The sequence below is a fragment of the Eleutherodactylus coqui genome, chromosome 8, assembly GCF_035609145.1.
Source record: "Eleutherodactylus coqui strain aEleCoq1 chromosome 8, aEleCoq1.hap1, whole genome shotgun sequence".
NCBI classification, from domain to species: domain Eukaryota; kingdom Metazoa; phylum Chordata; class Amphibia; order Anura; family Eleutherodactylidae; genus Eleutherodactylus; species Eleutherodactylus coqui.
This window is the reverse complement of record NC_089844.1, coordinates 196,500,552-196,572,640: the sequence shown is the minus strand read 5'-3', so window position 1 is coordinate 196,572,640 and position 72,089 is coordinate 196,500,552. Positions and strand designations below refer to the sequence as shown.

At 47.3% G+C, this 72,089-nt stretch overlaps 2 protein-coding genes across 2 annotated transcripts; one reads left to right on the top strand and one right to left on the bottom strand.

The window, feature by feature from the left end:
• The first annotated feature begins 12,306 nt into the window (after positions 1-12,306).
• On the top strand, positions 12,307-24,870 carry LOC136578076 (nicotinate-nucleotide pyrophosphorylase [carboxylating]-like). The gene is made up of 5 exons (XM_066577985.1): positions 12,307-12,330; positions 14,910-15,195; positions 15,538-15,812; positions 23,901-24,032; positions 24,383-24,870. Exons 1-5 carry the CDS (start codon positions 12,307-12,309, stop codon positions 24,623-24,625), a joined length of 960 nt encoding a protein of 319 aa, XP_066434082.1. The 3' UTR covers positions 24,626-24,870.
• Positions 24,871-28,185: 3,315 nt separating this feature from the next.
• On the bottom strand, positions 28,186-33,419 carry MYL11 (myosin light chain 11). Its single transcript, XM_066577216.1, is given in 8 exon segments — positions 28,186-28,520; positions 28,606-28,654; positions 28,786-28,864; positions 29,339-29,443; positions 29,651-29,726; positions 31,180-31,275; positions 33,281-33,310; positions 33,312-33,419. Coding segments are annotated over 8 exon segments (633 nt in total). The 5' UTR covers positions 33,405-33,419; the 3' UTR covers positions 28,186-28,415.
• Between the last annotated feature and the right edge of the window lie 38,670 nt (positions 33,420-72,089).

Sequence of the window (72,089 nt, the reverse complement as noted above, 5' to 3'; positions counted from 1 at the left end):
GGGCCCTCCTGCCAAGTATTGGCAGGATATTCTCTTCTGCATGTCTGCAACTGCAGAAATACTTTGGACTTTTCAGTCCCTTCCGCCACGTCCGCAACGGGCAGGATATTCACAATCTATATTACGAATATATTACTACTATACTTACGGGGATAGAGGAAGGACCACGGCTTGCCTTGCTGGGCAGCTTTTAGTAATCTTATTACAAATTACAGCTAACATTATGAGTCTGGCAAAAAAAACTATAATTTCTACAGCACACAGCAGACAGCATGGCAATATACACAAGGGTTCTTCCGTCTAGCACGGTTACTAAGAACACCGTAAATAACAGGCAGAAGTGTCCTATAAACATGCAGCAACTAACCGTCTGTCGACACGTGACTGAGGTCCGGGGAATCCAGATCTAGAGTGGTAAGTCAAGGGCTTACCTTACATCGGTGTTTTGTAGATCTGGGGTCCCGTGGCCTCTAGTCCAGCTGGTTGGCAGGCAGGGTCGTCAGGTATCGGCTGCAGGTAAGGAGTTAACTCCTGGCCCTCGTTGGTGCGCCAAGTAATGTAGGGGGTCAAAGCAGACCGTTGAGCTGATGCTGTCTGCTTCCGAATTAGTCTTAGATATGAGTACTCATAGACGACGCAAATGGACAGCCACATGCACCATGGGATTGTCATAAGCAAAGTGAAAGTTTATTCAGAGTTACAGAAGTTATAGAAGAAGTTTGCTGACGTAATGATTTAAGTACTGCGCATGCCCGGGGTCGCTGGACACATGGACATTCTTAAATGAACAATACATCTTTCAAAGACGTCTCCTACATAAACAATATATCAACGCTCAGGGACAGTTGTATCAAAGCAGAATGTCTTTGGAACAAGATTCTCGGAACATGAACAGAATCACATGTGAAAGGACAGATAAGACAAGTTTCAGGGTCACATAGCGGGAACAGGACAGATAAGGAGTAAGTTTGGAAAAAGAAATTAAATGTATTTTCTTTTTTTATTCTAAGACAAGGGAAAATCTAGAATTAACCCCTCACACTGTCGCAGAAGGATATTACAGGATATAAATCTTAGGTTAATTGTTAATCTGGGTATACAGGCAGGTAGGAAATATTAGGGGTTGATCCAGGGAACAGTCTGATTGCCATTAGGGAGTCGGGAAGGAATTTTTCTCCCAAATGGGCTAGTTGGCTCCTGCCTCTTCTGGTTTTTTGCCTTCCTCTGGATCAACAACTTAGGATAAACAGGCTGGACTAGATGGACATTGTCTTCATTCGGCCTTACATACTATGTTACTATGATACTCTAGAGTTCAAAAGAGCGTAAAACTTGTATCAATGAGCAGCGGAAAACATCGCCTGGTCAGAAGAATTAAGATTTCTGTTGCACTGCGATTACAGGAGTGTTAAATTTTGGCGCAAGCTGCATAAATCAAGGACGCCTTCTTGTCAGTAGTTCATTGCAAGTCACTACCTCCACTTAATTTGTGGTAACTGCAAGAAGCTTCCCGTCCTCAGGGGGCGATATTCCAGCAGAATGATTTCCTTGAATCGTGGAACTTACGCCATGATAAATTGCTGCTGTCCTAAAGGGCAAAGGAGGCCCAAGGTGCTACCAGAGAGATGTTTCTAATAAAGGGAACATTCAGTGTATATTTTTATCTTTAAAGCAGAATTTCTTTGACTATTGTTAGTTTTCACTCCTAAAGATCCAATGGAGAATTACATTTCTTTGGGTTTGCAGTCAACTAGGGGGAAGGGGGGGGGGGCTACTCTGATTGTAGCCATATATCTTTTTTGTAGGCATCTTCCACTTTTCCCTACAAGTTCCTTTTTGAGTGAGTTATATAATCTCATCATTAGAACATTAAAGGTTTTATTCCGGACATTTTTAAGTAACGTGATAAAATAAACCAGATTTGGTCAAAGATCTTCTTAGCGATGATGACATTTTCCAATGTCGTCATAGACACTACAGCCATTGATAGCTTTATTGGTGAATCGTCATAATCATAAAAAGTCATCAGTAGCATAGCTATAAGGTTTCAAAAGCCCCTCTCACCACTGTGCTGTCACTGGGGCCCACCCTAGTGATGCAACTCATCTCCAGCCTTAGCAGCCCGAATCCACCCCCCTTCCTTCCCGACTTACTGCACTGCCTGAGCGCAAGAAATCAAGGAAGAAGTCGGGTTCCTCAGGCTGAGGACTGGGCGTCCTCCTTGTTGGTCAGAGGGGAGTTGTGGATTACTTTGTGAGGGAATATAACCTTGTGGAGGGGGCACAGAGTGGAGACAATTAATCTGTGAGGACACTATAACAAGTGTACACAGTACGTTTTATACAAAAAATGGCTGTAATGTGTAGCAAAACAGGTTATGTGTTTCACCACCAGAATCGGCGGCTTCCTTAGACCTTATTTAGGGCCCTTTTACACGGGCGATTATCGTGAGTAGTTGTTCAAAACCCCGCACTCTCGCTGAGTTTGAACGATAGTCGTCCCGTGTAAATGCGTGCAGAGACTCGACAACTGCCTGTTACAATGAATGGAGGCAGGTGAGGGTGAGAACACTTCCCGGCCACCCCGCTTTCATGTTGGCCGCGCTGTGAACGATCCAGCGATACTCAATCCTGTGTAAAGGCCCACTTACACCAGCCAAAGATCGCTCAAACAACAGTTTGAGTTACAGCTTTGAGTGATCATTTTTCATAAACTACTCAGCTACTTAATATCAATTAAGTGTGCAAATGAAGCCTTAGCTGAATGCAGTAAATAGCCGGAAGGCTCTTATCTGTGTTTAGATCTTTTGTTCTCGAGGGGAAAACAATTATTTCCCTATTCTATTTGCATTTGTCTATTTGTGTTTTCTGTCAGGTGACAGTAATTGTTTAAGGCCTATTTAGACACAACAATTATCGCTCAAAATTTGCTCAAAAGATAATTGTTGCGTCTAAATGCGCTGCCATCGTGCACTAGTCGTTCATCGCTGATTTTTAGCAAGCTAAAACTCAGCAATGACTCATCAGCGCCGCGCACTGAGTTCTCAGCGGGTGGTGCTGTCAGCATTCTTTCAGCTAGCATCCCGCTGGCAGTTCTCAGCGGAATACCAGCTGAAAGCTCAGAGAACAAAGCAGCTGTTTGTATATACAAAGCAGCTGCTGTTCTCGGAGCTGTCAGCCGTGTCCCACTCCACCTGCATTTAACTCGTAAGCAAATTAGCTACTTGAAAGTTTATGCAAAGAGGATCGCTCAAAACTGTCGCTCAAACGATTTTTGAGCGATCATCTTTCAGTGTAAATGGGCCTTTAGACAATACCTCGTGCTACATTGTCTTTTCTTCCTGCAGGTTAAATACATTGTGCTGAGGGGGTATATTGGTGGGTTATATTGATAAGCATTGTTACATTTAAAAAGCACCTCTAGTCTGCTTGTGGGTTGCAGTCTCCATTGCTTTGCACAGGTGAATAATTAGGGTTGCTCAGCCTTATAAATTGTACCTGTTGAGGAGCTACCTGTGTTCATTCCATTCCAAATGGAGGAGGAGGAAGGAGAACTTCAGGTAAGAGCTTATCTAACAAGGATTTATGGGTGGGTTTACACGGGACAAGTGTTGGACAAACGATGCCCAACACTCGTTCCTATGTGTCCTTGCTGCTGTGCACGGGAGCTAGAAGCGCTGGCTCGCTCACAGAGCGGCCAGCAGTGGGGCAGAGTGGCTGCAGGAGATTTCTCTCCTTGCTCTCCCTCGCCCCTCTCCATTGACATAACACACTGGCCGTTCAGCACTGAACGGCTGTTATTTACACTGAGCAATCGGCTCATCCTTCAGCGCCATATGCTGCATAAATGATGGACAATGAGCTGATCACTCAGTGTAAATAGTGGCTGCTCAGTACGGAACGGGTGCTATGTTATGTCAATGGAGTGGGGCAGGGGAGTGAGGAAAGAAATCTCATGTAGCCTCCCCACTGAGAGCCAGTGATACAAGCAGGTGCACGGGAGCTAGTATGTGCGGGGATGAGTGTCGGGCATCGTTTGCCCAACACTCGTCCGGTATTAGTGTATCTTGACGCCACCAGTAATTCCAGGTGGAGTCAAGATTGACAGGGGGTGACGCCCCCTGTACCCGATTGGCTGCAGAGATGGATGGGCTGCAGGTCCTGGAAGCCCACTAACGATGAATGGCAAAAGCATACAGCGTCTACCCGTGCCCCTGTTCGTTCCTGGAACTGTACAGCGTGCTTAGCAGCAGGGAAAGAACTGTAGCAAAAAGCTCCTTCTGCGGCTGCACAACGCATTCAGCTGTCAGGGCCGGCGTCAGCAGGGACACCACAGCGGCAGGACGGAGGCCACAGGGCCGTGGGACAGAGACGGACCGCCGGCAGATGCTGTCTTCCGCAGTAAGAGGAGGAGAGCTGGTAGGTGAGACAGCGCGGGGGAACAGTGACGGCCACTACATCGCGGCAGAGGCAAACAGCTTCTTCTTATCCGGCACCGACAGCGGCTTCTGTGCCGGCCTTTCTCCAGTGACAGCACACGTGGCACCACAGAGCGGCTGCAGACAGCGAGGGAGCGGCAGTGCGGCACGGGCAGCTATTAATGAAGTGAAGCCACTGTCACAGCTGCCGGATACAACGAAGAAGGCAATCTTACTCACTGCAAGGACCTGAGAGCCCGAGCAGGGGGAGGCAGGCCTGCAGCCAACGAGATGGGGGGGGGGGGGGGCGTGCCCAGCCTGTCAAGCAGGCTGTATCTTGACACCACCCACAGTTCTGGTGGCGTCAACATACACTAATACCCACTTGTCCTGTCTAAATGAGCCTTAAGTGAGCCTGCTTGCCTGACATAATTGTAGTTTGTGTTTTGGAGTCAGGGACTTTGAAAAAGTCATTTGAATTTAATTACTGTTTATCTATTTGAATTTTTGCATATACTACTTTCATCTAATCTCCCTGTACGATCCCCATCTAGAATGTGCTCCATGACTGACAATGCCATCCAGTGTACATCTTGTGCCATGTATGTAGTCCTTAAACAGCCGATTGCATACTGCTGTATGAGATGTGAGCGTGTCGCACGTTTGGAAGCCCAGATCCTGGATCTAAATGAGCAGCTTGCAACACTGGGATGTATTGACACTAGAGATGAGCGAGCGTACTCGTCCGAGCTTGATGCTTGTTCGAGTATCAGTGTGTTCGAGACATTCGTTACTCGAGACGAGCACCACGCGGCACTAGACTCAATTACATTTCCTTCCCTGAGAAATTTGCGCCATTTTCTGGCCAATAGAAACACAGAGAAGGCATTACAATTTCCTCCTGTAACGTTCTAGCCCTGTCCCATTCCCCTGCAGTGAGTGGCTGGCGAGATCAAGTGACCGCCGAGTATTTAAAGTGGGCCCGCCCGCGGCTCGCCACAGACACACGCTAAGAGAGATCAGGGAAAGTGCTGCTGCTGCTATAGGGAGAGTGTTAGCGTCTTCAAGAACCAGAACGGTCCTTCTTAGGGCCACAGCTCACCTAGTGCATTACTGTTGTGGCTGCTGTGAGCAGTTTTGCACTTTTTTTTTTTTTTTTTTGTATATCGGGCGTGCAGGCTATAGCGTTCTCAGTCTGCAGTCTGTACTTCAGTATAGGGGCAGTATTGGTCAGGCAGGGACAGTGGTAGTGTAGAATCCTGTCTACAAGAACCCCAACGGTCCTTCTTAGGGCTATCTGTGACCTTGTGCATTTAACTCCGTGGTTGCTGGGAGTTGTAGTACCTCAGTATTGCACAGCAGAGCCTGCGTGCAGCCTTCATGTAAATATTTTTCTGTCTGCAGTTAGCATAACGTCAGAGCTGTCTGCCTCTAAGTGTACGCCAAGAAACCACAAATTTTTTACACCGCTCTGTGTTAGACACCAGCTGCCTCAGAAGTGTATGGTGTGTCAGACACCCATAGATTGAAAGTGCAATACACACTGCATAGCCTCAGCCTGCATTGCATAGAAAAAAAAAGGAAATTTTAAAAAGAAATCCTTTTTACGGCTGACGGTGACCCAGTGCATTTGCCTGCGTGGCCTGTGGGACTTCACATCCATCCAAACTGCATAGTGCACAGCAAGGCCTGCGTGCAGCCTTCAGTTAAATATTTTTCTGTCCGCAGTTAGCGTAACGTCCGCGCTGTCTGCCTCTAAGTATAGGCCAAGAAACCACAAATTTTTTACACCGCTCTGTGTTAGACACCAGCTGCTTCAGAAGTGTACGGTGTGTCAGACACCCATAGATTGAAAGTGCAATACACACTGCATAGCCTCAGCCTGCATTGCATAGGAAAAAAAGGAAATTTTAATAAGAAATCCTTTTTACGGCTGACGGTGACCCAGTGCATTTGCCTGCGTGGCCTGTGGGACTTCACGTCCATCCAAATTGCATAGTGCACAGCTAGGCCTGCGTGCAGCCTTCATTTAAATATTTTTCTGTCCGCACTTAGCGTAACGTCAGCGCTGTCTGCCTCCAAGTGTACGGCAAGAAGCCACAAATTTTTTACACCTCTCTGTGGGAGTCAGCCTCCTCAATTCTTTACAGAGGAGTGGGCCTGGATGGCAGATATCTGCCAGGTCCTTGGAAACTTTGAGGCGTCCACCCTGATGGTGAGCGGGGATGCAGCAATCATTAGCGTCACCATTCCCCTGCTATGCCTGTTGAGAAGTTCCCTGCAAAGCAGAAAGGCTGACGCTTTGCGCTCGGAAACAGAGGCGGGGGAAGACAGTATGACGCTGGTTAGTCACAGCACCCTCATGTCTATATCTCAGCGCATTGAGCAGGAGGAGGAGCCTGAGGAGGAAGAGACAGCTGGGCCCACTGCAGAGGGTACCCATGCTGCTTGCCTCTCATCCATTCAGCGTGTATCGCCTGAGGAGGAGGATACTCAAAGTGATCTTCCTAGTGAGGACAGCCATATGTTGCATACAGGTGCCCTGGCACACATGGCTGACTTTATGTTAGCATGCCTTTCTCATGAACCTCGTGTTAGACACATTCTGGCCACTACGGATTACTGGGTGTACACACTGCTTGACCCACGGTATAAGGAAAACCTTTCCACTCTTATTCCCGAAGAGGAAAGGGGTTTGAGAGTGATGCAATACCACAGGGCCCTGGTGGACAAACTGATGGTAAACTTCCCATCTGACAGCGCCAGTGGCAGAAGGCGCAGTTCTGAGGGCCAAGTAGAAGGGGAGGCACGGAGATCAGGCAGCATGTTCAGCACAGGAAGGGGAACACTCTCCAAGGCCTTTGCCAGCTTTATGGCTCCCCAGCAAGACTGTGTCACACCTCCCCAGTCCAGGCTGAGTTGGAGGAAGCACTGTAAGAAGATGGTGAGGGAGTACGTAGCCGATCGTACCACCGTCCTCCGTGACACCTCTGCTCCGTACAACTACTGGGTGTCAAAGCTGGACACGTGGCCCGAATTCGCGCTGTATGCCCTGGAGGTGTTGGCTTGCCCTGCGGCTAGCGTCTTGTCAGAGAGGGTGTTTCGTACAGCTGGGGAAATCATCACGGACAAGCGTACCCGCCTGTCAACTGACAGTGCCGACAGGCTTACACTCATAAAGATGAACAAAGTCTGGATTTCCCCAGACTTCTATTCTCCACCAGCGGACAGCAGCGCTACCTAAAGCCCTTTGTCAATCTGTGTATAATATTCGTCGTCCTCCTCCTGAAACCTCACGTAATCACCGCGAACAGGCAATTTTTCTGTGGGCCAAAAGGCTCATATAACTTTTCTAAATAATATTTATCTGTTTCAATTCTCATTAAATCATTGAAACTTCCACCTGAACCAACTGTTATTTTGACTGGGCTGCCTCCAGGCCTAGTTAAAAATTAAGCTACAGTACGCTAAGCGATTGATGGGTTTCACCTGCCCTCTGGGTTGGGCATGGGCAATTTTTTGTGGGGTACATTTGTACTGTCGGTACACCAATTTTTCGGGCCCTCGCCTACAATGTAATCAAAGTGATTTTTATGGGCTTCGCCTGCACTCATGGTACACCACTGTGTCTGGGGTTGGCCTACACTTTTGCTACAGAAATGTAACTTTGTTCTGCCTACCTATACTTCTGCCTCAGTAATGCTGCAGGGGTCTGACTATACTTCAGCAACAGAAATGTAACTTCGGTCTGCCGATACTTCTGCTCCTGAAATGTTACCTTGGTTGGTGTATACTGTTACTACTGTAATTTTACTAATACTGGGCTCTGCCCATACTGCTTCAACGGAAATGTCAGTGGGGCATGTCTATACTGCTATAACAGAAATTAACTAATACTGGGCTCTGCCCATACTGCTTCTACGTAAATGTTACTGGGGCCTGTCTATACTGCTACTACTGAAATGTTACAAATACGAAGCTCTCCCTACACTTCTGCCAGGGAAATGTTTTTTCTGCTGATTTGCCCATGCTGCTTCTACGTAAATGTTACTGGGGCCTGTCTATACTGCTACTACTGAAATGTTACAAATGCTGTGCTCTCCCTACACTGCTGCAAGGGAAATGTAAATCTGCTGCTTTGTCCATACTGCTTGTACGTAAATGTTACTGGGGCCTGTCTATACTGCTACTACTGAAATGTTACAAATACTAAGCTCTCCCTACACTGCTGCCAGGGAAATGTTTTTTTGCTGCTTTGCCCATACTGCTTCTACGTAAATGTTACTGGGGCCTGTCTATACTGCTACTACTGAAATGTTACAAATGCTGTGCTCTCCCTACACTGCTGCAAGGGAATGTTTTTCTGCTGCTTTGCCAATACTGCTTCTACGTAAATGTTACTGGGGCCTGTCTATACTGCTACTACTGAAATGTTACAAATGCTATGCTCTCCCTACACTGCTGCAAGGGAAATGTGAATCTGCTGCTTTGCCCATACTGCTTTTACGTAAATGTTACTGGGGCCTGTCTATACTGCTACTACTGAAATGTTACAAATGCTGTACTCTCCCTACACTGCTGCCAGGAAAATGTTTTTCTGCTGCTTTGCCCACACTGCTTCTACGTTAATATTACTGGGGTCTGACTTTACTGCTACTACTGAAATGTAACAAATGCTGTACTCTCCCTACACTGCTGCAAGGGAATTGTGAATCTGCTGCTTTGTCCATACTGCTTCTACGTTAATGTTACTGGGGTCTGACTATACTGCTACTACTGAAATGTTAAAAAAATATATGCTCTCCCTACACTGCTGCCAGGGAAATGTGAATCTGCAGCTTTGCCCATACTGCTTCAATGTAAATGTTAATGGGGTCTGTCTATACTGTTACTACAACTGAAAAGTTACTGCACGCTGTCGATACTGCTGCAAATGAAATGTTACTGTGCTCAGCCTACACTGCTGCAACGGATATGTTAAAGGGGTGTGTCTATACTGTTACTACTACTGAAATGTTATTGGGGTCTGTCTATACTGTTGCTACAAAAATGTTACTGGGGCCTGTCCCTAATGATACTACTGAAATGTTACTGGGGTCTGTCTGCACTGCTGGGACTGAAATGTTACTAGGGTCTGTCAATACTGCTGTAAATGAAATGGACAACGGAAACCATAGGAATGTAGCCTTTCCATTTTCCAGCTTGAGATGAGGAGTGCAGACTTTCAGTACCTTGAGTATCCTTTTCATTGCAATCAAATGCCCCTCTCTTGTCTTAGAAAATACTAGCTTTTCCACATAGGTGTTGTCAATCTGTCTATACTGTTACTACTGAAATCCCTCTATTACTGGGCTATGCCTGTCCTGCTGTTACGGAAATGTTACAGGGGTCTGTCGATATCGTTACTACTGAAATGTAACTGATACTGTGCTCTGCCTATACTGCAGCTACTGAAATGTAACTGGGGTCCGTCTATACTGTAACTACAGAAGTGGTAATAGGTTCTCCCTAGACTTCTGCAACATAACTGTTAGTGGGGTGTGCGTATACCTTAGCTACAGGAGTATTACAGGAGTCGGTGCATACTATGGGTGCACTAAGTGTTCCCATCGCAGTGTTCGACGTACATGGCCCAAAAAACATTTACCCAGTTTGACTAGGGCATGCAGTGTGGGCCGAAGCCCACCTGTATGTAATCTGACGTTAGTGTGAGGGGTTAATTCTAGTTTTCCCTCTTTCTCAAATTAATAAGAGAAAATAGTTTTAATTTCCCTTTTATTATTATTTCACTTTCTTTCTGATCTTGTTCTCACATGAGTTCTTATCTATCCTCTCTTTCTCTCACATGAGTTCTTATCTATCCTCCCTTTCCCATCCCTTCTGGGAAAGTATCCTTGAATACTTTCGCTTTGATAGAACTTATTGTGGAATGTTGATATATTGTTCTTGTAGCAGATGTCTTTGAAAGAAGTATTATTAATTGTAATCTCCAGATGTCCAGCGACCTCGGACATGCGCAGTAATTAAATCACTACGTAAACAAATTTCCTCTATAACTTCTGTAACTCTGCTGAATAAACTTCACTTCGCTTCTTGGCATCACATGTCATATGTGGTTGTCCATCTGCGTCGTCTATGAGTACTCATATCTAAGACTAATTCGGAAGCAGACAGCATCAGCTGAACGGTCTGATCAAAGACCCTCCTAATATTACCTCTGCTGTCCAGGGCATTGCAATGGGATGTATTTATGTACCGCCAGTGGGTTCCAGGGAGCCACCCATGCTGTGGGTGCACACGGAATTCCCATTGCGGAGTTGTACCTGCCTGTGACTATTTATAAAAAAAAACAGTCTGACTGGGGCATGCAGTGTGGGCCGAAGCCCACCTGTATTAAATCTGACGTTAGCTCTACTATCCAGGGCGCTGCATTGGGACAAACTACAGGAGCAATACAGCGCTAATGAGACGTGCACAGCTATGCTAGCATTGGAGTCCGCTGTAGGCCCGCGATTGCTGAGGGTTTGTGCAGAGGCCTATGTATTGGTTGCAGTGAACGTCCGCTTCCTGCCTAGGATTGCTGAAGCTGTGGGCCGAGGCCTCTGTCATGGGCGCGGTGCAAGTCTGCCATGTTTGGCCGCTCAGATCAATTTTTTGTTCATGTCTTGGGTTTCCCACCTATGCTGTTGGTGCAAACTTAGTTCCCATCGTGGTGTTTGACCTGTCTGGCAAAAAGACACTGACTGACTTGGGTAGGGGGCAGAGCGCAGATGGCTTTCCCCTTGCAGTGTCGATTGAGCTATGCGACACCTTGACAGAATGAATACTGTGTGGCACATGGATTCCCTATTGCTATGCCCACGTTTGCAGCTCCTGATGGAGGTGGCACAGGATTGGATTTCTCATTGCTTCTGTACAGCATTGTGGGCTATCACCCCGCCCCTTTTAAAAAGGGTCGCTGCCTGGCCCTGCCAACCCTCTGCAGTGTGTGCCTCCGGTTCCTCCTCATGGCAGACGCACTTATAAATAGACATGAGGGTGGTGTGGCTATGAGGCCTGCGTGTAGCATGAGGGCAGCTGAAGGCTGCGCAGGGACACTTTGGTGTGCGCTGTGGACACTGGGTCGTGCAGGGGGGTTGGGGAGCATGAACCCAGGAGAAGAGGCAGCGGTTTGTCCCGCAGGCAGTGCTCGTGCTTAGTTGGAGGTAGTGTGGTGCTTTGCTAAGGTGTGCCTTACTAATGAGGGTTTGTCCGAAGTAAAAATTGTTAGGGGGGGCCCACTCTTGCCGCTATTGTGGCTTAATAGTGGGACCTGGGAACCTGAAATGCAGCCCAGCATGTTGCCCCTCGCCTGCCCTATCCGTTTCTGTGTCGTTTCCATAACTTTCTTGGGTTTTCCAGATTTTCACCAATGAAAACTTTAGCGGAGCATGGGTGATATACAAAAATGCTCGAGTCGCCCATTGACTTCAATGGGGTTCGTTACTCGAAACGAACCCTCGAGCATTGCCCACGACATGCCCTCTGACCGCCAGGGAGATGACTGCTCCAGTAAGAAGCGGAATAGGAGCACTGGGCAGACTATACAGGGGGACAGACAGGGCAATCTAATGTTGTGTCCCAGAACGTCATCCTGGTCCCCTCCATATTTGTCATATATGTATTGTCTCATGTGGATGCACTGTGCAAGACTGTCATGTCACTTTTCTGTATGTGTGTTGCACAACTGCTGAATGTTGCTCTGCTGCTGAATGTATCTTTCTGCTCTGTCATGTGGTACAAGTGAGGTTATAAATGTGAGTGTCTGAGAGCGGGAAGGGAGTTCAGCTTGACCTGGAGTGCCAACACAGAGCCGCATGGGAGCACCATCAGCTTCAATGTTGGCGAAAATGGAAGAGGAGGAACGACTTCCGGTATCGCATGGGGTGTGGATGTAGAGGAGTGAGTTCTCTCCAGAGACAGAGAGCACACCAAACCTAAATAGGTATTAAAACAGGTACCCCGTTCACACTACAGTCATTCTTTATCCTCCGTGGCCGTCCGCTAATAGGATCCCCACACAGAGGTACGTGATTGTGACACCCACGCAGAGAATGTGCGGGGTGCATTTAGGCTAAGCCTTCTAAGTGTTTTTCTTGCCAGAGTGTGTGTGGAGAGGTTCCTGCCTTCTTATCTCCTCCTTAGAATATTTAATGTCTAGGACCGGTGACATATAGATAACGTAGACTACAGGTCTGTATTGTTCCTGTGTATTTTTGCCTCCCAACCTCTGAGCTTCTGCCTGTAACTTTTTCCAAGTGAGTGATACCTGTGATTGCCTGTTATATCAAGTTTATACAAGTAAAGTTTGCAGGATCTCAACCGTTCCAGAGGTCCCGTGGTACGATACACAAGTCTCTGTGTTTATTATTCCGCCATATATAATAACGGTATGGGAATGGTGGCTTCATAAACCTGACAACTACTCCCCCCTCATCCTGAGGACTGCTGGCCCTATTCTTTGCTGCAGTAACTTACCCAGGGACCAGCAGTTGGTAAGTGCCATCGTGACAGGTCCATGCACTACACCCTCCCAACTCCAGCCGTATGCTTCGGTAGAGAGTCATTACTTCAGTCTATCAGAATATATTTACTGTGCTAGTTAGTTTTTGGCATCTCTCACAGTACATATAAATATGTCCCTACTGTCCATTATACAGCCACACAGCCTGAGGATTGTCGAACGGTGTGTTGTCTTCCTGGCACTTGAGTTCGGTTTGACCGATTACTGGGAGGTGCTGATGAGGATCCAGCGGACATGGTGCACATTGGTACTAATGACAAAGTCAGAGGTTGATGGAAGGTCCTTAAAAACGATTAGTGTTCACTTTTGCTCGTCTGAAAGATAATTTTTCCATCTAAAAGCACCTTAAGATGCCAAACGTTAGGACCATTGTAGGCTCCCCGGCTATCGTAGCGATTAGAGATGAGTGAACGTGCTCGTTTAGAGCAATTACTCGAGCAAGTATCGCTTTTTTCGAGTAACTGCCTAATCGGGCGAAAAGATTCGGGGTGAGCGGGGGTAGAGAGGGCTCCCCCCTGTTCCCCCCTGCTACCCCTCGCTCCACCCCGGCACCCCCAAATCTTTTCGCCCGAGTAGGCAGTTACTCGAATAAAGCGATGCTCGTTCGAGTAATTGCCCTAAACGAGCACGTTCGCTCATCTCTAGTAGCGATCCATCAGCACCATTCTGACATCTCCGATGTGAAGATAATACATCATTGTGAGCAGTCTGCACTGTGTGATCGGGGGTGTGGAGATGGTGCCCACAGATGAGATCCCCACCCTCATACTATCTCAGCCCCAAATCCTCTGAGCCCTTGAGGCCTGGACTCCATGAGACCTCTGACGTGTCCACAATTATCAGCAGCAGAAGTTGCTTTCTAGACCTCCGTGGATTGGACTTCTTCTCGATTGAATGATCTCTTGAGGTTCGGCGGAGTCCGCATTTGTCTTTCATCCTTCCTGAATAGTTTTCGTACTGTGTCCGGGGGCATTATCCTGCGTCGAACACATCGGCTTCAAGAACGGACTGTTGATGTCACATGTGAACATCTTTGGAGCGCTGCTGGTGGTTTCCTGACTTGATGTGACTCCTACCCCTGGATTAGCACCTTGCTCCTATTCTAGTAGAGTGAGAACTGAGCCATCCTCCCAGCATTAAGCCCCCACTATTCACCTCTGAACTTTGACCCCGTGAAGTGTCATTGTGTAACATCATGTTTACATTCTCATGCAAGAGACAAAAGTTTTCACAGAAATTTCTTCATTTCAACAATCTGCAGAGCAAAATATGAGGTGAGGAGCGCAGGGGTGATAGTGAGTGGGGTGTCCGTAGTAATAGTGAGAGAAGTGCAGACTAATATGTGGAGTGCAGTATGTAATAGTGAGTGGAGTGCAGACTATTCTATTGGCTGCTGAGTGCAATAGTGAGTGGGGTGCAGAGTATAATAATGAGTGGGAGGCAGACGGTAGTTGTGAGTGGGGTGCAGAGTGTAAGAGTCAGTTGGCTGCAGACTAATACGTGGAGTGCAATAGTCAGAAAGGTGCAGTCTAATATGGTGTGGATTGTAATAGTGAGTGGGGGGCAGAGTGCCATTATATGAGGTGCTGCAGGTAAGAGTAAGGGGATGCAGTATGTAATAGTGAGTGAAGTGCAGACTATTATATTGGCTGAGTTCAATAGTGAGTGCGGTGCAGAGAGTCATGTGAGCTGCTGTATGTAATAAGGGGGAGCAGACTATTATGTGGGGTCCTGGTGTAATAAGTGGGGTGCAGTATGTAATAGTGTGTAGTGTAATACTGGGGTGTAGAGTCGTGTAGAAGTGAGGACAGTGTGTGGGGTACAACGGGGTTCAGGTTTTTAGTGAGACAGCGCTGTTGGGTGGGAGGGGATCAGTACCATCTTGAACTGCATGATAATTTCATGATCTTTTTAACTTCTTGCCCCTAGATGATGGCATCCAAAGACCTCTGGTTTCTTCTGCCCCGTTGCCGCTTGCAACAACTGGCTCGGGACTGGCTGGCAGAGGATGCCCCATGGTTGGACTTTTCTGGGTGGGCTGCTTCCTGTGGTGGAGAAGGGTATCAGGAGGCCGTACTACTGTGCAAGTCTGCAGGGGTGCTGGCAGGGAGCCCCTTTTTCGATGCCGTTTGTAAAGAGGCCAACTGCAGCGTGGAGTGGGAGCGTGATGAAGGCGCATGGCTGGAGCCGGTGACAAGAGTGGCCACAGTCCGAGGTGACATCTCTACACTGTCCTGAATAGGGACGCTTGATTCCCCTCTCCTCAATGAGTACATTTAGCGCCTCAGAAGTCTCACCATAAAATTGTTTTTTTACATCTTGGTTATACCTTCAAGACATGGGCAGTCGCCGTAGTGCCAATCCCACAGACGTCCCTATACAGGGAGGACTGGGCGCTACTAGACCTAATAACTTGTGCAGGGCCCAACTAGATGGAGGATAGTGCATGGAGGATAATTAGCATCTTGCTCATTGGGGGGGGGGGGTCCTTCCTGGGGATCCATATTGCAAGATAATAATGTCAGCTATCAGGTGATGATACTATATTACATTCCAGGTCATGTCAATGATCTCTTACTGGCAGAACGACCGGCGCTCAACGCCCTCTCCCGGGTCAGTGGTGTGGCCACACTGGCAAGACAAGTGTCAGAGCAGGCACGGGCCGCAGGATGGACAGGCCAGGTGACGGGTACCCGGAAGACCACACCTGGATTCCGCCTGCCAGAGAAGTACGGCCTCCTGGTAGGAGGAGCAGGAACACACCGCTACGGGACTGGTGATCTGGTCATGTTGAAGGATAACCATATATGGGCAATGGGAGGAGTCAGAAACGTGAGTATAGGCGGATTGTGTTCACACATTGCAGAATTTCAGGAGTGGAATGAGCACCAAAAAAAACGTACAGTACAACGTTGGTGGGTGGAGCTTATAAGCGCCCCATCTGTACCTTCTGATTCATATGGCGCTGTGGAACATGTTGGCGCTACATAAAGAAAGATCAATATTACGAACTCAAAGAGATAAAAATTCACAGCACATTGTAATCACTTTCAAATCGTCAGCACGCTCTGGCGCACATCTTCAAATGGATTTCATTTGTTGCAATGCAGTGCGTGAAATTCACCGCTCAATACGCACTAATATATGTAGCACGGTTGTGCAGATTTTATTGCGGGTTTTTCTGTGGATTTACATGTGAAAACATGATGTGCACACCCTAAATGTCTCCCCACAGTGTTCTTTAAAGGGTAGCTACACGAGGGCATATTTGCGCACACAAATATGCTTTCAATGGGTTCCTTCTCATTTCCTTTTTTGCTTTTCTTGGACCAGCTCTATTTTTGTGTGCATTTGCGCACCAAAGATCCTCATAGAATTCAATGGGAAGTGTGCAAATGTGCGCTCAATGCACGCAAAAATGAGTACACTGCTCAGTTCCCTAAAAAAACTAGCCTAAAAATGTTTTTAATCAGGGGACAGTGGTCAGGGGGTGTTGTGCGCAAAAAAGTACAATACAGTGCTCAGACACGCACAAATCAACCTCATTGATATCACAAATATTTTGCGTGAAGCGTGCAGATTTGCGCATACGCTCGTATGATGCCACCCTAAATGTTTCCCTCTCAATGTGTGTCCTATCAATTCTCACGGTGTATCCTCCGGCTACTGCAGATGACCGATTCTGTGTGTGTTTTTAATTTCAATGGGTTTCCTCACATTCAGCGTTTTTGTGCTATATTTTAGCGCACATGAAAATATACACAACGTGCTCCATTTTTGTGTGCATTTTCACAACCAAGGCACCATAGAAGTTTATGAGGGTGAACAAATGCACAGCCCATCTGCACAAAATCGCACACAGGACTTCATGATTTCACTGCTAATTGATAAAACCAAGGACCAAATAGGGTGCTCAGCTGAGTTAATAATGGCGCAATGTGAATGCGCCCAGCAGTGTAAAAAAAAGTATAGTAAAATGCGTGGATGCGCGCTCCAAAGCACAAGATAGCGCTTGTCTGCAGGAACCTACAGCATCGGAGGAGCAGGCCCTCAGCCAAGGAAACAGCGGGCTAGAGATGTTAACCCTGTCCCGGGGCTCTACCATCTCCTCCCCAAGGGTAGCTCGGGGCCCAACCTCATTACTGCTGGGGGAGATCAGAGGGGCAATAACCATGGTTACCTTTAGTCCAGTGTTCCGTCCTCTGCGGTGGGCTCCTCCAGTGTAGATTCCAGGGAAATAAAGGAAACGGGAACGTTCGGTTGTGCTCATTTTTTTAACAAGTAGCAATAGAGATGAGCGAACGTACTCGTCCGAGCTTGATACTCGTTCGAGTATTAGCGTGTTCGAGATGCTCGTTACTCGTAACGAGTACCACGCGATGTTCGAGTTACTTTCACTTTCATCTCTGAAACGTTAGCGCGCTTTTCTGGCCAATAGAAAGACAGGGAAGGCATTACAACTTCCCCCTGCGACGTTCAAGCCCTATACCACCCCCCTGCAGTGAGTGGCTGGCGAGATCAGGTGTCACCCGAGTATATAAATCGGCCCCTCCCGCGGCTCGCCTCAGATGCATTCTGACATAGGCCGCCTGCACACGAGCGGGTCGGATCCGGCAGCGAGAATTCTCGCCGCGTGACCCGACCCGAGCGCCTGCAGGGACGAGCGCGTACTCTCCCGCGCCTGGCGGCCCCGGCTCTTTCATGTGCCGGCTGCCCACAGCCGGCGCATGCACAGACCGGAGCCGGCGGCCGGGTGAGTGCGTGCCCCGCACAAAAATAGGACACGTCGCGGTTTGTTTGCCACGCGAGATTTCGCGCGGCCGTCTGCATAGAAGTGCGTATTGTAATGCACTCCTATGCAAACTTTCAGTGGCGGAAATCCCACGGGATTTCCGCCCGTGTGCAGGCGGCCATAGAGGAGGGAAAATGCTGTTGGTGCCGGAGCTGCTATATGGAGAGTGTTAGGAGTATTTTAGGCTTCAAGAACCCCAACGGTCCTTTTTAGGGCCACATCTAACCGTGTGCAGTAGTGTGGAGGCTGCTTTTTGCAGTGTTGCACTTTTTTTTTTTTTTTTTTGTATATCGGCCGTGCAGAGCATTGCGCCCTGCAGTAATTATACATACTCCAGGGCCAGTAGTGGTGGTGAGGCAGGGACAGAAGACATATATTTATTGAATATAGGCAGTGGGCCTTTCCAAAAACATTTGGGGAATAAAATCTATTTGGGCTGCCTGTGACTGTCCTCAGTGTACTGGGTCTGTGCTGGGTGTAGTTGTCCTCCTAATTCATACGCAGCCAGCTAAGTGTTACAGCAGGCTTGCGCAAAATTATTTCCTGGCGTTCCGTAAGCGAAGTCAGCCTCCAACCACAGGCCAATAAGCGGCACATTTAATTACAGCATTCTGTTTCTGCACTACTGGTAATACACCATGCTGAGGGGTAGGGGTAGGCCTAGAGGATGCGGACGCGGGCGAGGACGCGGAGGCCCAAGTCAGGGTGTGGGCACAGGCCGAGCTCCTGATCCAGGTGTATCGCAGCCGACTGTTGCGGGATTAGGAGAGAGGCACGTTTCTGGCGTCCCCACATTCATCTCACAATTAATGGGTCCACGCGGTAGACCTTTATTAGAAAATGAGCAGTGTGAGCAGGTCCTGTCGTGGATGGCAGAAAGTGCATCCAGCAATCTATCGAACACCCAGAGTTCTGCGCCGTCCACTGCTGCAACTCAGAATCCTCTGGCTGCTGCTCCTTCTTCCTCCCAGCCTCCTCACTCCATTACAATGACACATTCTGAGGAGCAGGCAGACTCCCAGGAACTGTTCCCAGGCCCCTGCAAGGGCAGCAAGGGTTCTGAATCCTCTCCCATTGGAGGAGTTTGTCGTGACCGATGCCCAACCTTTGGAAAGTTCCCGGGGTCCGGGGGATGAGGCTGGGGACTTACGGCAACTGTCTCAAGACCTTTCAGTGGGTGAGGAGGACGATGACGATGAGATACAGTTGTCTATCACTCAGGTAGTAGTAATTGGAGTAAGTCCGAGGGAGGAGCGCACAGAGGATTCAGAGGAAGAGCAGCAGGACGATGAGGTGACTGACCCCACCTGGTTTGCTACGCCTACTGAGGACAGGTCTTCAGAGGGGAAGGCAAGGGCAGCAGCAGGGCAGGTTGCAAGAGGCAGTGCGGTGTCCAGGGGTAGAGGCAGGGCCAGACCGAATAATCCACCAACTGTTTCCCAAAGCGCCCCCTCGCGCCATGCCACCCTGCAGAGGCCGAGGTGCTCAAAGGTCTGGCAGTTTTTCACTGAGAGTGCAGACGACCGACGAACAGTGGTGTGCAACCTTTGTCGCGCCAAGATCAGCCGGGGAGCCACCACCACCAGCCTCACCACCACCAGCATGCGCAGACATAGATGGCCAAGCACCCCACAAGGTGGGACGAAGGCCGTTCACCGCCTCCGGTTTGCACCGCTGCCTCTCCCCCTGTGCCCCAACCTGCCACTAAGATCCAACCCCCCTCTCAGGGCACAGGCACTACCGTCTCCTGGCCTGCACCCACACCCTCACCTCCGCTGTCCTCGGCCCCATCCACCAATGTCTGTCAGCGCACCGTCCAGCCTTCGCTAGCGCAAATGTTGGAGCGCAAGCGCAAGTACGCCGCCACGCACCCGCACGCTCAAGCGTTAAACGTGCACATAGCCAAATTTATCAGCCTGGAGATGCTGCCGTATAGGGTTGTGGAAATGGAGGCTTTCAAAAGTATGATGGCGGCGGTGGCCCCGCGCTACTCAGTTCCCAGTCGCCACTACTTTTCCCAATGTGCCGTCCCAGCCCTGCACGACCACGTCTCCCGCAACATTGTACGCGCCCTCACCAACGCGGTTACTGCCAAGGTCCACTTAACAACGGACACGTGGACAAGCACAGGCGGGCAGGGCCACTATATCTCCCTGACGGCACATTGGCTGAATTTAGTGGAGGCTGGGACAGAGTCAGAGCCTGGGACCGCTCACGTCCTACCCACCCCCAGAATTGCGGGCCCCAGCTCGGTGGTGGTATCTGCGGCGGTGTATGCTTCCTCCACTAAACCACCCTCCTCCTCCTATGCAACCTCTGTCTCGCAATCAAGATGTGTCAGCAGCAGCACGTCGCCAGCACTCGGTGTCGCGCGGCACGGCAGCACAGCGGTTGGCAAGCGTCAGCAGGCCGTGCTGAAACTACTCAGCTTAGGAGATAAGAGGCACACGGCCCACGAACTGCTGCAGGGTCTGACAGAGCAGACCGACCGCTGGCTTGCGCCGCTGAGCCTCCAACCGGGCATGGTCGTGTGTGACAACGGCCGTAACCTGGTGGTGGCTCTGCAGCTCAGCAGCCTCACGCACGTGCCATGCCTGGCCCATGTCTTTAATTTGGTGGTTCAGCTCTTTCTGAAAAGCTACCCACGCTTGTCAGACCTGCTCGGAAAGGTGCGCCGGCTCTGCGCACATGTCCGCAAGTCCCACACGGACGCTGCCACCCTGCGCACCCTGCAACATCGGTTTCATCTGCCAGTGCACCGACTGCTGTGCGACGTGCCCACACGGTGGAACTCTACGCTCCACATGTTGGCCAGGCTCTATGAGCAGCGTAGAGCTATAGTGGAATACCAACTCCAACATGGGCGGCGCAGTGGGAGTCAGCCTCCTCAATTCTTTACAGAAGAGTGGGCCTGGTTGGCAGACATCTGCCAGATCCTTGGAAACTTTGAGGAGTCTACCCAGATGGTGAGCGGCGATGCTGCAATCATTAGCGTCACCATTCCTCTGCTATGCCTCTTGAGAAGTTCCCTGCAAAGCATAAAAGCAGACGCTTTGCGCTCGGAAACAGAGGCGGGGGAAGACAGTATGTCGCTGGATAGTCAGAGCACCCTCCTGTCTATATCTCAGCGCGTTGAGGAGGAGGAGGAGGAGCATGAGGAGGATGAGGAGGAGGGGGAAGAGACAGCTTGGCCCACTGCTGAGGGTACCCATGCTGCTTGCCTGTCATCCTTTCAGTGTGTATGGCCTGAGGAGGAGGAGGAGGAGGATCCTGAAAGTGATCTTCCTAGTGAGGACAGCCATGTGTTGCGTACAGGTACCCTGGCACACATGGCTGACTTCATGTTAGGATGCCTTTCTCGTGACCCTCGCGTTACACGCATTCTGGCCACTACGGATTACTGGGTGTACACACTGCTCGACCCACGGTATAAGGAGAACCTTTCCACTCTCATACCCGAAGAGGAAAGGGGTTCGAGAGTGATGCTATACCACAGGACCCTGGCGGACAAACTGATGGTAAAATTCCCATCCGACAGCGCTAGTAGCTGAAGGCGCAGTTCCAAGGGCCAGGTAGCAGGGGAGGCGCAGAGATCAGGCAGCATGTACAGCACAGGCAGGGGAACACTCTCTAAGGCCCTTGACAGCTTTATGGCTCCCCAGCAAGACTGTGTCACCGCTCCCCAGTCAAGGCTGAGTCGGCGGGAACACTGTCAAAGGATGGTGAGGGAGTACGTAGCCGATCGCACGACTGTCCTCCGTGACGCCTCTGCCCCCTACAACTACTGGGTGTCGAAGCTGGACACGTGGCCTGAACTCGCGCTGTATGCCCTGGAGGTGCTTGCTTGTCCTGCGGCTAGCGTCTTGTCAGAGAGGGTGTTTAGTGCGGCTGGGGGAATCATCACAGATAAGCGTACCCGCCTGTCAACCGACAGTGCCGACAGGCTTACACTCATCAAGATGAACAAAGCCTGGATTTCCCTAGACTTCTCTTCTCCACCAGCGGACAGCAGCGATACCTAAACAATACGTAGGCTGCACCCGCGGATGGAAGCATTGTTCTCTATCACCATCAAAAACGGGGACCTTTTAGCTTCATCAATCTGTGTATAATATTCATCCTCCTCCTCCTGCTCCTCCTCCTGAAACCTGACGTAATCACGCCGAACGGGCAATTTTTCTTAGGCCCACAAGGCTCAGTCATATAATTTTTGTAAACAATTTTTATACGTTTCAAGGCTCATTAAAGCGTTGAAACTTTCACCTGAACCAATTTTTATTTTAACTGGGCTGCCTCCAGGCCTAGTTACAAATTAAGCCACATTAACCAAAGCGATTAATGGGTTTCACCTGCCCTCTTGGTTGGGCATGGGCAATTTTTCTGAGGTACATTAGTACTGTTGGTACACCAATTTTTTGGGGCCCTCGCCTACAGTGTAATCCAATTAATTTTTTGCCCACCTGCATTAAAGCTGACATTACATCAGCTGTGATGGGCAATGCAATGGGATATATTTATGTACCGCCGGTGGCTTCCTGGGACCCACCCATGCTGTCGGTCCACACGGAGTTGTAACTCCATGTGTACACTTCTAAAGAACCCCAGTCTGACTGGGGCATGCAGTGTGGGCCGAAGCCCACCTGCATTTAATCGGACGTTACCTCAGCTTTGATGGGCACTGCAATGGGATACATTTATGTACAGCCGGTGGGTTCCAGGGAGCCACCCATGCTGTGGGTGCACACAGAATTCCCATTGCGGAGTTGTACCTGCCTGTGACTATTTATAAAAAACTGCGGTCTGACAGGCAGGCAGTGATTGTGCTTTGTTGGAGGTAGTGTGGTGCTTAGCTAAGGTATGCATTGCTAATGAGGGCTTTTCAGAAGTAAAAGTTGTTGGGAGGGGGGGGGCCCACTCTTGCCGCTATTGTGGCTTAATAGTGGGACCTGGGAACTTGAGATGCAGCCCAACATGTAGCCCCTCGCCTGCCCTATCCGTTGCTGTGTCGTTCCCATCACTTTCTTGAATTGCCCCGATTTTCACAAATGGAAACCTTAGCGAGCATCGGCGATATACAAAAATGCTCGGGTCGCCCATTGACTTCAATGGGGTTCGTTACTCGAAAAGAACCCTCGAGCATCGCGATAATTTCTTCCCGAGTAACGAGCACCTGAGCATTTTGGTGCTCGCTCATCTCTAAGTAGCAACAACAACAGTTCTTACAATGGTGATGCAGGGATTCACGGGGTATTTGTATCTCTACAGTCTCAGTTATCTGTAGGCATTAACTCTCCTGGTAACCCTCTCTCTCCTGCCAGTCACTCACACGTCTCTCGCTTACTAGCGGTTCCTTTCTCCCTCTCTGGACACATGCGGTTACCACTTATTTCTCATAGTCCGGGTGCACTCACTTTCTTTAGAGATGGAGGTTAAGGCTAGGCCCAAGCGGGAACAACAGACCACCTCTCTGACACTTCCATGCTCCTTATGTAAAGACCAATCTGACAGCCTCTCTGTAGTGTCTGTAACTCTCTAGTCCTAAAACTGACAGACAGCTGACTGACCTGCATTGCCTTCTTGTAAACGCACATCTTTCCCCCAGCATCATCACATGACCACTCTTTTATACCACACCAGACAAAACGATACATTTCCCAGACATAACAAAGACATTAACCCTTTCAGTCCTGCAACCATCCAATATACATATACCTGATGCATTCCATAAACAACAAACTGACAAAACCGTGATATGAGACAAACATGGATCATTCTGGAGGGGACCCCATTAACTCTGGGCCACTACAAACCCTAAAGGTCCTTTTACATAGAATGATTATTATTCAAAAAATTGTTCAATGAATGATAAATCGTTCACTTTAAGTTCATTTTATGCAGGCATAAAAATCATCGTTGGCTTGTTCGGTTTACATACGGATCATTCAGTCACTGTCACTTATACTGAATGTTTTCTCATTTGAATGAGCCAATGATGTATCTGCCGGTATAGTGATGGTGCCCGCTTCTTCTTTTTTTTTTTTTACTTTTGGCAATTGTGGCATAAAAATTAAATCTTAGGCGCAGTCGCTCAGGTGCCTTTATAGCTCAGCGCAGTGGTACCATGCCAGGCTCTACATACGGTGCACACTCTACTTGGGCGCACTCTAAAGGTGGAGGTGGAGTGCAGGTCGCTGGAGGAAGCCTTAGAGGCCGCAGAAGGTGGAGCAGATATCATCATGCTGGATAATTTCACTACTGAGGTACAAGACTATGAAATGTTTTACTACATTCACCATGAGCGCACCGTGGCCACCATAGGGAACACACATGATCCATAACTGAGAGAGCTCACTATACAAGTCGTAATCCTTTATCTACATATTCTACATGTTTTGTGCGGAGCTTTCAGTAGTGTCGAAGTACTGTACATCTTCATAAATATTCCACTGCGGGTGGCTCTGTGTGGGGTAGGTACTCCACTGCGGGTGGCTCTGTGTGGGGTAGGTACTCTTCATACAGTGAAAGCTCTCTTTGAGGTTGGTATTAAGGGGTTGTGTGATCCTCCCACATTTGTGTTGACTATATCCCCTCCTCTATCTGTCCTCCATAGTTACTGCACCAATCTGCTGTCTCTGTGAAGGCTGCTTTTCCGGGAATTATAGTAGAAGCTTCGGGAGGTATCACTCCACAGAATGTTCTCCAGTATTTGGGCCCTCATGTGGACATGGTATCAATGGGTTGCCTCACACAGGGACCTCCAAGTATAGACTTTTCTCTGAAATTAGCCAAAGGCTTGAAGAAGACTAGTTGCACCTCACATCCCAGCCCTACAACGTCTACAGATCTCCAGTGAAGATACTCTAGAATCTTGTGACACTACAAATCACTGCTTATAGTCTACTCCAAAAGTCATCAGAGAGAAGACATTACCATATGGTCATCAAGTCATGACCCCTTTAGGGCCCCCTAAACTAATCCATGAGATGGCACGGCAACACCAGGATATGCTCATACAACACCACATGATCCCTGAAAAAACTACAGGAAACCAATAAAAATTACATGATTCCAAGGCAACAGCAGGAGATGCCAATACACCACGAGATGTCATGGCATCCACAGGAGATACCAATACAAGAACATGGCAGGGCAATATCAGGAGATGCTGATACAATACAAGATGCAAGACAAAACCACAAGAAATCAATCCAACATCAGACGATGCTGATACAATGTCATGAGATGCCAATACCACACTACAAAATGGCAGGCAAAACCACAGGAAAACCAATCCAACATCAGAAAATGCCTGTGAGATGCCAACACAACATCACAATATACTAGTCAATACAACACCAGAAGATGTCAAGAGAAGGCAACATCAGCAGATACCAATGCACCATGAAACACTATGGTAATTGCAAGAAATGCCAGTGCAACACTACTAGATGACAAGCAAAACCACAGGAATCCAATACAACACTACAAGATGCCAAAGAAATGCCAGGAGATGACAAAAGCAGACCTGAGATGCCATGAAATATGAGGACATCCAAATACACTACCACAACATGCCAAGACATGACCATGACTACCATTCAGGATACTGTGGATATCTTGTACATGTTACTCTTCAGCCTATTCTCTGGAATAATAAACTATAAGAACGCTTCATGTCATATTTGGATCTGCTCACAGAAAGAAAGGCCCTAGGATCTAGAAACAAAGAAAACTGGTGGCAGAAAACACCCTTATGGTCATCTAGTTTGCCCCTATATTATTTCTCTATTAAATCATTTATCGTGGATTTTCTAAAAATGTCTGATGGAAGTTTATTCCAAGCATCTACTGCTCTTTCAGTAATATAAAGGTCTAACTCATCCCCCCTCTTTTTTTCTCTCCTCCTATAACATATATAAAGGTTTTCATCATGACCTTTTCTCTTTTCTCTCCTCCTGTAACATATATAAAGGTTTCCATAATGCCCCTCCTCTCCCTTCTCTCCTCCTATAACATATATAAAGGTTTCCATCATGATCACAATATAGCAGGATCACAATCTCTCTCTTTCTACTGGTTATACCTCTCATCCTACCTGCTTTCTGCTCATACACGGGAAGGACCCAGGATCTGCTGTACATCTCAGAGTAGTCAGGACTGTGGTTAGGATACATTTCTACTTCCTGATGATATTCAGGTCTGAGTAGACATATAAAGCTGGGAGGCCTCAGGTTGTTTAGGCTTTTGGGGAGCTATAGAACAATAGTACATGGAAACCTTTTAGGTTGGAGAAGAGGTTAGGAACTGTTAGAAATATAAAGGAACCTTTACACAGGACGAATGTTGGATGCACAAGCATCCTGCTGCTCTCCCACTGACTTTTGCTGTGATAGTGATAGTCATTTTGTGAATCGAGGTGACGTGAGATGAAGACCTCTGCAGGCCACCCGCCTCCATTCACAGCAAACAGGCCATCAGTCGTTCATAGTCGAATGACTTCCTGATTACACGGGCCGATAGTCACTTGGTTTTTAATTCTGTTCAAAAGCGATCATCTCTAAGTGAGCAACTCTTTACTCAGTGCCCTGTCAGCGGCCACATGCATACGGGCAAACTCACTATTAGCTGTTTCCAGCAATTATATACTTTGTCGATAATCGCCCATGTAACAGTACTGTGCTCACATGTTGCTGGTTAGCTGCGGATTTTGTTGCAGCTTTGGTGCAGATCTGCAGCAGATTTCACCCATTCATATTAAATTCAGTTGAAATTATGAAATTGGTTGCAGATCCTCAACAAAATCTGCCGCAAATCAGCAACGTGTGAACACACCCAAAGGAGGGTTATGGGGATTCGATGATCGGCTGTTGCTTTGTAATAAGGAGGTTCATGTAGTTGAGGTAATTGGAGTTTATGGACTTACTCTGAAGATGCAACATGGAGCGACTAATAGTGAGGTTCGGATCATGGGGTTATGTGAAGCTGTAGTGCTATATGTAGTAAGGTTCCAGTAATGGAGTGCAGGGGGTATAATGGGGATCAACTTATAGGGACTATGAGGTGCAGGAGTTATGAAGACCAGGTTAAGAGGAGCAATAACTATAATGGGGATGATGTTAAAGAGTGCAGGAGCTATAATGGAGTTCAGGTTATGGGTGCAGTAGTTACAATGGGGATCAGGTTATGGGTGCAGTAGTTAGAATGGGGGTCAGGTTATGGGGTGCAGTAGTTATAATGGGGAGCAGGTTATGGGGTACAGTAGTTAGAATGGGGAGCAGGTTATGGGTACAGTAGTTATAATAGGAATCAGGTCATGGGTGCAGTATTTATAATAGGGATCAGGTTAAGGGGAGCAATAATTGTAATGGAGATCAGGTTATGAGGTGCAGGAGCTATAATGGGGATCAGGTTATGTGGTCCAGGAGTTATAACGCATGTCAGGTAATTGTGGCAGTAGTTATGAGATCAGGTTATGGGGTGCAACATATTGGGGGCAGGTTAAGGGGACCTATAGTTATAATGGGGGCCAGGTTAAGGGGAGCAATAATTGTAATAAGGATCAGGCTACGAGGTGCAATAGCTATAGTGAGGATTAGGTTATACGGGTGAGATTATGGCAGACAGGAGTAATGAGGATCGGGTTATGGGGTGCTGTAGTTATAATGGGTTTAAGCTTATGGGGTGCAGGATTTGTAATAATGAGGATTATCAGGTTATGGTGTACTGTCATTATAATGGGGATCAGGTTATGGGGGCCAGGTATTACAACAAGTGTCTGGTTATAGAGTGCAGTAATTATGAGGTCAGGTTATATGGTGCAGTAGTTATAATGGGGATCAGGTTATGGGTGCAGTAGTTATAATTGGGATCAGTTTATAGGGTGCCGTAGATCTGAGATCAGGTTATGGAGTACAGTAATAATAGAGGTCCGGTTATGGGGTGGAGTAGTTATCATGGTGATCAGGTTAGGAGTGCAATAGTTGTAATGAGGATCAGTCCAAGGGATGCAAGTGTTACAATAGGGATCAGGTTATGGGGTGTAGTAGTTATAATGGGGATCAGGTCATAGGGATCTGATTATGGGATGCAGGAGTTATAATAGGAACCTGGTTATGCGGTGCAGTAGTTATAATGCATGTCAGGTTGTGGGATACAGGAGATATAATGGATGTCAAGTCGTGAGGTACAGGAGTTAGAATGTGGAGTAGATTATAAGGTGCTGTAGTTATAAGGGGAATGACGTTATAGGGTTCAGTAGTATTGAGGATCAGGCTAGGGGATGCAGTAGTTACAGTGACGATCAGGTCGTGGGATGCAGTCGTTATGGGGATCGGGATATATGGGGTGAACTAAGACATGTAGTGGTGTCACCAGTTTGATCAGTTCAATAATAGATGAGTCACTGGACTGAAATTGAATAAAAATGAGATTTTATTGATTTTTCTTCCCCTGAGGATCTTTCTTTGTTCCAACTTTAAGACATTGAAAATTGTAGGGGACAAGGATTGGGGATCAGAGAGAGAATAGGGCCACAGCTTAGGGCCCCTGTAATAAATTACAGTTGTGTCTTTGATGGGTTGGGTTTACAAAATAAGACGCAATATACAGCAAGTTGGGGTTCAGCGCCGGGTGTGTGGGCGCCATTACTCCTGGTCTTTGTCCTCGCCGTGAGTGATGACGTAGCAGATGTTCTTATAGTCGACGTTGCCACCTACATCTGGAGGAAACGCTGTCCACATGTTCTTGATCTAAGGGAGAGGAAAAGAAGAAAGGATGAGAGGAGCTCGGCCTTAGAGACGCCATTATATGTCACTGGCAGCAGGGGGGGCTCACCTCTTCTGGACTGAATCTGTCACACTGTGAGATCAGGAGTTCCTCGAGACTGGAAGAAAACAGAGAACGTATAAGTACAGAGGAGTGACTCCTTATTTCATGGGTATATGATAAGCAATGCCAGGGAAGAGGGCTGAGGAGTAACAGAAGCTGAGGAGCCACAGGTTATGGGTTACTTACAACTGCTTCTTGATGGACCCTTTGGCCTCAGGATCAAGCACCTTAAATGCCCCAGTGATGACGTCCTCTGGATCAGCACCTGGAGGGAGGCATTCAGTCAGGAAAGGTACCAACAGCCGAGAGCCGATCATATTATCCAATCACCATGGTTGTATGCACCATGTCTGAGGTCCCCTGCCACGTATATACCACGCCATATATACTATATCTAAGATCCTCAACCCCATATGTACTATGTCTAAGGTCCCCTGCCCTATATGTACAGTGTCTAAGTTCCCGGGCCCCTCATGCATCATGCCTACGTATCATAACTAAGATCCCGGGCCCTATAGGCACCATGTCTGAGGTCCCTGACCCCGTATGTACTATGTCTAAGGTCCTCTGCCCCATACGTACTGTGTCTAAGGTACCTTGCCTCCTATGCATCATGCCTGAGCTCCCTTGCCCTGTAAGTATCATATCTAAGATCCCAGGCTCTGTAGGCACTATGTCTGAGGCCCCTGACCCCGTATGTACAATGACCGTCTACTGCTCTATAGAAGAATCTTCTCACCCTTGAGCTTCTCTCCGAACATGGTTAGGAAGACGGTGAAGTTGATGGGTCCTGAAGCCTCCTTGATCATTTCATCAAGTTCCTCATTCTTCACATTCAGACGGCCTGTGGGGAACAGTGACAGGGGTTAAAGAGCAAGGGATAAGAGCGCCCCTCAAATATGTATCTGCCATAGAATGGGGTCATTGTATGTGGAGCCAGGGCATATGTGACTGGTTGTCACCAGTGGGAGGATAATACTAATCACATTTAGTGGGGAACTGTGCAGGGAGACTGTGGGGCGTTATGGGGTCACCAAGGCGCAGCACTCACCCATAGCTGCAAAAGTGTCTCTCAGATCTTCCTTGTCAATGATCCCATCTCTGTTCTGATCAATCACTGTGAAAGCCTGAGGACGAAGGAGAGGGTTACCCAAAGCTGCACCAAGAGGCTTGGGGGACTGAAGGGCCAGGAACCCCCAGTATTCAGAGCTTATGTCAATGCTGGAGTGTAATAAGATGAGGGCTGATATCAGTTACATACAAGAGCTCCGAACCCTGTAGCCCAGGGATTATATCAGTGCTGGAGCGTTATAAGAGTAGCAGCTGACATCGATCACATATCAAAGGTTCTCAGCACTGGAAATATGTGGCATAAAATAGTTGTCATAGAAGCGGGAGGTTTCTACACTTCCTGACACTCGTCCCATTGATGAAGACTACAGTCAGTCTCTCCTCAGCCTGGAATGACTGATAATGGAGCAGTAGATGATATTCCCTTATCCTACAGGAAGCTTGTCCACAAAATGAAAAGACTGACAGCAGGGAACACTAGCGGCCGCAGATGTCACATCTCAGCACTTGGTATCTGCTCTTATGGAAGGCTGCAGCTGACTCTATATTTGGCTTCCCGTCTAGCCCTGTCCCAGCCGCACACCTGTCTCCCGCTCTCATGTTCCTGTGACACGTGTCAGAACGTCTCCTGCCTCCTGTGGTGCCTCCTTTACATGCAGCAGGGACTGTTAAGCTGGCCATGCATTTCAGACAGCTATCACTCACCCCCCCCCCCCCCCCCATACACTTGTACTCTAGGCTCCGCTGAACATGTATGTGTTCTCAATAGAGAGAGAAGAATAAGGCTCTGCTAGATTCCTCTGTCCCTCTCCTCCAGACTCTTCTGTCCTTCTAGTCCAGGCCACTGTCTGTCCTCTCCACTTCCAGGCCCCTTTCAATTCTCTCCCCACCAGGCCCCTCTCGGTCCCCTCCACCTCCAGGTTCCTCTTGGTCCTCTCCACCTCTAGACACCTCTCTGTCCCCTCCACCTCCAGACACCTCTCGGTCCCCTCCACCTCCAGGCCCCTCTCGGTCCCCCTCCACCTCCAGGCCCCTCTCGGTCCCCCTCCACCTCCAGGCCCCTCTCCATCCCCTCCACCTCCAGGCCCCTCTCCGTCCTCTCCACCTCCAGGCCCCTCTCTGTTCCCTCCACCTCCAGGCCCACTTTTGTGGAAATTACAATCCAAATGCCTGATCCTTATCTCCCTCGATATCTGTTATTGGGAGAGAGCTGGGAAACCGCCATACAAATTAGATGGTCAGCCAATCCTGCAGAAATTGGTGGGTTCAGCCAACATTCATTTAATGTGTATGGGAGACTTTATAGAATGTTTTTAACAATTATTACACAATGTAAATGCAGAAAAACATTTTTCACTGCTATTGAAATGAAACGTGAAAATTACATCTATAATTCTTCTCTGACATTATGACTCAAACTTGCATTAAAAATGGAAACACATGTCCAGTAACTGTAATGAACGACTCCCCAAGGCACCACACTGCCTCCGTGCCTCACAGGACACTCACCTCCTTAAACTCCTGGATCTGAGTTTGGTCAAACATGGACAAGACATTGGAGGATCCTCCTTCTGCTGTCTTTCTCTTGGCTTTCTTTGCTGGTGCCTGTGGGAGGAGGAAAAGTCATGCGGTGCAGAAGAGCAGCACTGAGAACACCCGGAACCTCCACACATTCTCGGGGTTCACAGATAAGTCCATGTTACAGGGGTTTAATATATGCAGATATTCCTGGTGGTCCAGAGGTAAGAATATACAGGTGCAGTAAGGGTGCTGAGGTAAGAAAATAGGGCTTTAGAGGTAAGTCTCTACATGTGTAATAGGGTGGCAGAGGTAAGATTATATAGGCGTAATAAAGGTGCAAAGGTAAGAATATACAGATGCTTCAAGGGATATAGAGGTAAGAATCTATAGATGTTCCAGAGGTTTGGAGATACATCTGTGCAATCTTTATAGGGGGTTAGCACATGCAGATATTTCAGGTTGTTCAAAAGTAAATCCCTACAGGAGTTCTATGGGTGCAAAGGTAAGAATATACAGATGTACAGAGGGTGCAGAGGTACGTCCCTATAGGTGTTCTATGGGTGCAAAGGTAAGAATATACAGATGTACAGAGGGTGCAGAGGTAAGTCCCTATAGGTGTTCTATGGATGCAAAGGTAATAAATTAAAGATGTATAGGGGGTGCAGAGGTAAGTCCCTATAGACGTTCTATGGGTGCAAAGGCAAGAATATACAGATGTACAGGGAGTGCAGAGGTAAGTCCTTATAGGTGTTCTATGGGTGCAAAGGCAAGAATATACAGATGTACAGGGGGTGCAGAGGTAGGTTCCTAAGAATGTACACAACTTTTCTTGGTTCAGCAAATTAACAAAAGGAAAAAAACTGAAAGCCCCGCACTCATGGAGAAAAGGCAATAATAAATAGATGATAAATGGCAGAATGCTAAGAGATGCAATAAATGCTCTCTCTGGGGGAAGTTTGTCGAACCCCCTCGATTGCAGAAACCGCAGTCACTTCCCCAAAGGGACTCAATAGTTCCAAGTGAGTAGCCAGAAGAAGAAATCCACCATCGGGTTATTAGCAACCTGAATACAGACAAAGCTCCACAATCTAAATGCAATGTGTTTCGGGGTGAACTCAATCCCCTTCTCAAGCATCTCAAGCTTGAAAAAAAGAGACTGAGTTCACCCCGAACCACATTGCATTTAGATTGTGGAGCTTTGTCTGTATTCAGGTTGCTAATAAACCGATGGTGGATTTCTTCTTCTGGCTACTCACTTGGAACTATTGAGTCCCTTCGGGGAAGTGACTGCGGTTTCTGCAATCGAGGGGGTTCAACAAACGTCCCCCCGAGAGAACATTTATTGCATTTCTTACCATTGTACCATTTATCATATATTTATTATTGCGTTTTCTCTTTTGTTTCCTTCCTTCTATTCATTTGCAAAATCGAGACTTATTGCCATATGGGTGAGGAGTGCGCTCCTTGTATGGGTGTCTGGCTGTGGACGGGGGATTCTCGTGGAATGCGATATACAAAATTCAGAAATAGCTTCCTGGCTTGTGGTATAGGGTTGAGTCTGTAGGGTCTCTCCCCCACATCTGGAAAGTGAAATTTACTTTATAAGTAAATTTAAGTCTAGTACCCAGGGCGCAGTTCCCCTGTTTTAGATATATTGGTGTTTTCTCTGGAATCAGAGATAGGTCTCTACAGGTGTTTTTTTGGGTTTAGAGGTAAGTAACCCCAGTAGTGCAGTACCTATAGGATTTTAGAGGAAAGTTAAACTATTTGCAGAGATTTGGGAGTCAGCAGCTGCAATAGTGGTAACATAATTGGGATTTTTAGGGTGTCAGAGGAGTAATAATGGGGCACATGCTCTGAAGAGAAGAGAATGGCTGAGGGTTTGACTGAGAGCTCCATATTGACCATCTGGGGTCTGCCACATCCAAGAGAGTCACAAACTGAACCCCAAATTGAATCATTGTCTGGATCCCCAAGTGTAGCCCCTGCTGAGGGTCCTCTTTTATCCCTTCCCTCTGCCTTGTCCAGCACATAATCCAGGGGTCTCCAGGCCACACATGCTGGGCTAGCTCCACTCTAATCTACTTACCATGTCCTCAGTTGAGCTGGGTGCTTGTCCTGGTGAGAAGGAGTGAGTGACATGGAAGAAGAGACCCCCAGGAGGTATTATATACCCCGCTCCTCCAAGACGCTGCTTCTAACTTTAGCCTCATCCTCAACTTTGGCTGCAAGGAGAAGGGAGGAGGTGGGAGGACCTGAGGACAAAATTGTCCTGACCAAAATAGCCGTGGACTCTCAAGGCGCCTTCTGCTCCTTTCTTGGACACATGAAGAGAAAAAGGACAGCTGCAAGGGGGTCGGGGAACAAGCGGGGCTGAGGAGAAAGAAAGAAATCAAGAATGGGGGAGGGGGCCCCGGAATAATGACCACTGCTCACAACGTGCCATGCCGTACATTAACACTGACCAAGATGTTCTGTCTAATCTAATCTAAGAGTCCTTTTACACAGGGAGATTATGGACAGTTGTCCCAACGATCATTGCATCTCCACTTTCACACAGACAAGATAATCGTTCACTGAGTGGAGGTGGAGCGCGATGGAGATGTCTTCCGGCCGTCTGCCCCCTTCAGAGTAAACAGCCAGCTGTTCACATGGGCGATTATCGTTCCTTTTGTATGCATGCATAAAACAAACGATGAATCAAGTGAACGAAATATCATTTGTTGTTCGGTCATTAGTCGTGTTTGCACAGAACGATTATTGTCCAGTTTTGCACGATCCAAAGATTAGCTGAACGATAATGTTCTGTGTAACATAGAAGGTAACATAAAAGCCCCGTGTCCATCTAATTAAGCCTATTACCTCCCAAATGTTGATCCAGAGGAACGCAAAAAAAAAAACGATTTTCTTTATTTCAGGGGGAAAAATTCTTCCTGACTCTCATCTGTCATGTAAAAGTGCCCTTATAAGTTTCTATACACTCAGGGCCCTTTAACACGGGAACGGGACGAGCTTTCGGGCGCAGAAGTGTGACCTATCCCAGTAATAATTGTTTTTGTGCTTTTACACAGGAAAGATCATCGCTGAGTGAATAGAGGCAGACGACAGATTGTTTCTGTTACAGTGTGTCATCCGTAACAGGTAGTGGAACCAGGGGGGCGTTATTTGGTCAGCCTGGGTCCACGTGGCTATGACTTCAGCTCTGTTTGCCTGTTACCTGTCACTGTAAAAAGGTCCTGTTTGTTGGAAGTACCTCACTGGGGTCTCCCTCTCCAGTCTGCTGTAACATCTTTCATGGTGTGTGTCCTCTGGCCAACCAGCCCTGGTGTGAGTATATTAAACCCGTTCTCACCCATTCCTGGCTGTGGGTCATTCTGTAGTCTGGCTGTTTGTGTGAGGATGGGTGCTGTGCAGCTCTCTGTCTGGATCCAGCTTGGAGTGTCAGTGTAGCTCTATGTTGTGTCAGATGGGTGAAGTCTGTTGGTGCTTGCCTGGATCCAGATTAGTATTCATATTTGGTGTTGTGGATGCCTGAATCCCCTTCCATCCACAGGTGTGTGGACGCTTGCATCCCCTTCCGCCCACAGGTGTGTGGAAGTTTGAATCCCCTTTCGCCCACAGGTGTGCGGACGCCTGAACCCCCTTCCGCCCACAGGTGTGCAGACGCCTGAACCCCCTTCCGCCCACAGGTGTGCATACGCCTGAACCCCCTTCCGCCCACAGGTGTGCAGACGCCTGAACCCCCTTCCGCCCACAGGTGTGCAGACGCCTGAACCCCCTTCGGCCCATAGGTGTGCAGACGCCTGAACCCCCTTCCGCCCACAGGTGTGCAGACGCCTGAACCCCCTTCCGCCCACAGGTGTGCAGACGCCTAAACCCCCTTCCGCCTACAGGTGTGCAGACGCCTAAACCCCCTTCCGCCCACAGGTGTGCAGACGCCTAAACCCCCTTCCGACCACAGGTGTGCAGACGCCTGAACCCCCTTCCGCCCACAGGTGTGCAGACGCCTGAACCCCCTTCCGCCCACAGGTGCGCAGACGCCTAAACCCCCTTTGACCCATAGGTGCGCAGACGCCTGAACCCCCTTCCGCCCACAGGTGTGCAGACGCCTGAACCCCCTTCCGCCCACAGGTGTGCAGACGCCTGAACCCCCTCCCCGCCCACAGGTGTGCAGACGCCTGAACCCCCTTCCGTCCACAGGTGTGCAGACGCTTGCATCCCCTTCCGCCCACAGGTGTGCGGAAGTTTGAATCCCCTTTCGCCCACAGGTGTGTGGAAGTTTGAATCCCCTTTCGCCCACAGGTGTGCGGACGCCTGCCTGAACCCCCTTCCGCCCACAGGTGTGCGGACGCCTGAACCCCCTTCCGCCCACAGGTGTGCAGACGCCTGAACCCCCTTCCACCCACAGTTGTGCGGACGCCTGAACCCCCTTCCCCCCACAGGTGTGCGGACGCCTGAACCCCCTTCCGCCCGCAGGTGTGCAGACGCCTGAACCCCCTTTCGCCTGCAGGTGTGCAGACGCCTGAATCCCCTTCCTAGACTCTTAGGTATGAGATGCAGGGCTGTTCTTATGCTGCTTGTTGGCAGGGTCCATTTCCCAAAAAATTGCTAGAGATAACATTCCCTTTTATGTTTGCGCTATGGTCCTTTTTGAACCGTTATGTCTTGGTGTGAACCCCTTTCTTCGTTCATTTGTGGATAAGCCCTGCATGAACATAACAATTCCGGCCCGCTCACGTCCATTCACAGGCAGCCATTCATACGTTATACTGCCTGTTTACACGGCCCGCCTTGTTTAGTTTTATGCATGCAGAAACTGAATGATGAACAACAAGCAAGCAAATTCTTGTTCATCGTTCAGTCGGAACATTCAGACTTAACGATAATAGTTCATATTCCTGCTGGATGTGGGAATCAGAATGATTTATCAGCCCGTGGAATGGGAGCCCTAAGGTCTAAGTCAGTAAGCCTATTGCTCACCACCAGATTTAGCGCCTTGTTTCAGATCTACTTTGTACATGACATAAGCAAATGTTCCAGCACTGGATTTGTAATCACTGTATAATAATCTTGGCGCATCGGAACTTTCCGGACACCGAAGTGACCGCGCCTCTAAAAAGCCTAGAGAACTCCAGAAAATGACGTCATTGCTCTAGAAGCTTCTGATTGGTAATTGGAGGTGGCCCTACAGCAAAATTGTAAGGTCGAGGAAGGAGAATGATGTGGAGCTATTAAAGCAACGTCTTAATACATCACCCAGGAAAAACCAAAATAGACAGTGCCCCCCAGTTGTGGCATTATGATTTAAAGGGGTTGTCCAGTTGTAAACTATTTATGCCCTATCCTTAGGACGGGTTATCAATAGTAGATTGGCAGGGGTCAGTCACCTAGGATCCCCACTGAACAGCTGTTGTGTGCACTGAGCTGATTTTGTCAGGAAGTAGACAGCTCCATTCTTTACTCCAGTGGCCAGGCATGGTATTGCAAGCCAAGTTCCCATCACTTCAATGCAAGCTGGCCTGCACTAAGAACAAAGCTGTCTACTTCCTGCCAAATTCAGTTCAGTGAGCAGGCCCAGCAAATACCTGTTCAGCTAGGGTCCTGGGTGATAGACCCCTACCGATCTACTGTTGATTACCTGTCCTGAGGATAGAGCACAAATAGTTTGCAACTGGACAAACCTTTTAAGGACAACAAAGTGAAGGTACTCGAGCGGCCATCACAAAGCCCTGATCCATAAATTCCATAGACTGGGGAAGGGGATGGGGACAGTAGGTAAAGTAAGAAGCTGCTTATGTGGAGTTGGCCGCAGGAATACTGAAGATTTCTCTGAAAACAAGCGTTTTCACGTTACTTTTAACGGTTGATGTGGCCAGGGAGCGAGTTACCCTGTGGGGGATATCAGGATAAAAGGTCAAAGATGTAAGGAGGTTACAGGTTGTATATAGATAACTTGTAAGGAGGTATCAGGATATTAGGTCAGAGATGTATGGGGGGACAGGTTGTATATAGATTACATGTGGGTGTATCAGGATATTAGGTCAGAGATGTATGGGGGGACAGGTTGTATATAGATTACATGTGGAGGTATCAGGATATTAGGTCAGAGATGTATGGGGGGACAGGTTGTATATAGATTACATGTGGGTGTATCAGGATATTAGATCAGAGATTTACGGTGGGACAGGTTGTATATAGATTACATGTGGGGGTATTAGGATATTAGGTCAGAGATGTATGGAGGGACAGGTTGTATATAGATTACATGTGGGGGTATCAGGATATTAGGTCAGGGATGTATGGGGGACAGGTTGTATATAGATGGCATGTGGGGGTATCAGGATATTAGGTCAGGGATGTATGGGGGACAGGTTGTATATAGACTACATGTGGGGGGTATCAGGATATTAGGTCAGAGATGTATGGAGGGACAGGTTGCATATAGATTACATGTGGGGGGTATTAGGATATTAGGTCAGAGATGCATGGAGGGGACAGGTAGTATATAGATTACATGTGGAGGTATCAGGATATGAGGTCAGTAATGTATGGTGGGATAGGTTGTATATAGATTACATGTGGGGGGTATCAGGATATTAGGTCAGAGATGTATAGGGGGACAGGTTGTATATAGATTACATGTGGGGATATCAGGATATTAGGTCAGAGATGTATGGTGTGACAGGTTGTATATAGATTACATGTGGGGAGTATCAGGATATTAGGTCAGGGATGTATGGGGGACAGGTTGTATATAGATGGCATGTGGGGGTATCAGGATATTAGGTCAGGGATGTATGGGGGACAGGTTGTATATAGATTACATGTGGGGGGTATTAGGATATTAGGTCAGAGATGTATGGAGGGACAGGTTGTATATAGATTACATGTGGGGGTATCAGGATATTAGGTCAGAGATGTATGGAGGGACAGGTTGCATATAGATTACATGTGGGGGTATTAGGATATTAGGTCAGAGATGCATGGAGGGGACAGGTTGTATATAGATTACATGTGGGGATATCAGGATATTAGGTCAGAGATGTATGGGGGACAGGTTGTATATAGATGGCATGTGGGGGTATCAGGATATTAGGTCAGGGATGTATGGGGGACAGGTTGTATATAGATTACATGTGGGGAGTATCAGGATATTAGGTTAGAGATGTATGGAGAGGACAGGTTGTATATAGATTACATGTGGGGAGTATCAGGATATTACGTCAGAGGTGTATGGGGGGGACAAGTTGTATATAGATTACATGTGGGGAGTATCAGGATATTAGGTCAGAGATGTATGGGGGGACAGGTTGTATATAGATTACATGTGGGGAGTATCAGGATATTACGTCAGAGGTGTATGGGGGGGACAAGTTGTATATAGATTACATGTGGGGAGTATCAGGATATTAGGTCAGAGATGCATGGAGGGGACAGGTTGTATATAGATTACATGTGGGGATATCAGGATATTAGGTCAGAGATGTATGGTGTGACAGGTTGTATATAGATTACATGTGGGGAGTATCAGGATATTAGGTCAGGGATGTATGGGGGACAGGTTGTATATAGATGGCATGTGGGGGTATCAGGATATTAGGTCAGGGATGTATGGGGGACAGGTTGTATATAGATTACATGTGGGGAGTATCAGGATATTAGGTTAGAGATGTATGGAGAGGACAGGTTGTATATAGATTACATGTGGGGAGTATCAGGATATTACGTCAGAGGTGTATGGGGGGGACAAGTTGTATATAGATTACATGTGGGGAGTATCAGGATATTAGGTCAGAGATGTATGGGGGGACAGGTTGTATATAGATTACATGTGGGGGGGTATCAGGATATTGGGTCAGAGATGTATGGAGAGGACAGGTTGTATATAGATTACATGTGGGTGTATCAGGATATTAGGTCAGTGATGTATGGGGGGACAGGTTGTATACAGATTACATGTGGGGGTATCAGGATATTAGGTCAGAGGTGTATGGGGGGACCGGTTGTATATAGATTACATGTGGGGGTATCAGGATATTAGGTCAGAGATGTAAGTGGGGGCAGGTTGTATATAGATTATATGTGGGGAGTATCAGGATATTAGGTCAGAGATGTATGGGGGGCAGGTTGTATATAGATTATATGTGGGGAGTATCAGGATATTAGGTCAGAGATGTATGGGGGGCAGGTTGTATATAGATGGCATGTGGGGGTATCAGGATATTAGGTCAGAGATGTATGGGGGGACAGGTTGTATATAGATTACATGTGGAGGTATCAGGATATTAGGTCAGAGATGTATGGGGGGACAGGTTGTATATAGATTACATGTGGGTGTATCAGGATATTAGATCAGAGATTTACGGTGGGACAGGTTGTATATAGATTACATGTGGGGGTATTAGGATATTAGGTCAGAGATGTATGGAGGGACAGGTTGTATATAGATTACATGTGGGGGTATCAGGATATTAGGTCAGGGATGTATGGGGGACAGGTTGTATATAGATGGCATGTGGGGGTATCAGGATATTAGGTCAGGGATGTATGGGGGACAGGTTGTATATAGATTACATGTGGGGGTATCAGGATATTAGGTCAGGGATGTATGGGGGGACAGGTTGTATATAGACTACATGTGGGGGGTATCAGGATATTAGGTCAGAGATGTATGGAGGGACAGGTTGCATATAGATTACATGTGGGGGGTATTAGGATATTAGGTCAGAGATGCATGGAGGGGACAGGTAGTATATAGATTACATGTGGAGGTATCAGGATATGAGGTCAGTAATGTATGGTGGGATAGGTTGTATATAGATTACATGTGGGGGGTATCAGGATATTAGGTCAGAGATGTATAGGGGGACAGGTTGTATATAGATTACATGTGGGGATATCAGGATATTAGGTCAGAGATGTATGGTGTGACAGGTTGTATATAGATTACATGTGGGGAGTATCAGGATATTAGGTCAGGGATGTATGGGGGACAGGTTGTATATAGATGGCATGTGGGGGTATCAGGATATTAGGTCAGGGATGTATGGGGGACAGGTTGTATATAGATTACATGTGGGGGGTATTAGGATATTAGGTCAGAGATGTATGGAGGGACAGGTTGTATATAGATTACATGTGGGGGTATCAGGATATTAGGTCAGAGATGTATGGAGGGACAGGTTGCATATAGATTACATGTGGGGGTATTAGGATATTAGGTCAGAGATGCATGGAGGGGACAGGTTGTATATAGATTACATGTGGGGATATCAGGATATTAGGTCAGAGATGTATGGTGTGACAGGTTGTATATAGATTACATGTGGGGAGTATCAGGATATTAGGTCAGGGATGTATGGGGGACAGGTTGTATATAGATGGCATGTGGGGGTATCAGGATATTAGGTCAGGGATGTATGGGGGACAGGTTGTATATAGATTACATGTGGGGAGTATCAGGATATTAGGTTAGAGATGTATGGAGAGGACAGGTTGTATATAGATTACATGTGGGGAGTATCAGGATATTACGTCAGAGGTGTATGGGGGGGACAAGTTGTATATAGATTACATGTGGGGAGTATCAGGATATTAGGTCAGAGATGTATGGGGGGACAGGTTGTATATAGATTACATGTGGGGGGGTATCAGGATATTGGGTCAGAGATGTATGGAGAGGACAGGTTGTTTATAGATTACATGTGGGTGTATCAGGATATTAGGTCAGTGATGTATGGGGGGACAGGTTGTATACAGATTACATGTGGGGGTATCAGGATATTAGGTCAGAGGTGTATGGGGGGACCGGTTGTATATAGATTACATGTGGGGGTATCAGGATATTAGGTCAGAGATGTAAGTGGGGGCAGGTTGTATATAGATTATATGTGGGGAGTATCAGGATATTAGGTCAGAGATGTATGGGGGGCAGGTTGTATATAGATTATATGTGGGGAGTATCAGGATATTAGGTCAGAGATGTATGGGGGGCAGGTTGTATATAGATGGCATGTGGGGGTATCAGGATATTAGGTCAGAGGTGTATGGGGGACAGGTTATATATAAATTACATGTGTGGGGTATTAGGATATTAAATCAGAGATGTATGGAGGGACAGTTTGTATACAAGTTACATACGGGGGATATCAGGATATTCGGTCAGAGATATATGGAGGGGACCGGTTGTATATAGATTACATGTGGGGGGTATTAGGATATTAGATCAGGGATGTATGGGGGGACAGGTTGTATATAGATTACATGTGGGAGGTATCAGTATATTAGGTCAGAGATGTATGGAGAGGACAGGTTGTATATAGATTACATGTGGGTGTATCAGGATATTAGGTCAGTGATGTATGGGGGGACAGGTTGTATACAGATTACATGTGGGGGTATCAGGATATTAGGTCAGAGGTGTATGGGGGGACCGGTTGTATATAGATTACATGTGGGGGTATCAGGATATTAGGTCAGAGATGTAAGTGGGGGCAGGTTGTATATAGATTATATGTGGGGAGTATCAGGATATTAGGTCAGAGATGTATGGGGGGCAGGTTGTATATAGATTATATGTGGGGAGTATCAGGATATTAGGTCAGAGATGTATGGGGGGCAGGTTGTATATAGATGGCATGTGGGGGTATCAGGATATTAGGTCAGAGATGTATGGGGGGACAGTTTGTATACAAGTTACATGCGGGGGGTATCAGAATATTAGGTCAGAGATGTATGGGGGGACAGGTTGGATATAGATTACATGTGGGTGTATCAGGATATTAGATCAGAGATGTATGGAGGGACAGTTTGTATACAAGTTACATGCGGGGGATATCAGGATATTAGGTCACAGATGTATGGGGGGACAGGTTGGATATAGATAACATGTGGGTGTATCAGGATATTAGGTCAGAGATGTATGGGGGGACAGATTGGATATAGATTACATGTGGGTGTATCAGGATATTAGGTCAGAGATGTATGGAGGGACAGGTTGTATATAGATTACATGTGGGGGGTATCAGGATATTAGGTCAGAGATGTATGGAGGGGACATTTGTATATATTACATGTGGGTGTATCAGGATATTAGGTCAGAGATGTATGGAGGGACAGTTTGTATACAGGTTACATGCGAGGGATATCAGGTTTTAGGTCACAGATGTATGGGGGGACAGGTTGGATATAGATAACATGTGGGTGTATCAGGATATTAGGTCAGAGAAGTATGGAGGGAAAGGTTGTATATATTACATGTGGGAGGTATGAGGATATTAGATCAGAGATGTATGGAGGGACAGTTTGTATACAAGTTACATGCGGGGGATATCAGGATGTTAGGTCAGAGATGTATGGGGGGACAGTTTGTATATAGATTACATGTGGGGGTATTAGGATATTAGATCAGAGATGTATGGAGGGACAGTTTGTATACAAGTTACATGCGGGGGATCTCAGGATGTTAGGTCACAGATGTATGGAGGGACAGTTTGTATACAAGTTACATGCAGGGGATCTCAGGATGTTAGGTCACAGATGTATGGAGCGGACAGGCTGTATAAAGATTACATGTGGGTAACATAATAAATAATAATCTTTATTTGTATAGTGACAACTTATTCCGTAGTGCTTAGTATGTAAGGCCAAAAAAAGGACATATGTCCATCCAGTTCAGCCTATTACCACCAATGTTGAGGAAGGCAAAAAAAAAATGAGGTAGAAGCCAATTTTCCCCAATTTAAGGGGAAAAAATTATTTCCCGACTCCAATCTCGCAATTGGAATAATCCCCGAATCACCGACCCTTCTGAAGTTATTAATGATTATAACATTGTATCGCTCAAGAAAGACGTCAGGGCCCCTCTTTAACGCTTTTATAGAATTTGCCATCACCCTGTCCTCAAGCAGAGAGTTCCATAGTCTCACTGTTCTTACAGTAAAAAAACGCCTTTCTTGTCGTGTAGAATCCTTCCTTCCTCTAGACGTAGAGTCACAGTTCTTGGTACAAATTCAAATAGATGATGGAAGAACTCTGTACTGCCCCCTGATATATTTATACGTAGTTATTAGAGCACCCCCTTGTTACAGTCCCGGGTATAAATAGATGATGGCAGAGATCTCTGTATTGTCCCCTGATATATGTAGTTGTTAGAGCGTCCCCCTGTTACAGTCCTCGGTATAAGTAGAACTCACAGAGGACTGTAAAGCAACTCATAGATATGAAAAATTTTTCCTCAGAGGGGAATCCTGGACGAATGCCAGAACTGAATGAGTTGTTCCACGAAATGTAATTTAGTACGCATTTAGTTCTTGGTTCACGAATGTGATTTAATTCGTATTTGGTTCTTGGTTCAACGCGTTTCCGTCAGAGAACTGACTTCATCAGGAACATATTGTTGTGGAAGAGTAGTACTAAGAATGGGTGCAATAACCCTAGCTAATGTAAAAGAGCAAGGCTGCCGTCACTTGGTGTAACACGGATGCAACGATACCACGAGGCCCGAAGGTAATGCTGTATGGGCTCTTGGACCGTGCACCCTTCTCTAATACTCCTGGAGGGTGGACAAATATCACCCAGACCAGTCGTCTAAAAGCACAGTCTGTGCAGACAGACGGCCACCCAAAGATAGTGGTTAACCAACAAGCCTTCAATAAAGCCGAAAAGTAGATACTTATAACCAGCCTATTCTATAGTAACCAGATTCAATACTGTTGCTAATAGGGCAAAATCCCCAGTAAAGATAGATAAAGTAGGAGCAAGAGAGCTATGCAGCAGCACCTCCAGTCTGGATGGTAGACTGGAGGTCAATGTGGTCTATGAAAGACCGTGTCTCCTTATAAAGCAGCTGAGAGGTTAACGCCCCAAGGGGGGGGGGGGTGATCCCATTAGCCAATGAATACGTGAGGGTGGAGTTAGGGTACACCCCCTTATGAGGATAATCGACACCTGTATTGAAGAAAGTAAAAGAAGGTACCGAATCCACCTTAAGGTGATAGTGCATCAGTTTAATCCAGTCTGTGAACCAGCGATGTATGCTTTTATTCATCACAGAGCCCGATGAGTAATAGTGCCATATTCCGAAGAGGATGACAGCCAGTGGTGGCGTCATCACGTATGTGCGTGATCACGTGACCGAGAGTCACGTGTGGAGGAGGAGCCGATAATGAGTGTCCGCTATGTATGAACCGCAGGGACGGAGGGCAATGGCGCTGACACGCACGGTGAAGTCACATGACCGTGTGTCATGCGAAGGGGGTGGGGCCAATGTTGGAACCAAGCCCCTATGTGTGGAGTAAGAATGCCGGCTCACTTTACCGCGGTTCCGGTCAAACCAAAGAACCAAATACGAATTAAATTATATTCGTGAACAACTCATACACCTCTGGCATTTGTCCAGGGTTCTCTTCTGAGAGATTTGTTATACATTTATGAGTTGCTCCACTATGGTTTCGGTCATTAACCCTGTACTACTGTTGGTTGGCACCAACGTATACCAATTTCGTATATAGGTGCCTTCCTTTTGTTACATGAGCTATCCACTCATATGGGGCTTTTTTTCCTAGCATCTTTTTTTACTAGCTCAATATAGAGCTGCCCTTGTATGTGTATGTTTGTCTATGTTACGTCGTGTCTTTAAGGCACCCTGAGGTTTTAAAATACTATTTAATAAAAGTTACGTTTTAGGAATACATTCGGTATAAGTAGATGACCGCAAAGATCTGTGTATTGTCCCCCGATATAGCTATATGTAGTTATTAGAGCGCCCCCTTGGTATAGTCCTGGGTATAAATAGATGATGGGAGAGATCTCTGTACTGACCCCTGATATATCTGTACATAGTTATTAGAGCGCCCCCTTTTAACAGTCCTGGGTATAAATAGATGATGGGAGAGATCTCTGTACTGACCCCTTATATATTATACATAGCTATTAGAGCGCCCCATTGTTACAGTCCTGAGTATAAACAGATGATAGGAGATCTCTGTATTGACCCTTGATATATCTATACATAGTTATTAGAGCGCCCCCTTTTAACAGTCCTGGGTATAAATAGATGATGGGAGAGATCTCTGTACTGACCCCTGATATATCTATACATAGTTATTAGAGCGCCCCCTTTTAACAGTCCTGGGTATACATAGATGATGGGAGAGATCTCTGTACTGACCCCTGATATATCTGTACATAGTTATTAGAGCGCCCCCTTTTAACAGTCCTGGGTATAAATAGATGATGGGAGAGATCTCTGTACTGACCCCTTATATATTATACATAGCTATTAGAGCGCCCCATTGTTACAGTCCTGAGTATAAACAGATGATAAGAGATCTCTGTATTGACCCCTGACATATCTATACGTAGTTATTAGAGTGTCCCCTTGTTACAGTCCTGTGTTTTATTGGAGAGATCTCTGTACTGACCCTTGATATAACTATACATAGTTATTAGAGCACCCCATTTACATTTATCATTTACACCTCATCTGACACTTTTCTGCCGACAACTTATCCAGATCCTTTTACAATCTCTTTGTGTCCTATTTAGTGTTAATTTCTTTACATAGTTTTGTGTCACCTGCAAATATTGATATTTTACTACACAATCCTTCTACCAGGTCATTAATAAATATATTTAAAAGAATCGGGGCCCAAAACCAATCCCTCTGGTACCCCACTAGTAATGGTGACCCTCTTCAATACTGTCTCCTGTGGTACCCCACTAGCAATTGTGACCACATTCAGTACTGCAACCTGTGGTACCCCAGTAGTAACAGTGACCGAATCGGAGTATCTACCATTTTTAACCCCCCATTGCTTTCGATCACTGACCAGTTACTTACCCACATACACACATTTTAACCCAGACCAAACATTTTCATTTTATATACCAACCTTTTCTGCGGCACAGTATCAAATTGCTTTGGAAAAGTCCAGATACACAAGATCCAATGACTCTAAGTGTAGAACTTACCTCCTCGTGGAAGCTGAACAGGTTGGTTTGACAGGAGCTGGCTCTCATAATCCCACGCTGATACAGAGTTATACAGCTATTTTCCTTGAGGTCCTTCAGAACAGCATCTCTTAGAAACCCTTCACACATTTCACCCACAATGGAAGCTAGACTTACCAGGCTGTAGTTTTCAGGCTCACTTATTAACCCCTTTTTGAATTTTGCCACTACATTGGCTGTGCATCAATACAGTGGAATGGACCCTGACATTATAGAGTCCTTAAATCTAAGAAACATTATTATGTCTATCACAATACTTAATTCCCTTAGAGGCCGGGGGTCTATGCCAAAAGAACCTAGCGATTTGTCTATTTTACTCTTTTTAAGGCAGCTCTGCACTTCTTCCTGGGTTAAGGACCATTTAGACACAACGATTATCGCTCCAAATTCACTCAAAAGCTGTCCTTTAAGCGATAATCGTTGCGTGTAACTGCACTTACATCATGCAGTTTTCGTAATCCCGTCACTCATTGTCGTCTTTCAGCGTGCTGAAAGATGACAATGAGCCTTATTAGGGATTCACAGCGGGATACAGCTGATACTATTGTTTCTGCTGTATCCCACTCCCTGATAACAGGCTGGGTTATGAAGAACAGAGTGGTCCAGCTCTGTTCTCCATACCTGGCACGGAGCGCTCGGCTGTATAACAGCTGGGCGCTCCATGCAGAAAACATCTGGATGCAGAAGACAAGCGGGACAGCCCGCTTGTCTTCTGCATCCTCCGCTCCGAGTGCTCGGCTGTATAACAACCAGGCACTCAGAGCGGAGAACAGCTGCATACAGAAGACAAGAGGGGACACCCCGCTTGTCTTCTGCATCCTCTGCTGGCAGTGCAAGGTGATCACTCATCTTGAGCGATCATCTTGCACTGTAAACAACACAACGATTATCGTCTAAAAGTTGCTTGAGTGACATCTTTTGAGCGATAATCGTTGTGTCTAAATGGGTCTTTAGACTGGTGACATTTAGAAGAGAGTTTACTTTATCACTTTGCATCTTATCTGACATTTCATTTGCCCCTGTGAATACACTGGAGAAAAAACAATCACCCTCTACAATTTCTCCTACATTATTTATTAAAGATCTGACACTTTCAGTATTAATGTTTTTACTATTTATATAGTTGAAGAACAGTTTAAGGTTTGTTTTACTCTCTTTAGCAATCAGTCTGTCTCCATCTTTGCTGTTTTTATCTGCTTTTTACATAACTAATTTTTTTCCTTATAGGTTTTTAGTGTAGGTTTTTTCGCTGTCTTAGTGTTTTAGTAGTTTAAACGCTTGCTTTTTGCTGTTTATTACTAAGGCCGGGCTCACACGAAGGAGTCAGATTTAGAGATGAGCGAGTATACTTGCTAAGGACAATTGCTCGATCGAGCATTGTCCTTAGCGAGTACCTGCCCGCTTGGAAGAAAAGGTTCGACTGCCGGCGCGGGTGAGAGGTGAGTTGCAGCAGTGAGCAGGGGGGAGCGGGGGGTAGAGAGGGAAAGAGAGATCTCCCCTCCGTTCCTCCCCGCTCTCCTCCGCCGCCGGCTGACGAATCGTTTCTTCCGAGTGGGCAGGTACTCGCTAAGGACAATGCTCAATCGAGATTCCACGTGCGGATTTCCACAGCGACAGACCTGCGATCATTCGTGGAAAATAATTGCAAAAGATTGCGGATGCAAGCAGTTTTACGCACGGATGTATGCGTATGCACAGCGTATCATCTACGCAGAAGAAAGGTCTCTCTCCCCTCTAACCGGCATTCTAGCTTTTCTATCTATTTTCCTATGAAGTTGTGAGTGTTTCCATCGCTTATACACAATATTAATTGCATATGGGCTGCGGATCCCTCACATTCATAGACATCTATTGAGTCCGTCCGCATGGAATCCGCTTTAAAATAGAGCATGCTGCGATTTTTCTTCCCCTCGCAGAATACGCAATTCGTAGCTGTTAGTGTGAAGGAAAATTTAAAAATCCATGCGCGTTTTACAGTGGATCTTCCACACAGACAGCGATTGTGGAATCTGCAATTAAAATGCTTTTATGTGAGGTATGAACCCAAAGTACTTAAAGGGGTTGTCCCGCGAAAGCAAGTGGGGTTATACACTTCTGTATGGCCATATTAATGCACTTTGTAATGTACATTGTGCATTAATTATGAGCCATACAGAAGTTATCAGAAGTTATTCACTTACCTGCTCCGTTGCTAGCGTCCTCGTCTCCATGGTGCCAATTTTCAGCGTCTAATCGCCGGATTAGACGCGCTTGCGCAGTCCGGTCTTCTTCTTTTCTGAATGGGGCCGCTCGTGCCGGAGAGCGGCTCCTTGTAGCTCCGCCCCGTCACGTGCCGATTCCAGCCAATCAGGAGGCTGGAATCTGCAATGGACCGCACAGAAGACCTGCGGTCCACCGAGGGAGAAGATCCCGGCGGCCATCTTCACCAGGTAAGTAAGAAGTCACCGGAGCGCGGGGATTCAGGTAAGCACTATCCCGTTTTCTTTTTTAACCCCTGCATCGGGTTTGTCTCGCGCCGAACGGGGGGGGGCTATTGAAAAAAAAAAAAAAACGTTTCGGCGCGGGACAATCCCTTTAAGATGTTTTTTTTAATTTATTTGTCCCTACTCTTATTACTAAAAACATTATCCCAGTCAATAAAGTTAAGTGCGTCTCTGAGCTGATCGACATTCATAAAGTTTAGTATTTTCGTAGCTCCCCTATAAAACACTCTCTTGAAAGAGAAGTTAAATTTATTATATTGTGGTCACTATTCCCCAGGTGCCTCCCAATCTGCACCCGTTATTCTGTCAAGTCTATTTGTTAATATTAAGTCCTTCTAGTTTGGTCCTGTTCAAGTTGGGTAAGGTAATAATTAGTGATGAGCGAACGTGTCCGTTACGGACACATCCGCACCCGGACACCGGCTTTGCCGAACACTGCAGTGTTCGCGCGTAAGTGTCCGGGTGCCGCCGGGGGGCGGGGAGATGCGCGGCGGCGCGGGCGGCAGTAGCGGGGAACAGGGGGGAGCCCTCTCTCTCTCCCTCTCCCCCCCACTCCCCGCCGCACCCCCCCGCGCTGCCACGGCGGCCCCCGAACTTTTTCGCCCGAACACTGAAGTGTTCGCAAAGTTCGGTGTTCGGGCGAAAAAGGGGCGGGGCCGAACGTGTTCGCTCATCTCTAGTAATAATCTTTAGTAAATGACAAGAAGTTGTTTGTGACCTTTATGAGATCAGCAGGTTTCGGCTTCACAGTTTATATAGAGTTACAATCCCCCATAATAATTACCTCATTGTGATTTGCCGCTTTATCTATTTGTTGCACAGAGTGTTAAGACAACAGACATGTAGTCCTAAGCTCTTGCTCATGACCTGAAAGTTTCGGGTTTAATCTCTGCATGGTTCAGGTAGTTGGCTAAAGGTTGACTCAGCCTCCCATCCTTTCAAAGTAGGTAAAATGACTACCCAGCTTGCTGGGAGGTAAAAGATGACTTGGGGAAGGCAATGGCAAACCATCCCACAAAAACAGTTTGCCCCCCCCCCCCCCCCCCCCCCCGCGGAGTCATACATGACTCGGTGCTTGCACTAGGGGACTCTATTTTTACCTATTTCTTTCAATAATAGATTTTCAGGAGTTTCTGTTATATTTGGTTGTTTACAGAAAACCCCTATGAGGACTTTGTTCTCGTTTTTCCCTCCATGTTTTTTCACCCATAGAGACTCCACATGTTCATCTCTCTCCCATATATCTTTCCGTAATGTGGGCTTTAAACAGGAATTTACATGGACAAACCCTTCCCTGTTCCAGTTTTTACGATACCTTGTGAATAGGCTGTAACCCTGTAAGTTCACCAGCCAGGTCTCTGTTATTCGCATTATGTCATAGTTTCCTCAAACATTATTACTTATAGTTTGTCTACTTTATTGGTCAGACTTCTAGCATTAGTAACCATACAGTTTAGACGGTTTTGGTTATTTTTTACATTAAGTGTACCCCTACTACTAAGTGTACTTGCCAGTTCTAACTGTACTCACCCCTCTCTCCCAACGCTCCGCCCCCATTTCTAATATTTAGTGTAGATAGTGATCTGGGACTATTTTCCCCTCTATCTTTCTGGTTGCCCCCACCTCATCAGTCCCTAGTTTAAACACTCCAACCTTCTGGCCATGTTCTTCCCCACCACAGCTGACCCCTCCCCATTTAGATGAAGCCCAACCCTAGGATAGAATCTGTAGCCAATAGCAAAGTCAGCCCAGTTCTCCAGGAACACAAGGGACAAGAACATTATCCTCCCACTATATAAGGCACTTGTCAGGCCTCACATGGAATACTGCGCACAGTTCTGGTCAGCGGTGCTCAGGAAGGATGTTACAGTGCTGGAGGGGGTTCAAATAAGGGGAACTAAATTAATAAATGGAATATGAGGACTGGAATACCCAGAGAGGCATCAAAACTGGGATTATTTACCCTGGAAAAAAGAGGGCTAAGGGGCGACCAAATAACTATGTATAAATACATGAGGGGACAATACAAGGATCTCTCCCATGATCTGTTTATACCCAGGACTGCAACGGTAACAAGAGGGCATCCGCTACGTCTAGAAGAAAGCAGGCTTCATCACCAACACAGAAGGGGGTTCTTTACTGTAAGAGCAGTGAGACTGTGGAACTCTCTGCCTGAGGATGTGGTGATGGCAAAATCCATAGAGGAATTTAAGAGGGGACTAGACGTCTTTCTAGAGCGAAAGGATATTATAGGATATAGATATTAGGTGACCAGCAGGTTGTTAATCTGGGTTTTACAGACAGGTAGGAACTATCAGAGGTTGATCCAGGGATTATTCTGACTACCAATAAGAAATCAGGAAGGAATTTTCCCCCCAGGATCTGAGCTTCCAAATGTGCAACAGGCTCACATCCCATACAGCAGTATGCACCATTGGATGGCTGTTCAAGTACTGCATACATGGCACACAATGTAAACTGGACGTCATTGTCAATCCTGGTGCACATTCTAAATGGGGACCGTAAGTCCTTAATCTTAAATCACACACTTATGACACAGTACACTTACAACATAGTACAGTTAGAAGACAGCCATGCACACTCACTCAACTCACATGCTCACTTAGGTTTGGATAGATATAACACTTAGCTGGAGCACTTCTGTTCCTCCTCTGTTTGGAACAGGTATTGGGATATTAGATCAAAAATATATGGAGGGACAGGTTGCAGACTGCCCTGTACATCAATATTCATATTTTGAACCAAGTTCCATGAATAGTGGGTGAAGGCAGTGCACAGATCTAGGAGGATAGATTAATGTAGAAGGTGGGGGAGAAATCTATAAGGACTACAGCAAAATGTTACATAGATAGGACAAATCTAGAAGTAGTAGCACAGAGTAATGTAGAATGTGCGGGACACATCTAGGAGAAGCACATAGTAAAGCAGAAGGCAGAGTACAGGTTGAGAAGGAGGAGCATAGTGTTATGTTGATGAAGAAGTTTAGAACAAGCAGTATAGATTAATGCAGATGGCGGAGGACAATTCTAGAATGTAGAAGGCTGAGGACAGGTCTAGAAAGAGGAGCACAAAGTAATGTAAAAGGCAGAGGTCAATTCTAGAAGGAGGAGCACAGAGTAATGTAGAAGGCAGAGGACAGGTCTAGAGGGAGAAGCTCAAAATAATATAAAAGGCAAAGGACAGGTATAGAAGGAGGCACATAGATCAATGTAGGGTGCAGAGAACAGGTCTTGGAGGAGAAGCATATATTAATGTAGAGCGAGGACGACAAGTCCAGAAAGAGGAGCACAGATGTAGAAGGAAGAGGACAGGTCTAGAAGGAGTAGCACATAGTAAGGTAAAGGAAGGAGCAAAGGTATAAAAGAAGCAACAAAGATTAATGAGGATGGCGCTTGATAAGTCTAGAAGGAGGAGAACAGAATTATGTAGCAGGTAAAAGGCCATATGTAGAAAAAGCACATAGTAAAGAAGTAAGCAGAGTACAGGTCTACAAGAAGAAGCACAGTGTAATGTAGAGGGAGAAAAAGATAGGGCGAAGGGTCAAGTCTAGAAGAAGCACAGATTCATCCAGATGGCGGAAGTCAAGTCAAGAAGGAGGAGCACAGAGTTATGTAAAAGGCAGCGGACACATCTGGAAGGAGAAGCACAGAGTAATGTAGAAGGCAGAGGGCAGGTCCATAAGGCAAAGCACAGGTCTATAAGGAGGAGCGCAAAGTACTGTAAAAAGCAGAGGACCGGTCTAGAAGAAGTACATAGTAATGTAAAAGCAGAGGAAAGTTCTAGAAGGAGGAGCACAGAGTGTACTAGAAGGCAGAGTACAGGTCTAGAAGGAGAAGCACAGAGTAATGTAGAAGGCAGAGGGCAGGTCTAGAAGGAGGAGCACAGATTAATGTAGAAGAGGAAGAACAGCGCTAAAAGGAGGAGCACAGAGTATTGTAGAAGGCGGAGTACTGGTCTAGAAGGAGATGCACAGAGTAACGTAGAAGACAGACGGCAGGCCTAGAAGGAGGAGTACAAAGTATTGTAGTAGGCAGTGTTCATGTTTCTGAAATAACTACTTTTCCTGGACTAAGCAGTAATCACATGGAGTGTAGATTAATGTAGAAGAGGAAGAAGGTGGAGTACAGGGTATAGTAGAAGACGAAGTACAGGTCTAGAAGAAGGAGCAGAGTAATGTAGAAGGCAGAGGGCAGGTCTAGGAGGAGGAGCACAGAACATTGTAGAGGGCGGAGGCCAGGTCTAGAAGGAGGAGAACAGATGAATTTAGAATTTGAAGTGCAGGTCTAAAAGGAGGAGCACAAAATATTGTAGTAGGCAGTGTTCATATTTCTGAAATTACTGCTTAGTCCAGGAAAAGCAGTTATCACATGGAGTGCCTGGATACCACAACATTATTCCTCCACTTGCAAATTTAAAAGATACAATCTTTGTATTCTCAGTTTAATGTATGGTTATGATGGGGGGTGTATGCTCGCCAAGAACTCATAACTTTGGGGTGATGTATGTGGATTAATACGGGGCTCGGGTACATTGTTTACTCCTGATTACTAGTTTGCTTATTTTTGGCCTGGAGCCACTTTAATTTAGGACACTCAGTAGCTGCATTTGACACTTCATCTCCCTACATATGCCAGAAAAGGCCCATCGTCACTGTGCTTACAGTTAATAGCCTTGGCCATGTATCTATCAAATGTCAATTGCAATCAAATGCAATCACAATTAACTGAAGTCATCACCAGAGTATGAAGCAGTGGAGTGCCGTTCCTCAGGCTCAGGTGCTGTAGTTTGCACCCACTGCACCCTACACTACAACAACTCAGCCCGAAGAAGGGCAGCCAATGCTTTATACACTGTTGATTTTAATTAGAAAGTTGTAATTGCAAAGAGAATTAAGTTCAGTCTCTACCTGCAATTAATATGTGAGAAGGCCGAAGGCGATGAATAAGATGAAGCCAAGATCTCTCATACTCCCTGTGTGACAATGCTGCACCTGCGGTGCTTCCTGTAATAAAACTTACAGTCTTTGCAGGATCTCTGCACAAAGGTTTTTACACTTAGGAATTCACAGACATATGAACAAGAGTCCCTGGAAAACTGGCTGGATGCCTCCTTACAAGGAATGAATGGCCCAGCACTCTGGTTACAGCAATGGACCCGGGGCAGCCGGCTAGGGGATCTGAGAAGAAGCTGCGCTAGCACTTGGGTCCCACAGATGGGGGACTGTATACATTACAGCATTTCCCTTCCCTACGGATTATCTAGAAAATGTAGAAGAAAGGATAAAATAAAGTAACAAATAGAGATGAACGAACACCAAAATGTTCGGGTGTTCGTTATTCGGAACGAACTTCCCGCGATGCTCGAGGGTTCGTTTCGAACAACGAACCCCATTGAAGTCAATGGGCGACCAGAGCATTTTTGTATTTCGCCGATGCTCGCTAAGGTTTTCATGTGTGAAAATCTGGGCAACTCAACAAAGTGATGGGAACGACACAGCAACGGATAGGGCAGGCGAGGGGCTACATGTTGGGCTGCATCTCAAGTTCACAGGTCCCACTATTAAGCCACAATACCGGCAAGAGTGGGCCCCCCCCCCTCCCAACAACTTTTACTTCTGAAAAGCCCTCATTAGCATGGCATACCTTTGCTAAGCACCACACTAGCTACAACAAAGCACAATCACTGCCTGGATGACACTCCACTGCCACTTCTCCTGGGTTACACGCTGCCCAACCGCCCCCCCCCCCCCCACAGCGCACACCAAAGTGTCCCTGGGCAGCCTTCAGCTGCCCTCATGCCACGCTCATGTCTATTTAGAATTGCGTCTGCCATGACGAGGGACCGCAGGCACACACTGCAGAGGTTGGCACGGCTAGGCAGCGACCCTCTTTAAAAGTGGCGGAGCGATAGCCCACAATGCTGTACAGAAGCAATGAGAAATAGAATCCTGTGCCACCGCCATCAGGAGCTGCACACGTGGGCATAGCAATGGGGAACCTATGTGCCACACACTATTCATTCTGTCAAGGTGTCTGCATGCCCCAGTCAGACCGGGCTTTTTAATTCATAGACACAGGCAGGTACAACTCCCTATTGTGAAGTCCCTGTCGACCCACAGCATGGGTGGCTCCCTGGAACCCACCGGCGGTACACAGAAATATCCCATTGCATTGCCCAACACAGCTGAGGTAGTAATGTCGTGCTTAATGCAGGTGGGCTTCGGCCCACACTGCATGCCCCAGTCTGACTGGGGTTCTTTACAAGTGGACACATGTAGGTTAAACTCCCTGTGGACCCACTGCCTGGGTGGGTGCCAGGAAGCCACCGGCGGTACATAGAAATATCCCATTGCATTGCCCAACACAGCTGAGGTAGCGTCAGCTGTAATGCAGGTGGGCTAAAAATTAATTTGATTACACTGTAGGCGAGGGCCCACAAAAATTGCTGTATCAACAGTACTAATGTACATCCCAAAAATTGGCCATGGCCAGCCAAGAGGGCAGGTGAAACACATTAATCGCTTTGGTTAATGTGGCTTAAGTGGTAACTAGGCCTGGAGGCAGCCCAGTGTAACGAAAAATTGGTTCAAGTTAAAGTTCCAATGCTTTTAAGCGCATTGAAACTTATAAAAATTGTTCAGAAAAATTATTTGAGTGAGCCTTGTGGCCCTAAGAAAAATTGCCCGTTCAGCGTGATTACGTGAGGTTTCAGGAGGAGGAGCAGGAGGAGGAGGAGGAGGAATATTAGACACAGATTGATGAAGCAGAAATGTCCCCGTTTTGGATGGTGAGAGAGAACGTAGCTTCCATCCGCGGGTGCAGCCTACGTATTGCTTACGTATCGCTGCTGTCCGCTGGTGGAGAACAGAAGTCTGGGGAAATCCAGCCTTTGTTCATCTTGATGAGTGTTAGCCTGTCGGCACTGTCAGTTGACAAGCGGCTACGCTTATCTGTGATGATTCCCCCAGCCGCACTAAACACCCTCTCCGACAAGACGCTAGCCGCAGGACAAGCAAGCACCTCCAGGGCATACAGCGCTAGTTCAGGCCACATGTCCAGCTTCGACACCCAGTAGTTGTAGGGGGCAGAGGCGTCACCAAGGATGGTCGTGCGATCCGCTACGTACTCCCTCACCATCCTTTTACAGTGCTCCCGCCGACTCAGCCGTGACTGGGGAGCGGTGACACAGTCTTGGTGGGGAGCCATAAAGCTGGCCAGGCCCTTAAAGACTGTTGCACTGCCTGGGATGTACATGCTGCTCGATCTACGCACATCCCCTGCTACCTTGCCCTCGGTACTGCGCCTTCTGCCACTAGCGCTGTCGGCTGGGAATTTTACCATCAGCTTGTCCGCAAGGGTCCTGTGGTATAGCAACACTCTCGAACCCCTTTCCTCTTCAGGAATCAGAGTGGGCAGGTTCTCCTTATACCGTGGATCGAGCAGTGTGTACACCCAGTAATCCGTCGTGGCCAGAATGCGTGCAACGCGAGGGTCACGAGAAAGGCATCCTAACATGAAGTCAGCCATGTGTGCCAGGGTACCTGTACGCAACACATGGCTGTCTTCACTAGGAAGATCACTTTCAGGATCCTCCTCCTCCTCAGGCCATACACGCTGAAAGGATGACAGGCAATCAGCCGGTGTACCGTCAGCAGCGGGCCAAGCTGTCTCTTCCCCCTCCTCCTCATCCTCCTCATGCTCCTCCTCCTCCTCCTGTACGCGCTGAGAAATAGACAGGAGGGTGCCCTGACTATCCAGCGGCATACCGTCTTCCCCCGCCCCCGTTTCCGAGCGCAAAGCAGCTGCCTTTATGGTTTGCAGGGAATTTCTCAAGATGCATAGCAGAGGAATGGTGACGCTAATGATTGTAGCATCGCCGCTCACCACCTGGGTAGACTCCTCAAAATTACCAAGGACATGGCAGATGTCTGCCAACCAGGCCCACTCTTCTGAAAGGAATTGAGGAGGCTGACTCCCACTGCGCCGCCCATGTTGGAGTTGGTATTCGACTATAGCTCTACGTTGTTCATAGAGCCTGGCCAACATGTGGAGCGTAGAGTTCCACCGTGTGGGCACGTCGCACAGCAGTCGGTGCACTGGCAGCTTAAAGTGATGTTGCAGGGTGCGCAGGGTGGCAGCGTCCGTGTGGGACTTGCGGAAATGTGCGCAGAGCCGGCGCGCCTTTACGAGCAGGTCTGACAAGCGTGGGTAGCTTTTCAGAAACCGCTGAACCACCAAATTAAAGACGTGGGCAGGCATGGCACGTGCGTGAGGCTGCCGAGCTGCAGAGCCGCCACCAGGTTACGGCCGTTGTCACACACGACCATGCCCGGTTGGAGGCTCAGCGGCGCAAGCCAGCGGTCGGTCTGCTCTGTCAGACCCTGCAGCAGTTCGTGGGCCGTGTGCCTCTTATCGCCTAAGCTGAGTAGTTTCAGCACGGCCTGCTGACGCTTGCCCACCGCTGTGCTGCCACACCGCGCGACACCGACTGCTGGCGACATGCTGCTGCTAACACATCTTGATTGCGAGACAGAGGAGGAGGAGGAGGAGGAGGGTGCTTTAGTGGAGGAAGCATACACCTCCGCAGATACCAGCACCGAGCTGGGGCCCGCAATTCTGGGGGTGGGTAGGACGTGAGCGGTCCCAGGCTCTGACTCTGTCCCAGCCTCCACTAAATTCACCCAATGTGCCGTCAGGGAGATGTAGTGGCCCTGCCCGCCTGTGCTTGTCCACGTGTCCGTAGTTAAGTGGACCGTGGCAGTAACCGCGTTGGTGAGGGCGCGCACAATGTTGCGGGAGACGTGGTCGTGCAGGGCTGGGACGGCACATCGGGAAAAGTAGTGGCGACTGGGAACTGAGTAGCGCGGGGCCGCCGCCTCCATGATACTTTTGAAGGACTCAGTTTCCACAACCCTATACGGCAGCATCTCAAGGCTGATGAATTTTGCTATGCGGACGGTTAACGTTTGAGCGTGCGGGTGCGTGGCGGCGTACTTGCGCTTGCGCTCGAACACTTGCGCAAGCGACGGCTGAACGGTGCGCTGAACTACACTGCTGGATGGGGCCGAGGACAGCGGAGATGAGGGTGTGGGTGCAGGCCATGAGGCGGTAGTGCCTGTGTCCTGAGAGGGGGGTTGCATCTCAGTGGCAGGTTGGGGCACAGGGGGAGAGGCAGGGGTGCAAACCGGAGGCGGTGAACGGCCTTCGTCCCACCTTGTGGGGTGCTTGGCCATCATATGTCTGCGCATGGTGGTGGTGGTGAGGCTGTTGGTGTTGGCTCCCCGGCTGAGCTTTGCGCAACAAAGGTTGCACACCACTGTTCGTCGGTCGTCAGGCGTCTCTGTGAAAAACTGCCAGACCTTAGAGCACCTCGGCCTCTGCAGGGTGGCATGGCGCGAGGGGGCGCTTTGGGAAACACTTGGTGGATTATTCGGTCTGGCCCTGCCTCTACCCCTGGCCACCGCACTGCCTCTTGCAACCTGCCCTGCTGATGCCCTTGACTCCCCCTCTGAAGACCTGTCCTCCTGAGTAAGCGTTGCACACCAGGTGGGGTCAGTCACCTCATCGTCCTGCTGCTCTTCCTCCGAATCCTCTGTGCGCTGCTCCCTCGGACTTACTGCCCTTACTACTACCTCACTGCAAGACAACTGTGTCTGATCGTCATCGTCCTCCTCACCCACAGAAAGTTGTTGAGACAGTTGGCGGAAGTCCCCAGCCTCTTCCCCCGGACCCCGGGAACTTTCGAATGGTTGGGCATCAGTGACGATAAACTCCTCTGGTGGAAGAGGAACCGCTGCTGCCCAATCTAAGCAGGGGCCCGAGAACAGTTCCTGGGAGTGTTCCCGCTCCTGAGCAGGTGTTATTGTAGTGGAGTGAGGAGGCTGGGAGGAAGGAGGAGCAGCAGACAGAGGATTCGGATTGGCAGCAGTGGACGGCGCAGAACTGCGGGTAGACGATAGGTTGCTCGAAGCACTTTCTGCCATCCAGGACAGGACCTGCTCACACTGCTCATTTTCTAATAACCTTCTCCCGCGTGGACCCATTAATTGGGCGATGAATGTGGGGACGCCAGAAACGTGCCTCTCTCCTAATCGCGCAGCAGTCGGCTGCGACACACCAGGATCAGGAGCTCGGGCTGTGCCCACACCCTGACTTGGCCCTCCGCGTCCTCGGCCGCGTCCACGTCCTCTAGGCCTACCCCTACCCCTCAGCATGCTGTATTACCAGTGATTTGATTTCACAGGCAGGAAATAAATTGGCGCAAGACTGCAGGCCAAATATAATTTTTGCCCTTTTTGGAAAACGAAAGGCCCCACTGCCTCTAGTGAATGAATTATCTAAGTTTAATAACTGTGCTGTGTCCCTGCTAATGTGTCACAGAACGTGAGGGTAGCAGAGTTATTAACTCTGGCAGAGTAGGTATTTTTTTCCCAATTAAGGAAAGCAAATGGCGAAGCCAGCAGTAAAGCGTAGCTGGGTGCGTCTGATTTAGCAATGTTGTTCACGCAGCTCACACGTGTCCACCGCCCTTAGGACGGACAGAGGCTGGACAAATAGATTTGTTTTCAGTTTTTTTCCACCAAAAGGCAGCACTGCGTATACTCAATGAACATGAGAAGTTTAATAACTGTGCTGTGTCCCTGCTTATGTGTCACAGAACGTGAGGGTAGCAGAGTTATTATAACTCTTGGAGAGCAGGTATTTTTTTCCCAATTAAGGAAAGCAAATGGCGAAGCCAGCAGTAAAGCGTAGCTGGGTGCGTCTGATTTAGCAATGTTGTTCACGCAGCTCACACGTCTCCACCGCCCGTAAGGACGGACAGAGGCTGGACAAATAGATTTGTTTTCAGTTTTTTTCCACCAAAAGGCAGCACTGCGTATATTCAATGAACATGAGAAGTTTAATAACTGTGCTGTGTCCCTGCTTATGTGTCACAGAACGTGAGGGTAGCAGAGTTATTAACTCTGGCAGAGCAGGTATTTTTTTCCCAATTAAGGAAAGCAAATGGCGAAGCCAGCAGTAAAGCGTAGCTGGGTGCGTCTGATTTAGCAATGTTGTTCACGCAGCTCACACGTCTCCACCGCCCTTAGGACGGACAGAGGCTGGACAAATAGATTTGTTTTCAGTTTTTTCCCACCAACAGGCAGCACTGCGTATATTCAATGAACATGAGAAGTTTAATAACTGTGCTGTGTCCCTGCTTATGTGTCACAGAACGTGAGGGTAGCAGAGTTATTATAACTCTTGGAGAGCAGGTATTTTTTTCCCAATTAAGGAAAGCAAATGGCGAAGCCAGCAGTAAAGCGTAGCTGGGTGCGTCTGATTTAGCAATGTTGTTCACACAGCTCACACGTGTCCACCGCCCGTAAGGACGGGCAGAGGCTGGACAAATAGATTTGTTTTCAGTTTTTTGGCACCAAAAGGCAGCACTGCGTATATTCTATGAATAATAACTGTGTTGTCGCCCTGCCTATACAATTCTTTCCCTGCAGTATCAATGGAGGGTGCAATGGTCTGCAGAGGCGATTTTGAGAAGCAAAAAAAATGCAGCACAGCTAACAGCAGCCTGGACAGTACTGCACACGGATAAATATGGCCCTAGAAAGGACCGTTGAGGTTCTTGAAGGCTACACTCACTCCTAACACTCTCCCTGCCTATGCAGCACTTCTGTCCCTAATGCCAGGTGCAACGGTCTGCAGAGGCGATTTTGAGAAAAAAAAATTTGCCACTGCTAACAGCAGCCAACACACAGCTATCAGTGGCCCTAATAAGGACCTTTGGGGGGTCTTGAAGCCTACACTAACTACCAATTCTTTCCCTACAGCAGCTCCGGTACAAACAGCACTGTCCCTCATCTAACTCACACCGCATCTGAGGCGAACCGCGGGAGGGGCCGACTTTTATATTAGGCGAACACCTGATCTCGCCAGCCACTCACAGCAGGGGGGTGGTATAGGGCTTAAACGTTGCAGGGGGAAGTTGTAATGTCTTCCCTGTCTTTCAATTGGCCAGAAAAGCGCGCTAACGTCTCAGGGAAGGAAGTGAAAATAACCAGAACACCGCATGGTGTTCGTTACGAATAACGAACATCCCGAACACCCTAATATTCGCACGAATATCAAGCTCGGAAGAACACGTTCGCTCATCTCTAGTAACAAAATAAAATGTAACACAATATATTACAACATATAGAACACAAGGTAACACAACCTGAAACAATATCATACAACACAATAAAGCAACATAATACAACACATAAAACAGTGCGTTTCAGTATTAAACACATAAAACACACCGCTATTCCTTCCAGATCCCTCTATCTATTCCAGACCCGTCCTCTTCATCCTTCTTGTCCCCATCCAGATTCTTCTGTCCCTCCTCCAGACCACTCGGCCGTCCTCCACTGTTCTGTCCCTCTCCACACTCCTGTCTCTTCCCGACTTCTCTGTCCTTCTTCAGAACTCCTCAATCATTTCTAGACACTTCTGTCTCCTCCAGACCCCTTTTTTCCTTCTCCAGACCATCCTGTCCTTCTTTATCCTCCAGACGAAACCATGACCACAATATAAGGCGGTGTTGCTATTGCACACAAACAGATTTTATTACAACAGTCATGTGCCATGGAAAGCTCACGTGTCTCTGTGTATCACCAGTCTAACAATGTAATACATCTTTACAAGAACATGATGTATATATGTATACAGTACTCACTCCACTAATAATGGAAGGTCCTTCCCCCACACACATACCGCAGCTCTCTCAAGGAAAGGTTTGGTCAGCTGTTTTGGGGTGTGTATAATTATCCCAGTCCTCTGGTGTCTAGTGTCCCAGCACCACCCCCAGCTTCACTCAGTATTTAGCTGTATGTCCACATATCTCAAGCTAGCCATACGCAACTCACTTAAAGGGGTTTTCCGAGCAACCCTAACATTGCTGGCAGTGGGGTGGGGAGGAGGGGGACAACAAGTATAACCCCCCCCCCCCCTGCTGTGAACTGTTCCCCCACGACACTCACCACTCTTTCTGCTTGCTGCGCTGCAGTGGTCACGTGGGTTGTACACCTGTCACATGCCATGGCGCTGGACCACCAAAGCAGCGGTCCAGCACCATGGTGCCTATATTAAATTCTATGTAGTTTTGGGTAAAAAAAAAAAAATCAATAACCCTTTAAGACAGCTCTTTATTTCTCCCTATTCTACCAGAGGTGTCTACAGGATGTGTGCTCTTCCTCATCAAGGTAGAGAGGGAAATAGGACACTGCCGGTCTTCTCTGTTCTCTTCAGTCCCTCCCTGAAATGGGACAGGGACAATTTGATGGTTCATAAAGTCCTCTGCCTCTTCTCACACTCTGTAAGGCGTTCTGGGTCTCTACATTTAGTAGTCACGTGCAAGGTACGATGAGGACAGTACAGATCCCAGTGGAGTATGGAGCAGACACTTACATAGACAACAGTAGAGAGAAGAAAACAAAGCCAATAAAATAACAACAAATCAGTAGTAGAAAGATGAACACGAGGTTGGTTTCACAGCTGCATTGGAACCTTCGTCCGGAGGTTCCGTCACAAGTCCAGCTCAACATATCAGAAGAAAAAGCGCTGTATGCAGCAGTTTTTCTTCCATCCAAAAGCCGGGCAGCTGGGTGGAAAGCGGATGGACCCCATTATAGTCAATGCTGTCCATCGGTCGCTTTTCGGTTCCATCCAGAGACGGAACCGAAAAGCTTTCTTGTTTCGGGAACCCCGAGCACAGATGTGAAACCGCCATAATGCAGTCACATTCCCCTTCCAGATTTGTCTGTTTCCTCCAAACTTCTCCACCCCATGTCCCTCGAATTCCCGTCCTCCTCTAGGCTCCTGTTACCTTCAAACTCCTTTATAACCCTATGCCCTCTAGACACCTCTGTCCCCTTTCAAACCCCTCTATCTTCCTTGAGGCTCCTCTTTCTCTCTCTAGACTACTATTTTCCCCCAGACTCCTCCATACCCCTATGTCCTCCAAACATCTCTAACCCCTTGCAGACCCCTCTATTTCCCTTGAAATCCCTATGCTCTCTTTCAGGCACATCTGTCTTCCTTGAAACTACTCTGTTCCCCTCTTCCGTTTTCTCCAGACCCAGCTTTACCCTCCTCCAAAACTCCTCTGTCCCCCTCCAGACTGCCTGCTGACTTCCTTGATGCTCATCTTTCCTACTAGACTCCTTTGTTTACCTCAGACTCTTCCATTATTGTATGTTCTCTACACAATTCTATCCCCTTTCAGACCCCTCAGTCTCCTCCAGACCCCTGTATCTTCCTCCAGACTCCTCAATACCCCTGCATGCTCCTTCAGACACCTTAGTCCCTTTGCAGATCCCTCGATTTCCCTCAAGACCCTCATCTTCTTCTCCAGACCCCTTTGACTTCCTTGAAACTCCTGTCTCCCTGTAAACTCATTTCCTCCAGACCTCCATGTCCTTCTCCAAGACTCCTCTGTCCCCCTCTGATCTCCTTAAGACTCCTGTTTCTTCCAGACGCCTCCATACCCCTTTGTTTCTCTCTCGCCACCTTTGTCTTCCTTGAGGCTCTAGTTTCCCTCTAGAATCCTCTATCTCATCCACACCACTTTGTCCCCCTCAGACCTCTGTCCCCCTCTAGACTCCTCCCTACCTCTATGTGCTCACCTACACACCTGTTCTCTTGCAGACTCTTCTGGGTCCCTCCAACAATTTCTGTCCTTCAGACTCCTCTGTCCCCTTTAGACACCTCTGTCTCACTTAGCTTTACCCGTATCTCCATAGGGTGACTTTTCCATGTACATCAGCAACAGTGCAGTGACATCAAAGTCTATTATAGGAAAGCCAGGCATGGACCTAAAAATCCAGAGAACATCCCTGACTGTCAGGAGTCTATTAATGGCTGAGTATTAACTGCCTGTAGATTTCTGTGTGTGCGATAAATAGGAGAATCCAAAGAGACAAGAATACTTAATAGTAAAGAAAAGGAGGTTGTGGTCAAAGAGTGAAGGCCCATTTAGACACAAAGATTATCGCTCAAAACATGTCTTTTGAGTGACTTTTTAGCGATAATCGTGTCATTTACAGCGCAAGATGATTGCTCAAATGTTGAGTGATCACCTTGCGCTGTGAGCGGAGGATGCAGAGGACAAGCGGGGTGTTTCTGCTTGTCTTCTGCATCCAGCTGTTCCCGGCTCCTAGCGCCTGGCTGTTATACAGCCGGGCACTCCAAGCGGAGGATGCAGAAGACAAGCGGGGTGTTATACAGCCGGGCACTCCAAGCGGAGGATGCAGAAGACAAGCGGGGTGTCCCCGCTTGTCTTCTGCTCGGAGCGCCCAGCTGTTATACAGCCGAGCGCTCCCAGTGGGGTATGGAGAACACAGCTGGACCGCTCTGTTCTTCATACCCAGCCTGTCATCAGGGAGTGAAATACAGCTGAAACAATAGTATCAGCTGTATCCCGCTGTGAATCCCTGATGAGGCTCATTGTTGTCTTACACCACACTGATGTGCGATGGCTTAACAAAAACGGTACGATGTCAGTGCAGTTACACACAACGATTATCACTCAAAAGACAGCTTTTGAGCGAATTTTGAGCGATAATCGTTGTGTTTATATGGGACTTAGGAAAGAGGCAATAGAAAAGTTAGCAATCGAACAGAGCTGGAAGAGCAAATCTAGTGTATTATCTTTGTGTGCGGGAGAAGTAGTAAGTTGTAAAAGGCCTATGGAGGAGGTTAATAATAGAAATTGAGAGGCAGACTGGGAAATTGGAAAGTCACCTATATTGATTCAGTTCGCAAGAAAGGAAATGAGGAAGCCAGGTGGCAAAATGATCCAGGAACTGATGGCGTAGACCCAAGAGGAGGTAGACAAACACCATTTACAAGGAGAATGGATGCAAGAGTCTGAGGATGTGGACTAAAAAAAGAATGGGGAATTTGAGGGGTAGAGGGGATGACCTGGAAATGGCATTGTAGAGAAAGAACACCCTCACCATGAATGTTCTCAGGTCTGGGGATATAGGTACTGTGTAGGCCACTATAAGATAGAGCAACAGGGGTATTGTAAGGCTGCATTCACACAGGGCGGATTTGCCGCAGTTCTGCCACAGCAGATCCGCCCGCGGCAAAACCGCCCGCGGCCGCTAATCTCGGTATTAGCCAGCCATGTGGATGAGATTTCTCAGAAACCTCGTCCACACGGGACGGCCAATCCGCTGCGGTAAATCCGGTGGAAACCGCGGCTGCGGCCAAAAGATGCAGCATGTCTGTTTACAGTCGTTTTTTTGTTTATTTATGTTACGGCCGCGCTCTCCTCTATGGGAGAGCTGGCCGCAACGGAAAAGCATGCGGTCGGACCGCTTCAAAGCCGCCGCGGCTTAAACCGCGACGGTTCTCCCGGCGGAAATCTCGCGGTTTTTGCTGCGGCCAAACCGCGAGATTTCCGATGGGAATCCGCCGTGTGTGAACCCTGCCTAAATTCGTGTTTCTGCGAGGGACAGCAGGTTGAGAGATGTTGTAATGAATGATGGGGGGAGGAATAGCACACTGACCAAGAGACCCAGAGCACACAGATTAAGGAGATAGAGAAGACATACAACCAATGTTAGGGTTTTGTTGTATGTCATGAAGGCTTAATTCATATCTATGCTAGGAATTCCATTTTTCTGCTCCGTTATGGAAAACGAAATCCTTGGATGAACGGATCTGTCTCATAACAGAACCAAACTGTGACCAACTGACCCCATTGACTATGATGGGGCAGGTTTGCTTCTTCCACCTGTCTGGCATTTTTGACGGACGAAAAAGTCCCGCATAGACTTTTTGATTCGGCACTTCATGCCAAATCTGTGCAGAGGCTGTTAATAAAGCCTTTGATGCAGATGTGAATAGAACCTAAGAAATTTGAAGTTAGCAGTAAAGGGCAAAGTATGGTTAAGAGAAGACTAAAGAGATAAGAAATGGTTCAATGATTTATGAGGCCTAGAGACAGCAATTCTGTGATCTGGAGCAATGCGGCTGCCATACTGTGAACACTTCACTCCCACACTATATTATGGGCCAAATTGTAGACATTCCTACAGGAGGCCTGGGGGAGTTCTGCTCTGAACTAAATCACAGCTGTCTGCCTCTTGCCTTAATCCAATGTGACACGGTACCCACGTTTAACTGTTTGTATTCTGGATGTAACCCACTGACCCCTGGTGAATTACTACTGAGCTGAATTTACAGCACCATAAGACTCTCTGGCCGTGATCTAGACTGGCAGCAGATTCTTGGGGAAGGAAGGATTCAGGATATTGGATCTCAGGAGATGGCTGTATGGAATGGCTTGAAGTGATAACTGACGTGTGTCCCCTGCAGGCAACACTGTGTACTGCACCATAACAGACTGCCCAAGGTGCATCGAACAGCTGGATAAGCCATCAGTGGCCACTTATGTGATTATGTACTCTTTCAGGATTAGTGGGGTATTGTCTTAAATCTACTGCGGAGAATCTACCCAAACTGTGTGCATCTACCGCGGAGAATCTACCTAAACTGTGTGCATATACTGAGGCGAATCTAACTGACCTCCGTGTGCGTATACTGAGGCGAATCTAACTGACCTCCGTGTGCATATACTGAGGCGAATCTAACTGACCTCCGTGTGCATATACTGAGGCGAATCTAACTGACCTCCGTGTGCATATACTGAGGCGAATCTAACTGACCTCCGTGTGCATATACTGAGGCGAATCTAACTGACCTCCGTGTGCATATACTGAGGCGAATCTAACTGACCTCCGTGTGCATATACTGAGGCGAATCTAACTGACCTCCGTGTGCATATACTGAGGCGAATCTAACTGACCTCCGTGTGCATATACTGAGGCGAATCTAACTGACCTCCGTGTGCATATACTGAGGCGAATCTAACTGACCTCCGTGTGCATATACTGAGGCGAATCTAACTGACCTCCGTGTGCATATACTGAGGCGAATCTAACTGACCTCCGTGTGCATATACTGAGGCGAATCTAACTGACCTCCGTGTGCATTTACTGAGGCGAATCTAACTGACCTCCGTGTGCATATACTGAGGCGAATCTACCTCACCTCTATGTGTATATACTGAGGAGAATCTAACTGACCTCCGTGTGTATATAGTGAGGAGAATCTACCTCCCCTCTATGTGCATATACTGAGCAGAATCTAATTGACCTATATGTGTATATACTGAAAGGTTGTAAAGTACATAAGGAAGTGGCCATGAACTGCAGGGATGGAGCATGCCTTTAAGACTAATAAAAAGCTTCTAGCTCCAGTCTGGGGATAAATTTGAATTAAAAAGCGCATTACTTTTAAGAGTAAAAAGTGAGGAGAGTGGGAGGGGTGGCATATTCTGCAGAGGGACATCGGTACATGCAGTCTGGGGAGAATCTAACGCTCCTCTATGTGTATACATATTGTATTCCTCAGTTCCTCTGAAGGGAAGTGAAAGGCCAGGCAAAAATATACAGCTAATTAATACATTGGAGAACCTCGCTATTAGAAGGGGAAAGATGGAACAAAGACAAAAAATTCAGACAAGTAGAGGAGCAAGAGACACCGATCACAAACTAAAGTGTTTTTACACAAATGCACAGAGCATGGGAAACAAACAAGGAGAATTGAAGCTCCTAACATAGGAAGAGAAATCTGATGTCATAGGCATCACGGAAACTTGGTGGAATGATACGCGTGATTGGAATACTAGGCTTGAAGGATATCACTTACATATAAGAAACAGACCAAAAAAAGGGGGGATCTAAATGAGCAACTGGGAACACCGAGATCCATTGAAAATGTGAAAAGGAGTTTGCTGCTCACTGAGCAGACACTCGCTGGGTTAGAGGCGGATGGTAGTACGGAAGAGCAGAGGGAGCAGGCAGCCAGCTGGGTGACAGATAGAAGGAGGGATAGAGGGAACTGAATTAGGGAGGCTAGTCCTGAACTGTCACAACCCAAGATGTTTGCACAGTTGGCAGATGAGGGGGATGCCATTACAGAGCCAGCACGACATGCCCTCTGAACGCCAGGGAGATAACTGCTCCAGTGAGATAGGGATGGGGAGCGCAGCGCAGGCCCTAGTGGTGGGGAACTCAATTAGAAGGGGGACAGATAGGGCAATCTGCCATAAAGACCGGGATCATCGAACGTTGTGTGTTGTCTTCCTAGCGCTCGAGTTTGACACATCACAGATCGGATTGATAGATTACTGGCGAGGATTCAGCAGTCATGCTGCACATTGGCACCAATGAACAAATTAGAGGTCAATAGAGGGCCCTCAAAAACGATTTCAGGGACCTAGGATCCAAGCTTAGGATAAGGACCTCCAGGGTAGTTTTCTCGGAAATACTACCTGCACCAAAAGCCCCACTAGAAAGGTAGCAGGTAAACAGGTGGCTCCAAAGTTGGTATAAGAAGGAGGGGTTCAGGTTCCTGGAGAACTGGGCTGACTTTGCTATTGGCTACAGGCTCTACCGTAGGGATGGGCTGCATCTCAATGGAGAGGGTGCAGCTGTGCTGGGGGAGAGGATAGCTAGAAGGCTGGAACAGTGATTAAACTAGGGACTTTGGGGGGGGGGGGCGGAGATAAACCGGAAGGAAGATAGTGTGGATAGCGACCTGGGTCCAAGTAATGGGAATGGGGGTCAAGCAGGGGGTAGGGTTAGTACAGTTAGAGCTGACAGAATAGCCAATACTACCATTAATAGCAAAATAAATTTTTAAAGAACAACCACCGTAGAAATTGTATGGAAACGAATGCAAGAAGTCTGATCGGCAAAGTGGGTGAGCTTGAAGCGAGAATGACTGATGAAAACTATGATATAGTTGGAATAATGGAAACATGGCTTGATGATAAGTGTGATTGGGTGGTGAATTTACAGGCTGACAATCTCTTTAGAAGAAACAGTGGTGAACAGAAAATGCGGAGAGGTATGTCTGTACGTTAAATCGTACTTAAAGTGAAATTTTTTTTTGCCCAGTCCCCCTTCTAAAGCAAACATTACTATGCACAAGTGTAAATGGCTTTTAACGATGGTTTCTACTCACCGTTCTAGCGTTTCAGCAACTTATAAAACTTCCAAAGATGGCCGCCGGTCCTTTCCCAGGGATGCACTGCGGTTTTCTCCCATGGTGCACCGCGGGTCTTCTCCCATGGTGCACCGTGGGCTCTGTGCGGTCCATTGCCGATTCCAGCCTCCTGATTGGCTGGAATCGGTACACGTGACGGGGCAGAGCTACGCGATGATGCGTAGAAGGGGGCGGAGCCAGAACGCCACTCGTGTGCGGACCGAGCAGAAGGGAGAAGACCCTTCTGCGCAAGCGCGTCTAATCGGGCGATTAGACGCTGAAATTAGACGGAGCCATGGAGACGGGGACGCCAGCAACGGAGTGGGTAAGTGAATAACTTCTGTATTGCTCATATTTAATGCACGATGTATATTACAAAGTGCATTAATATGGCCATACAGAAGTGTATAGACCCACTTGGTTTCGCGAGACAACCCCTTTAATGCTGAGGTTGCGAGAAGCTATAAGTGTAGGGAATGAACACATGGAATCTACTGATAGGGGTTTTCTATAGACCACCAAAAGCAACAGAAGAAACTGAAATATTACTATTAAGGCAGATAGAAGAGGTGTCAAACTGCAACAAAGTAATTATAATGGGGGACTTTAATTATCTAGATATAATATGGGAAAACGAAACCTGCAAACCTCACAAGGGTGTTAAGTTCTTGGGAACAATTAAAGATAACTACCTTACCCAACTTGTGCAGGAACCAACGAGAGGGAGGGCCACTCTGGACTTAGTACTAACAAACCGGACCCAATCATGGGAGTGCAGGTTGAGGGGCACTTGGGAAATAGTGACCACAATATAATTAATTTCCAGCTGTCATTCAATAAGAAGCCTTATCAGGGAGCGACAAATAAACTAAACTTTAGTAAAGCAAAATTTGATCAGCTGAGAACATTAACTACATTAATTGGGACAACGTCCTCAAAAATATCAGTACAGAAAACAAAAAGGAATACGTTTAAAAACATCCTAATCACCTCATGTGAGCAGTTCATACCTTTTAAAAAAAAAAAACAAGTAGAAGGAAACCAATGGGGCTCGAAAAGATAGTAAGGGGGCAATAAACGAAAACAGAAAGCGTTTAAACTATTAAAAAAAGAAGCAGGCAGTGAAGAAGCGCTAAAAATCACACAAGGAAAAACAAATTTGTAAAGAAAAGATTAAAATTGCCAAGGAGGAGGCAGAAAGACTGATCGCCAAAGAGAACAAAAATAACCCGAAACTATTCTTCAACTATATTAACAGCAAACGGATTTGCACTGAGAGCACTGGCCCTTTAACCAATAATGCAAGAAAAATCATAGAAGACGGGGGGGGGGGGAGGCAAATCTATTAAATGGCTCAAGTGTATTTACGAACGAAAAGGAAATGTCACATGAGATGCAGGGGAATAAAACGAACCCGGCTACATACTGCAAACCTAACACAGAAGAAAGTGCAGAGCCGGTCACAGAGGATTAAAATCAATAAATTGCCAGATCCAGATGGAATACACCCAAGGGTTCTGAGGGAACTAAGTGATGTGATAGCTAGGCAACTATTTCTTATATTTATGGACACTATCAAGACCGGGGTTGTACCATTGGATTGGCGCATTGCCAACGTGATTCCAATTTACAAAAAGGGGTCCAAACGATGAAGTAAGTTCTAAGCTGGACCCGGGAGTCTACTGATCTCGTATATCTGGTTTTCTCAAAAGCATCTGACACCATGCCGCATAATAGGTTGATATATAAAATGAGACAGCTCGGTCTGGGCAAAAACGTGTGTATCTGGGTAAAGAACGAACTCAGAGATTGAAAACAGAGGGTGGTAATAAATGGCTCGTACTCTGATTGGGCCACTGTTGCTAGTGGGGTGCCACAGGGTTCAGTATTAGGCCCCATTCTGTTCAATAGATCTGTCAATGACCTGATAGAGGGGCTGCACAGTAAAATATCAATATCTGCAGATGATACAAAATTATAGAAGACAATTAATACAATGGAGGACAATGTACGGCTACAAACGGACCTGGATAAGCTGGGGGCTTGGGCAGAAAAATGGCAAATGAAGTTCAATGTGGATAAATGTAAGGTTATGCACATGGGCAGAAAAAACGGATGTCACCAATATACACTAAATGGGGCACGGCTAGGGAAAGTGATATGGAAAAAGACCTGGGGGTACTAGTGGATTGTAGATTTAACTGGAGCAACCAATGCCAATCAGCTGCTGCAAAAGCAAATAAAGTCTTGTGGTGCATTAAAAGAGGTATAGGGGCGAAGGACGAGAACATTATCCTCCCACTATATAAGGCACTTGTCAGGCCCCACATGGAATACTGTGTACAGTTCTGAACACCGCTGCTCAGGAAAGATGTTACAGTGTTGGAGGGGGTTCAAAGATGGACAACTAAATTAATACATTGAATGAGGGGACTGGAATACCCAGAGAGGCTATCAAAATGGGAACTTTTCACCCTAGAAAAAAAACGACTAAGGGGCGATCAAATAACTATGTATAAATATATTAGGGGACAATACAAGGATCTCTGCCATGATCTGTTTATACCCAGGACTGTGACGGTAACAAGAGGGCATCCGCTACGTCTAGAAAAAGCAGGTTTCATCACGAACACAGAAGGGGGTTCTTTACTGTAAGAGCAGTGAGACTGTGGAACTCTATGCCTCAGGACGTGGTGATGGTAAAATCCATTGAGGAGTTTAAGAGGGGATTAGACGTCTTTCTCGAGCGGAACAATGTAGACCTTAGGTGACCAGCGGGTTTGTAGTTCTGGGTCGTACATTTAGGTATCAACTATCAAAGGTTGATCCAGGAATTATTCTGACTGCCAATCACGGAGTCGGCAAGGAATTTTCCCCCAAATGGGCTAATTGGCCTCTGCCTTTTGGGGTTTTTGCCTTCCTTTGGATCAACTAGGGGTTGAAACAGGCTGAACTAGATGGACATTGTCTTCATTGAGCCTAACATACTATGTTACTATGTTAGGTATTACGTTGTATGTTAGTAAAACATTAATCTCCACAGAGATTCAAGCTTCAGAGCATGGTAGCTCTGTAGAAACTGTTTGGGTAAGAATACAGTGGAGAGAACAACAGAAAGGACACCATTGTAGGCATTTACTATAGGCTGCCTGAACAAGCAGAAGATATGGAGGAACTCTTTCTACATCAGATGGACAAGCTCTCAAAAAAGCCCAACATAGTGATCATGGGAGATTTTACCCTTCCAGACATTTGTTGGGAATCTCTCTCAGGTAACAGTAATGGA

Excerpts from the sequence above, each read along its gene's own strand:
- LOC136578076 (XM_066577985.1), top strand. The coding sequence starts at position 12,307 with ATGGAAGAGGAGGAACGACTTCCG. Across the intron at positions 15,196-15,537 it reads AAGAGTGGCCACAGTCCGAG|GTCATGTCAATGATCTCTTA; the intron begins GTGACATCTCTA and ends ATTACATTCCAG. Across the intron at positions 24,033-24,382 it reads TGGATAATTTCACTACTGAG|TTACTGCACCAATCTGCTGT; the intron begins GTACAAGACTAT and ends TGTCCTCCATAG.